The 72,089-nt window shown below is 35.9% G+C and overlaps 1 long non-coding RNA gene across 1 annotated transcript; it reads left to right on the top strand.

Annotated features, from left to right (window-relative positions):
- Positions 1–15,101: 15,101 nt before the first annotated feature.
- LOC110144674 (uncharacterized) lies at positions 15,102–52,019 on the top strand. Its single transcript, XR_002315940.2, has 3 exons — positions 15,102–15,398; positions 41,874–41,995; positions 51,549–52,019. It is a non-coding gene; the product is annotated as an uncharacterized lncRNA (long non-coding RNA).
- The last annotated feature ends 20,070 nt before the right edge of the window (positions 52,020–72,089 follow it).

Here is a 72,089-nt window from a genome sequence, read left to right as displayed (position 1 = left end):
GCATTGTTCATTTAAGAAGGCTTTATTATCTCTTCTTGGAACTCTGCATTCAGCTGGATATATGTTTCCTTTTCCTTTCTTCTTTGCCTTTCACTTCTCTTCTCAGCTATTTGTAAAGCCTCATCAGTAAATGACTTTGCCTTCCTGCATTTCTTTTTCTTGGCGATGGTTTTTTTCACTGCCTCCTGTAGAATGTTATGAACCTCCATCCACAGTTCTTCAGGCATTCTGTCTACCAGATCTAATGCCTTGAATCTATTTGTCACCTACACTGTATAATCATAAGGGATTTGATTTAGGCCATAACTGAATGGCCTAGTGGTTTGCCCTACTTTCTTCAATTTAAGTCTGAATTTTGCAATAAGGAGCTGATGATCCAAGCCACAGACAGCTCCTGGACTTGTTTTTGCTTATTGTATAGAGCTTCTCCATCTTCAGCTGCAAAGAATATAATGTCTGATTTTGGTATTGACCATGTGCTGATGTCTGCGTGTACCATCGTCTCTTGTGTTGTTGGAAGGTGTTTGCTATGACCAGTGTGTGCTCTTGGCAAAACTTTGTTAGCCTTTGACCTGCTTCATTTTGTACTTCTAGGCCAAGATTGCCTTTTACTCCAGGTATCTCTTGACTTCCTACTTTTGCATTCCAGTCCCCTGTGATGAAAATGACATCTTTTTTGGGTGTTAATTCTAGAAGGTCTTTTAGGTCTTCATAGAACCATTCAATATAAGTTTCTTCAGCATTAGTAGTTGGGGCATAGACTTGTATTACTCTGATGTTGAATGGTTTTACTTGGAAACAGAGATCATTCTGTTGTTTTTGAGAATACACCAAAATATTGTATTTTGGACTCTTATTGGCTATGAGGGCTACTCCATTTCTACTAATATTAACTAGTGATGCCTTTATTGTTTCTGATTTTTCTACTTAATCTGTTAGAGAATTAAATTTATACTGTCCTGTTTACTTCTTGTATTTCTAGATTTCTTTTGTTTTATGCATTCAACACTGCCTTACTTGGAACATAAAGTTTATTATTTTATGTTTATTATGGATTTTATCTGTCAATATTATTAATTTTTTGAAACTATTGTTTCAGTCTTTGCTTTCTTTTGTGTATTTTCCAGATTATGTGTATCTTTGCCCATCATCTTATTTTTTTGCTTTGGTACACATTGTTCACAGGACATAGTTATTGTTTGTCTTTGTGTGTTATTATAACCTACATCCTTGGTCTGTTTTTTCTTGAGTACATTTTCCCCCCATTTCTGTTATGATAGGTAGTTTTGTCAAACTTCTGGCATATGAGTTCATTTTTTATTTTTAATGCTTTTTCTTTCTGTTTTGATTCCATTAAAGCTGTATTGTTCCATTGCTATGCCATATTATTTGCCATTTCCCAGTAATTTGAAAGGATATGAGTTTAAAAATCTTAGATTGTTTCCACTTGTAAATTATATATTTAAACGTATGTTTCAAGTTCCAGCATAAGAATGATACAACATTTTATAAAATTAAGAATACTTCCCAGTGCACCAGGCCCGAGCACTTATCTCATGTACCCAACCTGGGCTGGTTATCTTTTTCACCCTAGATAATATACATGTTTCAATGCTGTTCTCTTGAAACATCCCACCCTCGCCTTCTCTCAGAGTCCACAAGTCTGTTCTATACATCTGAGTCTCTTTTTCTGTTTTGCATATAGGGTTATCGTTACCCTCTTTCTAAAGTCCATATATATGTGTTAGTATACTATAATGGTCTTTATCTTTCTGGCTTACTTCGCTCTGTATAATGGGCTCCAGTTTCATCCATCTCATTAGAACTCGGGCCTGGTGCACTGGGAAGACCCAGAGGGATGGGGTGGAGAGGGAGGTGGGAGGGGGGATTGGGATGGGGAACACATGTAAATCCATGGCTAATTCATTTCAATGTATAACAAAAACTACTGTAATGATGTAAAGTAATTAACCTCCAACTAATAAAAATAAATGGAAAAAAAAATAAAAAAAAATAAAAAAATAAAAATATATGGGGAAAAAAAAAAGAATACTTATACATCTATTTTTTGCCTCTTCTTTAGTTGTAAATATATATTGAACTCTTGATCATAGATTTTTGACTGTATTAAGTTCCATCCTGTTTTATTCCTCCTAAGTGTAGTCCTTTTACAAAAAGACGATTCTATTTATTAGTACAATGTTAATGTCAATACTTTTACCCTAACATCTTTGTTTGTGATTTACTTATTTTGGTCTAGTTCTTATCTTTAAGTAAGCTTTTTAGCGGAGAAGGTCATGTGAAAAAATTTTTATTTTTATTAAGCAATGTTTTCCCATCATCTCAAAATATATAAATGGCAACCACCCTGAGCATAGAGTTTTTTGTTCTCACAGTAAAACTGTGTAGACATCTTTTCGTTTGCCTTCTGGCATTGAGGAATCTGAAACAAAACCCAAGAAACAGCTTCTATGAAAAATTCTAGTGAATTTATTAAATGTGAAGATTAAATAAAGAATCTTTAAAGAGTGTCTAGAGAGAATGAGGACACTAGCAATGTTTCCAGCACTCAGCTCTGCCTCTTAGGTTTGTCCAAGTTGATTGTGTTTTCTCACAATTGGGGAAGTTTAATTAAGGTTTTCTTTTTTCTTGATTTGGTGACTATTTTGGTTCTTTTTGGTATGACTCAGGGAAAGATGCTCTATAAAAAAAATACCACCATTATTAAGAGTTGTATTTTCCCCCTTTAGTACTTGATGGGTAGCTACAAACAATAAAATATTTTGAAGGAGTGATAACAATTTGACTAAGTTTATTGCAAATAAAAATGTGTCTATAAGTGTACTTTTAGAAAATTAGAACTTCAAGGGACTTTAAACAACTTGTCTGAGTTTCTGGAAATTTTAGATGGGCAAATAGTCCAGAGATTTAGCTATGCATTGCGTTTATTATCTGAATATTTAATGTCCATTCTGGGAATAAAATAAAGTCTTCCTGCCATCACCCAGAATTTTATTCACCACTGTTTTCTTTAGATGCTGTATTTGTGAGGTAATATGGCTGGTAAGCAAAAGGAAGCACCTATTCTGTTTATTTATGGCTCAAATATGTGAAATATAGTATGATTAGACTGGATTCTGATATTTTGCATTTGATGCCCTTTATGAACGAAGGATTCATTTTCCCCACTGCTTGGCGTGTTGTAGATAAAGAACCTTTTAGAATTTCCTTGGCTGCTAATAGCCACCACTCACCCATGATCCTGTCCCTTCTTAGAGCAGCCTTCACCTACCACTGATTTATGTACGGGGTCAAAAGGCCCACGCTTCTAAACCCAAGTCAGGCACCTTTGACAATTCATGCCAGCTCTAGAACTCCCTGCAAGTTTGAATGAGGGTTGAGTTGAGATTGCATCACTCTTTGTTTCTCTGTCTCTCCAGTATTGCGTGCTGCTTTTCCCTTCTACAGGTTTTTATTTTTTTAAAATGATTTTGTGTTGGAGTATAGTCGCTTTACAATGTTGTTGGTTTCTCCTGTATAGCAAAATGAGTCAGCCTTACATATGCATATATCCCCTCCCCTTTGGACCCTGTCCCCTCAGGTGACTGCAGTGCCTTAAGCAGAGTTCCCCGTGCTGGACAGTATGTTCTCATGAGTTATTTACTTTATCCATAGTGTCAATAGCATATGTGAGCCAGTCCCAGTCCCTCCCACCCCACTTTCTCCTTGGTATCCATCTATTCTCTATATCTGTATTCCCGTTTCTGCTTTGCACATGAGATTATCTATGCCATTTTTCTACATTGCATATATATGCATTAATATATGATATCTGTTTTTCTCTTTGTGACTTACTTCACTGTCTTTGACCTGTTCTAAGTCCATCCATGTCTCTGCAAATGTCCCAAATTTTGTTTCTTTTTATGACTGAGTAATATTCCATTGTATATATGTGCCACATCTTCTTTATCTGTTCCTCTGTCGATGGACATTTAGGTTAGAGGTTTTAATTTAAAGGACACTTCTAGTAATCTTCCAGAACTTAGTCTTCATTTCAGTTTCTTGTATAAACCAAACCTGAAATAATACTGAAAAACAAATATTTTTGATACTAATACAGTTGGATATATTTTTCTCATATAGCCTGAATCTTATTTTTAGCTTCAGCATATGAGTACAAAATAATAGGTCTACAGTTCCCCATGGTTTACTTGATTTTATCTTTGTGAAGCTCATTACCTAGTCAATAAACATTTGTGTACAGATCCTGTGCCAAGCGCTGTTGATTAAGTGTTGATGACAAAGGAGTAGAGTGCTGACATATGGAAATATTATTGAAAAGACTCTCTTAAATGAGATCAGTATTCACATAAATACACAAGACATTTACATATTAAAATACTACTAGGAAAGGACATGCAATAGAGATGAAAAAGGAGAGTGAAAATGCAGCAAGATAAAGTAGGATCCAGAAAGGCCATTTAGAGAAAATGACATGTAAGCTGCAGACTAAAAGGCAAAAAAGATGGCAAGGGAATTCTAGGAAATGGGAAAATCACCTGCCACAGCTCTGAGACAGGAGAATACCTGTGTATTGGTAACTGAAGCTCAGTATGGCTGAGCATAATAAACAAGGGATGGATGCATGCCAGGAGGTTGTAGACAGGATTAGGGTCTCCGTTTTGGGCTGTGATATTTTTCCCCACAAGCATGAGGAAGCTTCTGAAAGATTTAACCAGGGCAGTGATATGATGCGGTTACTTATGAAAAAAAAAATGATTTCTCACTTTGTTATATAGATTGCAGATGAGGGAGGGGAGTGGAAATGAGCAGATGTGTTAGGGACCCACTGTTGTGTTGAACTAAGGAGTTGACAGTGGTTTGGACTAGTGGTTAATATAGAGTTAAAGCTGAATGCATTCAAGAGAGACAGGTTACAGGTTTTGTTCACTAGTTACAGGTTTGAAATGGTAGGACTACAGATCGTATACAGGTAGGAAGATGGTAAAGGAAAGGATGAAAAGTGAGTATTCTTTGCGTTTAGGGTTGAGAAACTAGGTACCTGGGAGGACCATTCATAAGATGACTCCATGACAGCACAATTCTCTAGAAAAGTTAGAGTCTGTGCTCATGGGAAGGGCGCAGGGACCGCAGAAATAGGGACAATTGTATGGAGCAAGGTGGAGAAGAAGAACACAATTGCAATTTTGTCAGATAGTTTTACAGAGTTGAATGGAACATAAAGTGGTACCCAGTCCAGTTGTTGCATTAAAGAGATGAGCAGACTGAAGGTTGGAAACTATAAACTTGTGAACCTATCAAAATCATCTAGAAAGCCAAAAGGGGTGTTTTCCTTACCAGGTAATACATTGTTTATTTTAAAAGTTTCAATTATTTTAGATGTTTTATTTACTTCTTTGATCACAGACAGTTGTAGATATTTGCTTCCATTTTTAACTTTGCTTACTTTCCATAGCTTCATGTAAAACCCAATTCAAAAATTATAAATTTAGCTACTGAATTTTACACCAAGGTGATGTATTCCAAATGCTGAATATACAGAAAAAAATTTTGTTGCTGAAGATAATATTAATTAGAAGTTCAAAAGTTTACAGTATTTACAAATAGATGTCATTTGAAATAAAGTCCATTTAATTATATATGCTGAATTTTAAGCTGGCTTAAAACTCAACATTCAAAAAACTAAGATCGTGGCATCCAGTCCCATCACTTCATGGCAAATAGATAGGGAAACAATGAAAACAGTGACAGACTTTATTTTCTTGGACTCTAAAATCACTGTAGATAGTGACTATCGCCATGAAATTAAAAGATGCTTGCTCCTTGGAAGAAAAGCTATGACCAACCTAGACAACATATTAAAAACCAGAGACATTACTTTGCTGACAAACACCCATATAGTCACAGCTATGGTGTTTCCAGTAGTCATGTATGAATTGTACCACAAAGAGAGTGAGAGTTGGACCATAAAGAAAGCTGAGCATCGAACAATTTATGCTTTTAAACTGTGGTATTGGAGAGTCCCTTGGACTGCAAGGAGATTAAACCGGTCAATCCTAAAGGAAAAAAGTCCTGCATATTCATTGGAAGGGCTGATTTGAAGCTCCAATCATTTGACCACCTGATGTAAAAAACTGACTCATTAGAAAAGACCTTGTCAGTGGGCAAGATTGAGGGCAGGAGGAGAAGGGGATGACAGAGGATGAGATGGTTGGATGGCATCACTGACTCGACGGACATGAGTTTGAGCAAACTCTGGGAGTTGGTGATGGACAGGGAAGCCTGGCGTGCTGCAGTCAATAAGGTTGCAAAGAGTTGGACGTGACTGAGTGACTGAACTGAACTGAATTATGTATGCAACCAGAGTGCCAGTAATTGTATGAAAAAGTGAAAGTGTTGGTCACTCAGTTGTGCCTGACTCTTTGTGACCCCATGGGCTGTAGCCCACCAGGCTTCTCTGTTCATGGAATTCTCCAGGCAAGTATACTGGATTGGGTTGCCATTCCCTTCTCCAGGGAAGCTTCCCAAAATAGTGATCAAACTACAGTCTCCTGCATTGCAGGCATATTCTTTACTCTCTGAGCCACCAGGGAAGCCCCTACATATGACAAAAATATTTTTCATGTAAAATGAAACTGGAAATGTTAGAGTATTATGTGAAAAAATTTTTGCCTGCAAGAAAAACTTCCATCTTCTTATGAAGGATTGCTTTAGCCCCTTTAACAGGGGTAGTGAAAAAGAAGTTAAAAACACAACGTGAGTAGCAAATGTGAGCTTAGAAATATCACACTTGAAAACAGAATTCTATTATCACCTTTGTAAGGCTGATACTCTTCCTCCATATTTATGTAACTTTGTCATCTAGAGAAAGATTATGGGAATTTTGAAAATAGCTGATAGTTAAGAAACACTACCATAGCACTTTACTGAATACATAATACAACATTTCCATCTCCTCTAAAAGCCTTTTAAAAATATACCATTTTCAGTATAGCTTGGTAAAGACACTGCCCATGATCAAGCTCTCCTGTTTAATCAGGGTAAGAATCCTGTTATCATCATCTGAGGATGACACTGTGCTGTTTTTCCACCCGGTTATCTCTACTTATTTTCATTCTTCTTTATGTATTTACATTTTATATATTAAGGTATTCTTTTTTCAAAAGTAAAAAGTACTGCTATACAAATGAGACTAGGTTGTTGTTTATGTCACAGGGAAATTTAAACATAATTTGACCTTATCTGGTGTTTGTTAGTTTCTGAATCACTGATTTAATTTTTCCAAGTGTAACTCATAAAGTTCATCCAAGTGCTGCTCATTATTTCGTGTAATACTCGTAAAGGTATTCATAAGCTGGAGGTATAAAGGAATTCATAGAGAAAATTAGGCTTCTGAATTGGAAATTGTATCCCCACTATGAACTAGAAATATATGGAGATTATTGAGATGATTAAAAAAAAAAGATACATGTTGTAGAGAAAAAAAAAAAAATTCTTCTGCACTCTAGCTAGCTATGTGACCTCAGGCAATTTCTTAGTGTGCCCTGGCCTCATCTCCTTCATCTCTAATCAGAAAGTTTTTACAAGTCCCAGCTGTTAGGTCTTTTAATGCCTTTGACTTTTAAGATTCTACAAGGTCTCTTCTAGGTGGTAAATGGCAGTATCTTTATTTGCATATTGAATTTAACATCAAAATATTAACAAACCACATGGACTTATGCTGCTTTAATATTTATGTTTTTCTCAGTCTCTTTTAGGGGTTTATGCAGGTTCCTCAGAAATTAACAGGTAGAATGGCTGAGGGGATCATATGATATGAGCCAGCAATAAAGGAAACGGAACACAAGGGTGCTTTGGGAGAAATACAGTGTGGCTGGGGAATAATTTTCTCCAACAAAGAGACCAAGGTCACAACTCTACCTCTTTAGAAGTCAATCTGCCCTTTCAAATGTCTGACTACACAGAAGTCCCACTCATTGCTGGATTTAAAGTCAGCGCTTTTTGTCTGCACCTGCCTGTAGGAAATGAGGAATATTGGGGGAGGTACCGTCTAAGAAACAAGTGAGAATATCTGGTAGATTTTTCCTAGCCTGTAAATCTTTGCATTTCTCCAAGCCTAATGAAGTGATTTATTGTCCTGTAGTGCACTGTGAATCTTACGGACACTTCTTTGTGATCATACTGCAGGATACAAGTCAACTCTAAACACCAAATACGATTCCCATGATTCTTATAGATGTCATTCATATGGCATATCTATGCTTATTTTTTTCTTATATAGCAATTCTTATTCTTAGCTTTTCGGTTGTTTATGGATTTTTTTTGTCACTTTAATCATCTTACTCCATTTAAGAAATGTAAGTTGGAAATTCTACTTGGAAAAACTATCTTGCTTTTAAACTGGACACTATGAGAAAAAGTACTGAAAAAAAAAATCCTGCACTGATTCCTTTTAGTATCTGAATATTTTTGGAGCTACTTCATTATAATTTCTCAGGGATGATATTTGGTATTTCCCTTATTAATCTATTATAAACTGTGTTTGAAAAATTATTGGAGAGGCTTAAAAAGTCAGTCATGTATAAATAAAATTAATGAAATAGAAGGGAAACCACAGCCAGGAAATGGAAGGAGGAAGCAAATGTATTAACTATGAGGTAAACAGAGCTTTGGTTTTGGAGTGACATAGCTCGAGTTTTAAAAACCTTGCTTGATTTACCAGCTCTGTGACCTTGGGGAAGTTACTTAAAATTTGTGAATCTCAGTCTATTGAATGTTATTAATGGCAACTTCTTAGAATTGTAGCAAGTATTACATAAAAACAACTGCATTTAGTGTCTGGAAGCAGATTGTTAAGATTTATAAGATTACTAAATGTTACTTATGCTGTTAATATTGTCATTATTATTTTCATAATTATGGTATATTCTTTCCTTGACAATGCTATTTGAAAATGAGGGGAATTGTAAAACAGTACTTCTGAAGTTTGAATGTGTATATGAATCATTTGGGTCTTGTCAAAAATGCAAATCCTAGTTCGGTAGGTATTGTTTCTAAGAAGCTCCAGGGGTTGCTGAAATTGTTGGTCCACAGACAGACCCCACTTTATGCAGTAGCAAATCTCCATATATAGAAGGTCACAATTGTATCAGAAGGGGAAGTGTTGTCAATTTCTCACATAAAACAGAATTATGGATACAAATAGGGAATTCCTTGGTAGCTCAGTTGGTAAAGAATCTGCCTGCAGTGCAGGAGACTTGGGTTCAATCCCTGGGTCAGGAAGATCCCCTGGAGAAGGAAATGGCACCCCCTCTAGTATTCTTGCCTGGAGAATCCCCATGGACAGAGGAGCCTGGCGGGCACAGTCCATGGGGTCACATGAGTCGGACCCAACTTAGCAACTAAGCCACCATGGATATAAATACCAATCCATATATCTTCACCATTTAGCATTTATCTTTCACCTTAATGGTATGTGAAAATGTTAGTTGCTCAGTAATGTCTGACTGCTTGTGACCCCATGGACTGTAGCCTGTCAGCTACACTGTCCAGGGAATTCTCCAGGCAAGAAGAGACCTCAAACATATTTGTCATATAAAGTAAATGGATAAGTATATAAATGCATGCTAAGTTTTAGCAAATTGTTTAATAGCCTAAAGATATATCTATTCTTCTGCCAAATAAATTCGATTTTAGTATAAATTTAGTAAATCAAATAAAATTGATTTAGTATATGATTTAGCATGACTCCAGTGATAAAAATTTTACCCTATGAGTGAAGCAGATGGTTAACCATGGTATGTTCTAATAGCTCACTTTCATAGTACTGAAGTGTATTCCTCTTTCTCCTATCAAAAAATGCCTGTTGTTTTCTGAGATGCAAATGCATGTCTCTTTTATTGAAAATAAAGAGGTATGGAAAACTCTAAGAATCAGATCTAGTAGAGACCCTTGATTTATCTGCTATCCTTATTTTTATGTTATGCTTTAAGCCTACAGACAATGTATAGAGTTATGAATTATGAGTTTTAAAAAATTCATTCAGAACAGTCTCTACATCTTTTAGAACATTTTTTATTTTTGTGAAACATTTTTTTTCTCCCAACTACTCACTAGTTTACACTCCCTTCCTTAACTCCACTTCGTGACACCTATACACAAGTGAAAAGATATTTTAAAAATTAAAGCCATTTTAGGAGACAATTTTGGTCATAAATAATGAACAGGTGTGAGATTCCTCAGCCATCCTAGGTCCTGGCTGCCAATCCCTTCTTTAAAATTTCAATAAGATCAAAAAGCAAAATGGATAAGGGAGGCAAAATGTACAAACTTTCAGTTATAAGATAAATAAGCCGTAAAGATATAATGCACAGCATGGTGACTGTGGTTTATAATTATTGTTTATTCAGTCAGTCATGTTCATTTCCATGGACTGTAGACGGCCAGGCTGCTCTGAGCATGGGATTCCCCGGGCAAGATTACTGGGGTGGGTTGCCGTTTCCTTCTCCAGGGGATCTTCCCCACCCAGGGATCGAACCTGTGTCTCCTGCATTGCAGGTGTGTCCTTTACCACTGAGCCACCAGGGAAGCCCCATAGTTTGTAATACTGTATTGTTTAATGAAAAGTTGCTAAGAGTAGATGTTAAAAGTTCTTCACTGCAAGAAAAATTGTGTATGGTGGTGGAAGTGAACTAGATTTTTGTGATCATTTACATATATATACAATATATATTCAATAAGTGTAAATATTGAATTATTATATACCTGAAACTATCATGTTGGTATATATCAATTGTATCCCAATAGAACAAAACACTACCATCAACAAAATATTCTGATCTTAGATGATGTGATAATCCCTAGGATATTCTTCCAAACATCTTTCCCCTAGTTCCCTCTGATGTCCCTTTTCTGATTTAGAAGTAAAGGCTTGGAAGCTCTTATCCAGTCCAAAGTGCATGAATGTGTTACTATGTGATGGTTACCAATAAAAGCAGAAAAGGAATTTTATCATCGTAAGCAGAGAGGCATCAGAGAAATGAGCTAAAACATGGGAATGGTTCATAGACAGTTGTTCAGTGTCAAAATATTTTCCCTAGAAAATCGATTAGATTCAGCTCGAAGTTAAAACTAATTTAGAGAACAACAAAATGAAGTATGTGAAAAAGGTATGTGAAAAAAAATTGTACTGTATGCTAAGATTAATACCGCCTGCAGTGTTGAAAGGTTTGTGGTCTTTTCCTTTGAGGGATAAAAGGTCAGGAAACAAAAAGATGCTTGTGTGCTGCCATTTGCAGAGTTACTAATTTTTCTCCTTATTTCCATAATGAGATGTACTATTTCAACAGAGAGTCCCTCTAGGGAGTTGATTTTAGTGTTGTCAGGCAGGCCACTCTTTTACTTTCATGTATGGCCTTGGCCAAGGAGTTCAGATGGACTTTTCATTTATTCCGCAAGAATGCAAACATTTATTATTATTTGTTCATTACTCTTCGTTACTATATTATAAATTCTGTGAGGTCAAAGACCATATCAAGTTTGAACTCCCTACATCTTACACAGGGTTTAGACATTAGCATAGGTACATAATTTTTTTAATAAATTAAACAATGATTAAGTTTAACTAAACGCTTTGCTTTCAGTTCTGGTCCAGGACTTTAGATTGATAATATGTGGAAAACATAAAATTTGGGGACAGAATCCCTCTTCTTTAGAAGTTTTTGTCTACTTGGACATTAAATATATGCACATAAGATTTTAAGGAAGAATAACTAGGCTTTTGTGTGTATATGAATATTTAACCTAAATCTTATGTCTATTCAAACCATTTTATTAAAAGTTCTCTTATTTATACAATGCTGATTGATAGTTTATATGTGGAAAAAACTAAAAAGTTGAGAATAAGCATTGCAAAGAAGAAATAGAGTGTTGTTAACATTCAAAGGAGGGAAATATTTATATTGGATAAACAAATCAGAAAGATTTATGGGTATCTGTGCACTGAGTATTGAAGCATAGTTATGACATTATTATGCCAAAATAAATAGGAGAAAAATATAAGTGTACATAGTATCTTTTTAATTCAGTTCAGTTTAGTTCAGTCACTTAGTTGTGTCCGACTCTTTGTGACCCTATGAACTGCAGCACACCAGGCCTCGCCTGTCCATCACCAACTCCCAGAGTTTACTCAAACTCTTGTCCATTGAGTCGGTGATGCCATCCAACCATCTCATCCTCTGTTGTCCCCTTCTCCTCCCACCTTCAATCTTTTCCAGCTTCAGGGTCTTTTCCAATGAGTCAGCTCTTCTTATCAGGTGGCCAAAGTATTGGAGTTTCAGCTTCAGCATCTGTCCTTCAAATGAATATTCAGGACTGATTTCCCTTAGGATGGACTGGTTGGATCTCCTTGCAGTCCAAGGGACTCTCAAGAGTCCTCTCCAATACCACAGTTCAAAAGCATCAATTCTTTGGCACTCAACTTTCTTTATAGTCCAACTCTCACATCCATACATGACCACTGGAAAAACCATAACCTTGACTAGACAGACCTTTGTTGGCAAAGTAATGTTTCTGCTTTTTGATAGGGTATCTAGGTTGGTCCTAACTTTCCTTCCAAGGAGTAAGCATCTTTTAATTTCATGGCTGTAGTCACCATCTGCAGTGATTTTGGAGCCCATAAAAATAAAGTCAGCCACTGTTTCCACTGTTTCCCCATCTATTTACCATGAAGTGATGGGACTGGATGCCATGATCTTAGTTTTCTGAATGCTGAGCTTTACACAAACTTTTTCACTCTCCTCTTTCACTTTCATCAAAAGGCTTTTTAGTTCTTCTTCACTTTCTGCCATAAGGTTGGTATCATCTGCATATATGAAGTTTGATATTTCTTCTGGCAATCTTGGTTCCAGCTTGTGCTTCATCCAGCCCAGCGTTTCTCATGATGTACTCTGCATATAAGTTAAATAAGCAGGGGGACCATATATAGCCTTGACATACTCCTTTTCCTATTTGGAACCAGTCTGTTGTTCCATGTCCAGATTTAACTGTTGCTTCTTGACCTGCATACAGATTTCTCAAGAGGCAGATCAGGTGGTCTGGTTTTCCCATCTCTCCGAATTTTCCAGTTTACTGTGATCCACACAGTCAAAGGCTTTGGCATAGTCAATAAAGCATAAATAGATTTTCCTGGAACTCTGTTGCTTTTTCAATAATCCAGTGGATGTTGGCAATTTAATCTGTGTTTTAATTAGATGTAGCATTAATATGAATAAAATAGAATACAGATAGTCACACCTTGATTAGTCTTTTGTGATTCTATGTAAGCATAATTTATTCTTAATTAGTTGATTACTGATTGGCATTGATGTACGTGCTTTAAAATTTCTCACCTCCTGTGAACCAGTTACATCTCTCTTTATTTCTGAATTGTCTTGAAAATAAGGAGAAATAAAGACCACCCTGAATAATTTCTACAATGGAGCACAGAATAATTAGGATGGATTTGGTTACAGAAAATCTGATTCTCCTTCATTTACTTAATATTTTTTTCCACCAATAATATATATTATTATATATTCTATGTGTGTGTATGTGTGTATGCTCAGTCGTATCCAACTCTTTGTGACCCCATGGACTCTAGCCCACCAGCCTTCTCTGTCCATGGAATTTTCCAGGCAATAATACTGGAGTGGATTGCTATTTCCTTCTCTAGATTGTCCTCCTGACCCAGGGTTTGAATCTAAATCTCTTGCATCTCCTGATTGGCAGGTGAATTCTTTGTCACTGCATCACCTGAAGATCTAAGTAAATTTAGTTTTCAATGCTATTTAATATGCTGGAAGTTTGAATAGATAGTGAGTTTTTCATATAAGATTAGTTGAATGATTTCTGTTTTTTAAAATTTAATATTAATGAATAATTGCATCCTCTTAATAGGAAACAAGTGTGTTGTTGGTGTGTGTGTGTGTGTGCTCAATTGCTCAGTTGGGTCTGATTCCATGGACTGTGTTGTTGTTTTACTAGGCTTTTTATTGTAAAAGGGTGATACCCATCTTAGGCTTCTTGGAAGAGCCAATAATCTGACGTTTTTTTCAACTCACATGTGACTGAAAATTGATTTTAGTGATATTGAATATCATTTCTCTTTCCTAATTCTGACTGTTGTCCTTTTATAAGTAATCATCATGATTAGCATGCATCTAAACTGTTGCTTGGAGTACTTGACTACTCACAAATCTCACCATGATTCTGGATATTCATCAGATTCCTGATGTGTATTTGTTGATATTAATAGTTCTATTATCTTTATTGGTTCAATCACACAATGTCATCTAAGATGATGCAAGACCTTGTACACAGGGTATGGATTGTGGGACATACAATTTCAGTTTTTATTTAGGCTCAGAAATTTAGAATCTGTGACTTTTTTCTTTCTTTTTCGGCCATGCCTCACATCTTGTGGATTAAACTGGAGCCTGGCTCCTAACTGCTAGACCACCTGGGAATTCCCTGAGTCTCTGAGACCTTCCTTGAGCAGATAGATTACTCAGTCTCTTAATTCTTAAAATACAAACTAGAGTTGCTTATAGTGCCCCGCAGAATTGTGGCAAGGATTAACTTGTATGGAAATGAGGTTATTAAATAAAGAACCCAATATTTAATAGGTGTTAGTTGCCTTTGTAGGAACCCTGAATTGTCATGACTAGTAGATTGCTGGTTTGGATTAGAAAGCCCTGATCACACCCCACCTGTGTGAAAATAACCACTCTTTGGACTTTTTAGTCCCAGAATCTAGGCAAGTTTACCATCTCTGAACAGAGAATAATATTAGTGCACATATGTCCTCAAACCGCCCATTTACTTTTTGGCACATGTGAATTACTGGATATGTTTAAGAAGAATTCTGAGGCTATTGATCACTTAAACTGACAAGGGAAGGTTAGATGCCAGAGGGTACAGTTGGTCGCCTGCTCCAGCCCATTTCTCCGGTGGCCACTGAAGACATCTCTGTGGCGCCTAGGACTCCTAGGCAGGAGGGACTTAACCGCCCACCGTCTGCCCGGGAGGAGCTGGGCACCTCCTGATTAGCACCACGGACAGCTCGCGTGTCTGGAGGAGGGAGGCGGCAGGACTCCGCTCTGCGCCACCGCCAGGAAGACGGAGTGCAGTAGCGGCAGGCGGGGGAGGCGAGCAGAGAGGAGAGGAGGACGGCTGCTCCGGAGTGGGGAGTGAAAGAAAACCCGGAGCAGCCTGAGCAGCAGGTCCGGGGGTAGGCGCTCAGCCCCCCTGTGCGCCTCACTCAGGCAGACGCTGCCGAGCTTCCCCGGGCTGTTTCCCAGTCCCGCTGGGCGGAGGCTGCCGTCTAGACCTGACTCCAGGTGAGTTAAGCAGGCAGATCTACTGAAAGGTCTGAAACTAGAGGCTTCGAATTGTCGAGGTTTGGTCGCTTCTCAAGCGCTGGGGGCTTTGCAGTGTTTCATAAAGTCGCAGACAGACTGGTCTTAGCGTTGGGCGCACGGGCTGAGGATGGGCAATGCAGAGGGGTGGGATGGGGTGGGGGATTGTGATCCTCCCGGCAAGGATGGGGAGGTTTTAGGAATTCAGCTGAAGTGAGTGGGCTTTAAAAATGTCCCCAAATGCACGCGTTATATGTAAGGCCTTCTCAACAGGCATTTGTTTTGCTGGCAGCCCATTTTGTCCTTCTGTCCCTGCTCCTTTTTGGCTCAAGATCTGTTCTCCAAGCCAAGTCAAAGGATATGGAAGGTGTGGATTTAGGGGGTCTGGGTACACAATGGGACAAGGCAACCTTGCCCTCTAAGTGGAAAGTGGGATTTCTTTTTCCCTGATTTACCAGAGGGTAGCCCTCTAAATAACTGGAGATTCTTTTGCTCCGTATCCTCCCTAAGCGTCTTAAAAGGCTAGGAACTTCAGGCTATCTAGAGGAGCTCTGAAGCCTGATGGTAATTTAGCTTAATAAGCATGGTGATTCATTCATCTCCTCTTTATCCTTTGCTTGCAAATTATTCACATTTTGGATTTCTTTAACATCACAACTTTTAAGTGTCTGACAGGTAATATATTTTTCATTCTGCAAATGTATGGGAAAGTGATGAGTTCACATCGAGAGGAGAGCGAGTTTGTTTTCAAGGAGGAACTTTGGGGAAAGGGAGTGATGAGTAAATTGTGGGAACAAAGTTAATAAAAATTTCCCACAGAACTCCCTTAATTTTTTTCACATTTGCTTCATTAAAAAAAAAATTTAATTTGTGTGTGTGTGTGTGTGTGAGAGCAGCAAATCTCCTAAAATGTGTTATGAGTTTATTTGGTGTAGAAGTTACTTTATAACTAGGTACAGGCTCCGTCATGTTTGACTCTTTGCAACTCTATGGGCTGTAGCCCTCCAGGCTCCTCTGTCCGTGGGATTTCCCAGGCAAGGATACTAGAGTGGGTTGCCAGTTCCTACTCCATTCTTACTAGGAGCGTAATCTTATAATTGCCATGGCCACAAGAGTGTTCTAAACGTTTTGCTTTTGTGTGGTTGGGGTAGCTATTTTTGTTTTTGGAGTCAGTGCTTACTCCATGGGCCTTGCTGGATACTTTTTAGTAGAGTTGGTATGCATACAACTAGTCATGTGGGCTACTGTGCATTTTGATAGTAGTGAATTATACAAATTATAAATTTAGCAAATAAATATTAGAACTCAAATTTGGGAATGAAATTTAAATATCTTCCAGTATTTACTAAATTTTCTAAAAGGGCCAGTGTCATTTTATACTTAAATGAGAGCTTACTGGTTTTTCACATTGAGACATATGCATCTCAAGTTTTAGTAATTAAAGTATAATATTTTACTTTGCTCTTCTTTTAACTTAATATCAACCTGGATTTAACGTATTCTTTTTGATGTCTGCCACTGTAAGCTAGGTTCTTTCATATGTATTCCATTTCTAATAACATCTAGAGTTTAGATAGAACAGTAATGCTTGCTTGTTCCATTTTACAGGTGAAGAAACCATGACATAGAGGGATTGTTTTTCCCAGATTTATACAATTTCTATATTGTATATAGAATACAATACAATAGAAATAGTCTATATTTATATAACATAATAATGTTATAAACCATGAATTTAAGCCTCAGCTATTCAACTAAAAATTCAGTTCTTAAAAAAATGTACAGCTGCTTTTAGTTGAGACTACTGCATTAGTGATACATGAATATTACTTATGTAAAAGTATCTTAAAACATATCTTGTTATTTATTTATTAAGACCGGTTTCACTTTTTATGTAAAAGATGCTTTAATTTGCAGAGTTGTGCTCATAGTCTCCTCACCTTGAAGCAATTAAGCAAACTCCAAACAGCTGACTTTGTGTCCTCCTTAACAGAGTGGATTGAAAGGCCAACTCAGTATTATACTAAGAGTATTCTGGGGAAGAGTTTATGTCTTATAATCAAGATAGAAGACTGTCTACATTTATATGCATCTTAAAATGACAAAGTGAGAACTTGAATCTATAGCTACAACTTTCTTTCAGAGTAAACTGCCAGACTTGATGTTGAACAGTCTTTAAGATACCTTGAGAACACTGGGAGATATTGTCTGTCTAGTATAGGATGTATGAGAAGAGGGTTAGGAACTGAATGGTTGTATATTTTAATATGTGACCACATTTACAAAAAGTTTCCCGTGCTATATATGTCATGAGAGCTTTGGTGTCTGATATGATGTGGTTCAAAGTAAGCTCATTATAACTTGTGGGAGTGAAAAAAACCTATAACCTTGATTCAGCTTTTTCCTTTTCATTCTTCAGTGATAAAAATCTGCTCTACTCTGGCCCTTAAAGAGCCCATTTGAGTTTCAAAAAAAGATTGTTTTTTGCCCCAAGGAGGGGTTGTGTTTGTGTGTAGAGGCACAGTTTAACAGCAGACAGTTAAAGCACATGAGGAGAAAGTGAGCAGAAACCCTAAATACTTGACAGGAAATTTCTTGAAGTCTCATATACTTTGAAACTTTTTTTCCATTTCACACACATAGCATTCATAGCTGAATTTGGGAACTAAGGGTGTGGTATGCTACTTTATATCTGATTGCAGAATTCCAGTCCACTCATTGCTCAGATGATCTTGAATGTATCTGGATAATAAGTTCTGTGGCTCTTGACCATCTGATCAGTTCCCTTTAGGTCCTGGCACTAAAAGGATAGCTTAAATGATTTTTTTTTTTTTTTTTGGAATCTCTACATATCCTCTTCTCTCAGAACCCAGAGAGAAGCCCAAGCAGTGTATGTGTGAGGCTTCCCTTCATCTTAACCTTTCTGAGAAAAGAGATCCCTTGAGAGTATTGACCAAAGCCTTATTTCTCTTCCTTTGCAATAATTTCAGATAGACAGCTGAGCAAGGAAGGATGGAGACAGAATAAGAGGAGATATATATATATACACACACATATATATAATTTTATCCCTCAGGAGAAAATGAGGAGCATTGTACAATTGAACATACTTACTCAGAAATAGTTATCTACAAACATTTTTGATCAAGAGAAATTTGTATACACATTTTAGTCAATTCTATCTAGTCAATTTCTAGTCATTTCTCAATGATATAGGGAATTGGAAATAAGATGAATAATAGGACTCAATCCTGTTGGGGAACTATGGGAGCCAGTACTGACTATGTACAGGGCAAGGGAATGGGGCAGTTTTTTCAATGAATCTTCATCATTAAGAGCTGATCTAGAAATAGTGTTGAGGAACATTGTTGTTCAGTTGCTAAGTCATGTCTGACTCTTTGTGACCCCATGGACTGCAGTATGCCAGGCCTCCCTGTCCCTCACTGTCTTCCAGAGTTTGTCCAAGTTCATGGGAGACATTAATGCTGTAGAATTTCTGGAAAACCTTAAGCACAGGCTTTGTTTGAGCCTTGTGCATGGGAATAGCGAGTGCTGAGAAGGTGTGTGTAGAATAGTGACAAATTCTGCTATCGGAGCATAATGAACATGCATTTATGAAAGTGAGTTCTTATTTCACATATGTAATGCTCATTTGGTCAAGAAATTGGATAACAATTTGTAACAGTGTCAATAGCCTTTTGGACTTTGCTTTCCTAAAAGGGCCATGTTTACCTGTTTTGTTGTTTATTTGCTAAGTCGTGTCTGACTCTTTTGCAACCCCATGGACTGTAGCCCACCAGACTCCTCTGTCCATGAGAGTTCCCAGCCAAGAATACTGGATTGGGTTGCCATTTCTTCTCCAATATTCACTTAGTTGCTCATTTTAATATGAATAGTTCAGGGGGTACGAGATACTATGGAGATGATTGAAATTTAAATTTTAGTGTATATATATTCATTATGATCTTCATCTCTGATCCCCCTTTGTGATGACACTGATTACATGAGTATTTTGGGAGGTTTAAGGCAGAAAAATCCAGAGACAAATGACCAGTGGACATAGTCAGCAACCACAGCTTTCATGCAATCGTTTCATATGTCAAGGTAACTTTGGACAAACATCTTTTATTCACGACTTGGTAAGAGATGGTAGAGAAATTGGTCTTAGTATATTGAATTTAACACATATTTTTAATTCTTAAAATGGGCAACATTATAGGAAAGGAAAAGCAGAAGTCACTGAACAAAAATTTTGTCGTGTGTAATTCATGGATTATTCTAATTTGTTGAACCAAGTCTTTAAGTGTATTGTTTAGGCATATGAAGAATTATAGAAAATTATGCTGTTTTATACAAATATACACTTAATGAACTGTATTGTAGGTATAGGAATGGACAAGCCAATTATTTTTTACTGAGTGAAGAATTTCCTTTTTTTTCCAAACTAAACTGTCAGTTTAGTGTGATGTGCTGTGTATTACTTTAGCTCCAAAAAAAATAAAAAATTGCAATCAAAAGGGATGCATATGTTTAACTTAGTTTTTCTGGGAGAACTGTGATATGAATGAGCAGTGAAATTACAGAAGTCAAGTGAATAAGTTTAACAATGAGAATTGTTTAATTGTTTAACTAAGTTAAACATATGCATCCCTTTTGATTGCAGTTTTTTTTTTTTGGAGCTAAAGTAATACACAGCACATCACACTAAATAATAAGGATAAGTTATAGCACATTTACGAAGTGTCAAACACTCAGGCTTAGCAAAAATTAGCTCAGCTAATCCTGAAAATAATGTGTATGGATACTGGAGGAATAAAATGTCTTACACACCTGGATTTGAAATCATCTCTTGCCAGCTCTGTGAGCTTGAAAGTAATGTAGCCTCTCTCCCCTCCTGTTGCTGCTTCTCTGAAATGGGGCATTACCAGGACCTAACTTACAGGATCTTTGTCCATGTTTTACTTCTTAGTGAAGTTTCAGGACCACTTAAGGGTGAGGCTGCTACTTTTATTAATGTCATGATACCTACCATACTTCTACCTTTCACTGTGTGTGTGACACTGATCAAGTTTCCTTTCTGTATTCTGATTTCTTTATCTATAAACTTAATAAAATGCCTGTTTTGTAGGGTTTTCATTGGTATATTAAAGAGATTCAATAAAATCATTTATATCAGAGACTTAGCACATGGTAGACATTCAATAGGTATTTTCCTGCCCTCTCACATATTGCTGTTGATATATTTCTACATATTCTTTTACAGTTATATATTTTTCTTTTCAACTTTCATGCCCATCTTGCACATGATATTCCCATCTCCGGCTTCTCTTCTGATGTTCTGTGATCATTAAGCCCTAGAAATGTAGAATAAAGCATTTTTACAATTTTTACTTTGATTAAACTTTCAAAGAGAAGCATGCTAGGTTTCAGGACCAGTTTTGATAAGAAAAGGGAAATGTTTATTCCACACAGCATTTATTCTTTGCACCCTTGACAGTTTTGTACTATCATTCTGTCAGCAATAAGTGAGATTTTTCTATTTAAATGGTTTTCTATTTGTGGTAGCATAGTTCATGTCTGGACTTCATCCAATAAGCATAAATATAATGGAGACTTGGACAATTATTAATTTTTAATAAGGGGGAAAATGGATACAATATTTTTAATATTGTTTCTAAAATCTTTCAAATTAACTTTGATTCTGTTGGCAAAGAGCATCACAAGCTTACTCCTAGGTAGTGTTCTTGAAAAGTGTTTGAATTTTCTAGGTATCGTCCCTAGTTTGGCTCCATAGAATTTACTTTCAGATGTTCCTTGTCTGCTAAATAGGAAGATTCTTGTTATTAACTTCATCAGATATAGTGTTGCTCAAGGCCTATCTGCATGGAATTATAGAAAGGCTGAAATGGAAAAAAAAAATCATCTCTAAATTAGACACACTAGTGTATTCAAATTGACTAGATGGTCATGATAATGATGTTAGTAATGTGGCTCAACATATAGATAATAATATATAATAAGTTGCCAAGATAAATCTTGTTATTGAGTTTAGTGCCCCGTTTTTTTCTAGGATCTCTCCTTTTCGTCATTCTTTCCTTTCATTTGCTTATCACACTGGTGTGTTAGTTTCCTTCTGCTGATCTAAGAAATTACCACAAATGTAATGACTTCAAGCAACACAAATTTATTGTCTTAGAGTTGGGAGGTCGGAATCCAAAATCAGTTTCCCTGGGCTAAAGTTAAGATGTTCGCAGGGCTTGCTCCTTCTGGAGGCTCTGAAGGGAGATTTCCTTTTCTTGCCTTTTTCTGCTTCCAGTGGCCATCAGGATTCACTGGTTTATGACACCTTCCTCCATTTCAAAGAGGCATTTATTTCTGGCTCTACAGTGCGTCTTCCTCTCAGCTCTGAATTCTCTCCATCCCACTTGCAAGAACTCGTGATTATGTTGTGTTCACCTGATGATGCAGGACAATTTTCTCAGTGTCCTTGACTCAAATCTTCAAATTCTCCTTGATTATGTAAGATAATACATTCTTAGGGCTTGGGGATTAGGAGAAGGACATCTTGGGGTCTCTTAGTCAGCCGACCACAAATGGTAGTAACATTTTTGTGCCCTGAAACCCCAAAGGGCTTCCCTGGTGGCTGAGCAGTAAAGAATCTGCCTGCAATGCAGCTGACACGGGTTCAACCCCTGAGGTGGGAAGATGCCCTGGAGGAAGGCATGGCAACCCACTCTAGTGTTCTTGCCTGGAGAATTTCATGGACAGAGGAGCCTGGTGGGCTACAGTCCACTGGAATCACAAAGAGTCAGACACGATTGTAATGACTGACACCCAAGCAGAAGACCCTGAAAATAATGTGCCTCCTTCCCCCATGGGAAAAGCAATGTGTATTTGAGATTTTTTTAAAGATCTGTTAGGAGATATTGATAGAGAATCTTCCTAACAAAGATGCTAATCAGTTAAACACCCTTTAACTTATTAAATCTAGTATTAGTAAAATATAAGTGGAATTACTAACTTCTAGTAATTTGTACTTCTAGGGTTAAAACTATTAATTAAATCCATAATCTATCAAGGGCAACATCTGGATTAATTAGGTTTAAATTACATAGGGCAGAGACTCTGATGGTTCTTGCTTAGGAAGTTTACCTCTTGTTTACAAAGCCAGATCCCCACAAAAGAAACCACTGAAAGCTTGATTCTCTTTTAAAACTTTTCGGGATGTAATTTTCAGGGAATGTCAGATAGTGGTTTCATAAAAATTGGTGCTGTTCATAAATTTGCATTGTGAATATTTTGTCTCATGAGCTAAATACACTAATTGTAGACTTCTAGGAGAAATTTAATGATGGTCATGTCAGCTTTCAAATCTTTCTGTAACTTGAAAGAGGATTACTGCATGAGATGGATTCATTTTTCTCCCTATTCCATTGTTGCCAAAGGGAACTTGAAATGCCCTGTTTAAATTAACTTAATGCAAATGAATTCCTGCTGCCTCACAAGTTTGTCCTTCATTTTTCTTAAAATCATGTGTAAATGGATGTGACATGCTTTACTGGTTGCTGTGCAGGGAGCATTGTCCTTCCTAAAAGCTCCCTCATTTGTCAAAAAGAAGCCATTAAGCAAAAAGTAAATTATCTTATCTGATCACAGTATTAAGAGTGACCTTAAAACTATAAATTGCATTATCAGTATAATAGCTAAACGGTCTTTGCAGTGGTGGAAATCCCAAAGAAAACCCTTGTTGAGATACAAAGCTAGCTATTATAATCATCCAAAGTCCATGTTGCTCTTTTACCTTGTAAAAGTAACGTAGGTGGAATGTACTGTTGCCTTATTGCTCTCTGTCCTTGCATTCCAGAAACTCTAGTTCAAATGCTTTCTTCCATCTTTTTTTTTTCAATTTCAATTTAATTAATTAATTAATTTTGGGCTGCGTTTTGCCCGTTGCTCTGCACAGGCTTTCTCTACTTGAGGTCAGCAGGGGCTGTTCTCTAGTTGCGGTGCATGGGTTGCTCATTGTGGCGGCCTCTTTTGTTGTGGAGCACAGGCTCTAGGGTGTGTGGGCTTCAGTACTTGTGGCATACTGGCCTACTTACTCCACAGCATGTGGAATCTTCCGAGACCAGGGATTGAACCTGCGTCCTCTGCACTGGCAGATGGATTCTTAACCAATGACCCACCAAGACGTCCTCAAAAACGCTAAAGTTTTTAAGTGTTTCTCGTTGTCTTTAATATTTTTAATGTCAAACAATATAATTTTATAGAGACCCAAGTAAAATTAAAACAAGTTTATGTAACATGGAATTGCACAAGGTTGATTGTGAATGGTCATTTTTGATAAGGGGCTGCCCATCTACCCTTCGAATGGAAATGTGAATCCATTATTGAGGGAAGTTGAGATTGAACTAAGGAACTCTGCTGATGTTTAAGTCTTAAGAAGAAGAGTATAGTGTAATGGTCTTTATCTTTCTGGCTTACTTCACTCTGTATAATGGGCTCCAGTTTCATCCATCTCATTAGAACTGATTCAAATGAATTCTTTTTAATGGCTGAGTAATATTCCATGGTGTATATGTACCACAGCTTCCTCATCCATTCGTCTGCTGATGGGCATCTAGGTTGCTTCCATGTCCTGGCTATTATAAACAGTGCTGCGATGAACACTGGGGTGCATGTGTCTGTTTCAGATCTGGTTTCCTCGGTGTGTATGCCCAGAAGTGGGATTGCTGGGTCATATGGCAAGCATGAGACAAGTGCTTGGGCCTGGTGCCCTGGGCAGACCCAGAGGGATCAGGTAGAGAGGGAGGTGGGAGGGGGGATCGGGATGGGAAACACATGTAAATCCATGGCTGATTCATGTCAATGTATGACAAGAAACCACTACAATATTGTAAAGTAATTAGCCTCCAACTAATAAAAATAAATGAAAAACAAATGAAAAAAGAAGAAGAGTAATGCACAGGCATATTTTTAGTTTCCATGCCCAGAGATATAGTAGTTGTACGATAGTTTTTTGCTGCTATTGAAGAAGCATCTTCTCTAGCCATGTATTCATCTGAGCAAGAAATTTAACTCAGTTTTCAGCAGCCATAGTAGAGACGATGGCATGATGGGCTCCTTGTACATATGGCCCTCTTTAGCAGGCCAACTGTTACTTTGTCCACCCACATCACTGAGGACATATGGCATTCCTTTGGCGGTGGCAGCAAGTGTGTGTGGACATGTCTTGGTGTGGGTATAGACTGCTGATTATCTTCCTTTTGATGCTGGTGCAACCAACTGTCGCTGGGTAGAAAATTTATTATCCGAAGCATTAGATTTGAGGATAGTAAATGATGATATTATTAATTGATATTAAAATAATATGAATTTTCTATTTAGTTTGATTACCAGACCTAATGGATATTTGCTATTGCAAAGCTTCTAGAAGAAATAATGTCTTTTCCAAGAATAGAGTCAGGGCTTTTCAAACAAAAGCTAACTCATTCAAATGTTTGAGTTTTATAGAACCAAGATAGCAGGGGGATCAGAAATCCTGAGAAAAGTTATTGTGAAATGATCAATTAGTGAAATTTAGCCATGAATCTGTTTTTAGTTTTGGCTATGAAGGGGAAAAAAATGAGAAAATATGATCAGATAGGCTGGAATGAAGAGTCATGTAGTTAAAGAGTAACTTATTTCAGAGAGTTTACAGTGTTGTATAAAACAATTTTTGAAAATTGGATTCATTTGTTTTCAGTATTTTGACTTCTAAATTTGCAAAGTGAGGGCTTTCAATACCTGCAACAAGTGTATTCTTTTCAGTGGTGGCCCTAAAACTCCTACATACAGGGTCTCTCACACTGCATTCTCATAGGGAGACGAGGCTGAAGGGTACTTGCTGAAGGTATGTGTGCAGAGCTGGACTGAGACTCTACATCAAGTCTCTGAAGAGAAGAATGAGTGGTGCTGTTGCTGAGGATTGTGGGTGAGATAATAACACTGCAATGTACTTTTGCTACCATTGCTTGAAAGTGTTTGCAATCAGATTTGCTGTGGATCTCTCATAGTCAGCGATGCACTTGCTACATTTAGAAAAATCTAAAAATCATTCAGTAAAACTGCATTGGCTAAATATTAGGTAAATCAATCAAGATTTGCTTAGGTAATATTGATAAGCAGTATTTCCAGATGTAGAAATAATAAGTTTTTAAATTGCTTTTGAGTATCACTTGTTTACAGAGTCTCAGTTTCAGTACTATGGCACATCTATTAATCACTATTAAGGCTGTCGGTGAAATATTTGGCAGTATAGGTATCAAAGCTCTGTGGTAATGGTGATTGATGCATGGAATATAGCATCAGTATTGTTATTCACTGGCCTTGAAAATTTAAGTTTTCATCCTTTTTCACCTTGCTGTACCACACTGACAACTTTAATTTATAACTCACTGATTGGTTTATTTTTTACTTTTGGGGTCATTCTATATTTATGGTGGTGAAGTTTCAGATTATCAATATATTATAGCAGTATGGAAGTTTAGATGGAAACAAGCAGAAAGTAAAGATTTACTACAAAGAAATCTACTGTATCAATTTTACTGACAGAAAAAGGATACAGGTAATTTTACTCAAACATTTTGTTTAATCTTTTAGTTGTATGTATATATATATTTCTACAATTGACCTTTCTTTGTTGAGTATGTGTTTGCACACAAAGTCAATTTTAGATATCTTAGCCAAAGGGTGAATTTAAGGTGACTGTTTCAAATATATATAAATTATGACAAAATAGTACTTGGAAGGGAAGTTATGACTAACCTAGACAGCATATTAAAAAGCAGAGACATTACTTTGCCAACAAAGGTCTGTCTAGTCAGGGCTGTGGTTTTTCAGTGGTAGGTATGGATGTGAGAGTTGAACTATGAAGAAAACTGACCACCGAAGAATTGATGCTTTTGAACTGTGGTGCTGGAGAAGACTCTTGAGAGTCCCTTGGACTGCAAGGAGATCCAACCAGTCCATCCTAAAGGAGATCAGTCCTGGGTGTTCACTGGAAGGACTGATGCTGAAGCTGAAACTCCAGTACTTTGGCCACCTGATGCAAAGAGCTGACTCGTTTGAAAAGACCCTGATACAAGGAAAGATTGAAGGCAGGAGGAGGAGGGGACGACAGAGGATGAGATGATTGGATGGTATCACCAACTCAATGGACATGAGTTTGGGTGGACTCCAGGAGCTGGTGATGGACAGGGAGGCCTGGCGTGCTGCAGCTCATGGTGTTGCAAAGAGTCAGACATGCCTAAGTGACTGAACTGAACTGAGTCACACAATGGCAATATAAGGAGCCAAAAAAGTGGGCATAAAATGATAAATAATTGTTAAAAACACTTGAAAATGAATAATTGAGTTTAATCTTTAGCTGATAATAGAAATGAAATTATTTTGCAAATAATTTTGTTTTATATGCATATACATATATGTGTAAATTATAAATAAAAAAAGATGGTGTATAACTTAACATATATAGTCATATTCATATATGTATCTATTCATCATAAAAATGAGTACCTGTAATATATACATATATTGAAAGCTTTCATTTTTACTTCTATTACTTTTCTCATTTTTCAGTAATAAACTAAAGAAAGTAAAGAGAAATTTTATTTTGTAGTTTTATCTTTCATATTTTGCCTCTTTCTGCCTCAAGTTTATGGTTTTCTTTGTGATCAGACCTCTAGGATTAATATCATCCTTTTGGATGTTTTGATGGCAGCATGCCACTAAAAAGTATGAATGTGCAAAACTGTGTGAATATTTTATCCTTGACAGAGAAAAGCCAGTTAAAATGATTAAGTGTGTGGTAGCACCACTATGATGAAAAATCGGATATCCATTAACCAAATTTTTTGAGCACCTATTCAGTACCCAACACAATTTTAAGGAGTGAAAATGCAGTCATTAAAAATGAAGTCCCTACCCTTAAAAGCAAATGTGCAGGACAAAAGATTGAGCAAGCTAAAACACAGTTCAGAACCAGAAATTAAAGTCTGTGTGCAGTTTAGATGTTATTTAAACCATGTTATGTTATTCACCCACTTAAACCAGCAATTCCTCTATCCATCCTTGGAGAAATAGTGGCAGAAAACTAAGTCTGTTATGCTTAAACTTAACTCAATAAACTTAAAATCTGATATATGATAAAAGTGTATCATACTTGTGGGAAAATTATTTAAAAATTATGAAATGATGTTGAAATAATTAGGTATATGTATTTTTTAGTGGCAAAAAGTTATAAAGCACTGCTCACAAAAATTAATTCCAGAGTAAGTATCAAACTCCTCAAAATATAAATAAAAAAACCCTGGAAGCAAATATCATTTCTAATATTAAGGGGAATGTTACTTTCCTAAGTATAGCCCTGATCAAAGACAGAAACAGCTAGAAAGATTGATGGGTTAGACTTCAAAATAGAAAACTTATATATTTCAAAAGACAGTATGAGTAGCTATAAAAAGCAAACGTCAAATCAGTAAAAAGTACTTGTAATTTATTTGACTTATCTGACATATAAACAGTTTCAAGAAATCAATAAAAAAGATTAGTAGTGCAATAGAAAACAAGGTAAGGTGTATTGGCAGCAAGAGCCTCGTATGAATGAACACTAAATGTATCAGAATTTCTGTTTTTCATAAACAAAATGTCAAAAAAAAACCAGTACAAACATTTATATAGAGATATATGTAATGTTTCAACAAAATTGTAGTTTGAATTTATTCATGTTATAAATATATGTATCCATGAAACTATTTGTAGGTTTGTGTCATGTAATTTATTTTTTATTCTTTTAAATTTCTGCATTTTCAAAGGTATATTCGAACCTCAGAACACACCCTTTGCTGTTGAAAGCTCACTTATCATTTTCTTTAAGTCTTATAGAGAATAAGAACTAAAATTCCTATCAGAAACTGTATTTCAATAATAATTTGTTATTGTGTTTAATAGTTCCTACTCAGGGCTTAACTGATAAAGGAAGATTTCTCTTTAAACAAAGCTTTTTGATGTACCTTTTTATTGGAAAGAGCTTTTATTTCTTAAGTGTTTTGTTGCCTAAGCGTGATGAGTATCCGGCAGTGGGATGTAGTTGAACAGATGCTTATTGTGATATATGAGATGAACTTGCTTCCCTAAGCACACATAGGCATGAAATGCATCTGGCTTCAGTACATAAAAGTCAATTAGTTTCCAAATGTGTTTCTGCACATTATAGACTTTTAGGGGCAGAAATCCTATGATTCCTCAAATGGGGGCTCTACTTAACTATGAAATTTAATTTAGACTAGAAATTGGAAAATACTAAATTGTAGGCTGCAGAAAGAGCCTAATTTGGTGATATTAGCACTGTGTACCAGGGGTGATAAGTCCTGCAGAGAAAGCAGCTTCTGTGGGGAGGAAATCATATGCATAAAACTAGAGAATGTTGTAAAGCAAAGTAAAATCAAGGGTGTGAACATGTGGAATACAGAAGAAATAAAATTGAGTTCAGAGGCGAAAAGTAAGGAGAGGCTGGGGAAAAGACACTAATGAAGGTAAACCTGAAAAAGACTCAATGCAAAGTGATGAGAGTGAAGACAATTGCTAAGCTTGGGGAAACAGAGTCCAGACAGGAAGGAATTTGGCATCTGTGCATACTGTCAGAGGTCTAACTTATAGAAATCAGGCCTCTTGAGACATAGTAACTGTAGATCATTTCTATTGTCCAGGGAGGCTTGAATATTCCTTTTCATTTTAAAGAGACCACCTACTGTGTGTGATGAGTTAATATCAAGGATATGAAATTTTTTTCTTGTTGTTCAGTCACTAAGTCATGTCCCCCCCTTTGCGACCCCATGGACTGCAGCATGGCAGATTTCTCGGTCCTTCACTATCTCCCGAGTTTGGTCAAACTCATGCTCTTTGAGTCAAAGATGCCATACAAACATCTCATTCTCTGTTGCCCACTTCTCCTCCTGCCTTCAGTCTTTCCCAACATCAGGGTCTTTACTAGTGAGTCAGCTCTTTCCATCAAGTGGCCAAAGTACTGAAGCTTCAGCCTCAGCATGGGTCATTCCAATGAATCAGGGTTGATTCCCTTTAGGATTGAGTGGTTTGATCTCCCTGCTGTCCAAGGGACTCTTAAGAGTCTTCTCCAGCAGCACAGTTTGAAAACACCAATTCTTAGGCGCTCAATCTTCTTTATTGTCCAATTCCCACATCATACATGACTAATGGAAGAACCATAGCTTTGACTACACAGACATTTATCAGCTAGGTTTTCTTCTAGAATATACCAAATTTAATCAATTATCTACTAGATAAAACATTTAAAAATAGCTTGTGTAGAGATCTTTATAAAATATATTGTTATATTTTATTGCCAGAATTCATAGTACATGACATCTTTCTTTCCCTAATTTCTTAGTGTGTTGGGTAGAATAATAGCCTTCCAATATCTGGAACCTGTAAATATGTTGGGATTTCCCAGTGGCTCAGCATGTAAAGAATCTGCCTGCAATGTTTGTTACATGGCAAGGAGTAGTTAATGGAAATGGAATGAAGATGGAATTCATGGAGATGTTTAAATTTTTTTTTAAACTTTTTATTTTGTGTTGGAGTATAGCTGATTAACAGTGTTGTGATAGTTTCAGATGAACAGTGAAGGGATTCAGCCATACGATACAGAGATTTAATGATCTGACTTTAAAATGGGAGAGATTATCCTGAATTATCTGTGTGAGCTAATGTAAGAACAAGGGATCCTATGAGATGAAGACTGAGAGAAAGAGATGGAATATCTGAAGCAGAGGTTGGAGTGATCAATACATTTTGTATACAGAGGCTGGGGTTGGGATCCAAGAGATGAACTGACCTTAAGAATAACTCCAGAAAAAACAACAGCAAAAATCACAGTCCTGAGAAAGATTTGATTTTAGCCCAGTGAGATCCATTTTGGACTTCTGACCACCAGAACTTTAAGAAAATAAAATTGTGTTGTCATTTTAAGCCACTGAGTTTTTGGTTACAGCAGGAATAAGAAACTAGGAATCACACTTTTCTTATTTATTTATTTTGCTCAAAATGGTGTATTGAATTGAGTTAGCATTCCAAGAAATATCTGGGAATCAATTTTCTTGAGAAAATCCTTTATATCAGAATAATGAGAATTTTAGAGATGAACTATCCTATTTATGAAAGGTAACATATGTAAACCCTATATGAGCCAAAAAGGGAGCTTCATCTGAAGACTAATATAGCCAGTCATAGTGTTCTCCAACTATATAATGCTTAGATGGTGCATCAAATGTTGTAGTGGAAGAACCATAATCTTTCTGGAACTATGTTAATAATTTTAATTTAAGAGTGCCATGAGTCAGAACCGTTGGACCAGTACTCACAAAGAGGTTTAGGGTTGTAAAAGCGACTTGAGTTATTTGAATTGAAGATCAGGATATGAGGCAATAGCCATTGGTAATCCAGTTTCTATTACTAGAAACCACTCATTCTAGTAATAAATTCACCAACCATTTATTTATGGAGCATTATGTTAAATAATACAGACATAGTCTAGCGGTGGAGACATGAAAAATATGGCAATAGAGGTAGAGAAGATTCTAGTGAGGGGCAAAGTTGAAAAATTGTTGATACCTGACAGAATGAGAGCCAGGTTTAGAGGAAGTAAGGTTATGAAAGATTGAATTCACTCAAGATCTCTAACTGGATAATTGATTACTATATTAATCATATTTTCTTACAACTCAAAGAATGTCCCTTTTGATGAAAACTTTCAAATATAATGTACATTTGGGCTTGATTAAAAAAAAATATTTTGTAAACTGCTCACAGGAAACCAGAAAACAAATCTGATGTATGTTGATCATTAAATCTGTGGAGAGTTCATCCAGAGAATAGAAGATGTGACAGCTAAGAAATGAAATTTTTATCATATCCCTATAATAGGCAAGGTATGTGGTTGAAATTATTAACACAACTTTATGACAAATTAATTTCCATAAAGTTTTATAATGACTTTATATTTTTGGGGTGTGGCTCAGACAGTAAAGCATCTGTCTACAATGCGGGAGACCTGGGCTCGATCCCTGGTTCAGGAAGATTGCCTGGAGAAGGCAATGGCAACCCACTCCAGTACTCTTGCCGGAAAATCCCATGGACAGAGGAGCCTGGTGCAGGCTCCTCTGTCCATGGGGTCGCAAAGAGTCGGACACAACTGAACGACTTCACTTTTTTTTCACTTTTTATTTTCTGGGTAATTCTGTAAAGTTCATAAACTGAAATTATTTTTCAGTAATTTAATTCCCTCTGAAAAGTTTTTTTGAAAAATGTCCCTTAAGTTCCCAAGTCTTCTTTGTTAAAATTTTCTCTAAATGTTAAAGTTCATTTTCTCTAATACATTATGAAAAGCTCATCTTCTAGGTTTGAAGCATTTAAAAGTTTTTAAGGTGTTTGTAAGAAATGGTATGTTCCACAGTTTAAGGTAGTTGATTAGTCTGATTAAATCTTGGCAGTAAATTGAATTTGATAATGATTTCAGTGATAAATCTCAGAGAATGACTTGAAAGGTCTCCATAAAACATTGTAAAACAATTTTTAAGTTCATTAATTTGAGTCATTATACTTGGCCCTAATAGTAGAATGCCCTTAAAATGAAGCTGAATTGAACTTGGCAAATATTATACACTAAGTTTTTTCTAATAACAATTCCTGTGCCTCACTAGGAAAATTATTGTTTCCAGAATCCCAGTGCCTTGACCAGAAATGCATTTATTATTCTCTATCACTTTTATTGAGAAATAGTCCTGATTTCTCATTTATGGTTAAGTTTCATAAATAAGATTGTATTTGTGAGTATAAATAAAACTTTAAGGCATTGCAGCAGCTGGAAGATAGGAATGGAAAGGGGATCATTCTCCTTTCTCACTCCACATCAAGATCTTCTAATCAGATTATAACTTTACGAACAGCTTGGTTTTGATGTGTTCATTATAGTTAATTAATTAATTTTAATTTATAAATTATAAGAAATTAATTATACATTATAATAAGTTATAGTGTAGTGAATTATAAATAACTGTATTAGTTCATATATTTCCCCCTGCATTAGAATGGCATCCATTTTTATTTCTCTGCATTTCTTAAGATTGAAAAAGAAAATAGGAGTCCTGTGAAATAGTGAAGTTTGTAAAAAGTCCTATGCTGTTAAATTTATTGTTTAGTAGCATAAATCTATTAAAATCAACATAAATGTAACCTGTGGGGTAAATTCATCCCCTTCAATTTACCACTGAAGAGATTTAGTGTTAGGTTAAGTAACTATTGCAAGGTCATTTACACAATTAATAACTCGGCATACCAGGTTTCTTAACTTTAATACTATTGTTCATCAAACTGCCTTTTCCTCAAAGAGTCGTGGATAATTACAAGCTAACACTAGCATGGAGAACAAAATATGTGTTTCACGTAGAATACAGAGCAAAAGACAGAATTGTTTTCTCTTTCCTTTTTCAAATCCACATGGACAAAATGTTTTGTGGAGTTTCTCAAATGCCATGATGGCTACATATAACTTGAGAAATCAAATAGTTAAGACTTTTAAACTCTAGAAATTCTAATTTATGGAAAGCAAGGGGCACACTACATTGATTTTACATATCCTAATGTTTCTACTCTTTGTAACTTGTCCTGAAGTAAAAGACTATGTATTTGTCTTGTTTGGAGTTTGTCGTTAAGATAGTGTAATGGCTGAAGATCTATAGCAATTCCAACACACACACACGCATCTAGACACACGTATATGTGTGTATTTTATATATGATATATATCATATGATTATATATTTATGATATATAAAATATATAAATATATATGCCGTGTATGTCATAGCTTTTCCATGTGTTTTTCTTTATAAGATAGCTCTTTCTACGAAAAAACATCAAGCTATTTTTGTGGAAAGTAAGTATATACCTATCCAATAGGATAAAAATTATGCCTGCCTGTGTCTCCCTAAATAGATCTCTTATTTTGACAAGTATCTACTTCATCTTCACAAAATTTAATTTGAGTCAGCGAACTCTCATCCAGATGCTATGTTTTGGCCAGGAAATCTAGAGTTGAGCTTCATGGAAAGGTGACTTCCACTACCTTTAAAAGACTCTGCCAGCCCTGGGTTACTTCTTGATACCATGCCAATGGCACAAGTATGACTCAGCTGAATCTGCTTCCAAAGTTGAACTCTTTATCTTTTTCCCTCTACTCAGTATAACTTATTTTATAAAAGATACGTGCCAGTTTTTCAAAAATCTCAATGCTTGCAGGTTACGGAATGATTTCTTTACTTTGAATATAGCTTAAAAAATGATCTACAAATGGATAAGACATACATGGCCACTTGAGTGTGTATGTGTGTGTGCATTTTACTGGACTAGTACTATTCATTGAATAAGATGAAGTAAATTTTGTAGTACAAGAAGAAATTTGGAAGAACAATGAATTATCTGGTTTGGGAGATTTCGAAAAAGATTCTGTGCCACTGGATTTTGCTACACCTTTATGTTCAATCTAAATTTTACATCATGTATATTTACTAAGCTACTGAAAACTGTAAAAATGACTACTGTTAAGTTCTATACTGCCTTTTTAATTTTCTTAAAATTGACACCAAGGGAAGACTTCTATAGTCTCCATAAGTTGAGAGTCAGCCTTTCCTCATCTCCACATACATTTCACCTAGAAGTTATTCTTGCTTCCTAATATGACTTCCAGATTACTATTTTATCTGCCTCTTGCAAATCACACTCTTCCTTTAAAATGCAAATGCTTTGGAATTAGAAGTCATCCTCTTTTTGTATTGTTGACATCAGCAGACCTCTTGGTCACTCTTGTCATTTATGTAAGGCTTTAGGTCCTCACTGAAATCTTCTTCAGCCAAATCATCTTGTCATTTTTATTGACTTCAACATCTGCAAGGAAGGACCATTGAAATCCTCCATTTTTTCTGTTTCTTGATGTCCTTATCTTCATTGCTTTTTTACATTTCCATTTCAGTTACCCCTTTCATGATCAAATCTGAGATCATTCCTATAACAGTAAATGTACCCCCAAGATCTTGATGGCAGGTAGCCCACCTTCTGGACATCATTCTGCTTCTGACTCATTTGTTCAGTTATCATCATTCCTACAATTCTTTATCTGCACTGACACTCACCCTAGGCCACAGCTTTTGCCATTCCTTCCTAATCCGTCAATACTCCCCTGTCTTCAGTTGCCACATTTAAAAATTTTAGATGTTATAGTTCATCACTCTCTTGCAAATATCATGAACTCAACTTCCCTACTGTTAATAGGACAGGCTAGTATTTTTTGTTTATATCCCCCCATGTAACCTTTAAATACCGATATTTCTTTAGGCTTCATCCTAATCACTCTGTTCTCTCCATACACAATCTCCTTAAGCATTTACACACCATTTCTATACTCAAGAGCTAGTGATTTCTGGTTGTTGAGTCTGGCCTAGACCTTTCCTCTGAGAGGGCATGCCTCTCTTGACAATTGCACGTGAATAATTCAAGAGAAACATGTCCTAGTAAATGTCATCACCAACCATTCAGATAATTGAGCCCTGAGCTTATGGGTCATTTTTGTGTCCTCCTCCTTTATTCCTATGACAATCTAACATTCATTAAAAATATTTTGGTTCTAAATATATCCAGAATTTTTTCCACTTTATTTGTTTCCAGTCTAGCCAGATCCAGATATTTTTATTGTTGTTGTTTAGTAACTAAGTTGTTTCTGACTCTTTGCGATCCCATGGACTGTAACCCATCAGGCTCCTCTGTCCATGGAATTTCCCAGGCAAGACTACTGGAGGATTGCCATTTCCTTCTCCAGGGGATCTTTCTGACCAGGGATCAAATGTGTGTCTCCTGCATTGCAGGCAGATACTTTACTGCTGAGCCACTGGAGAGACCCAGATCTTTTCTTACCTACTCCATTATCCTAGCCTCACCATTAGTCTACTTAATTTCACATTAACTCCCTGTGCTACATAGAAGCCAGAGTGATCTCTTAAAATGTCTATCAGTTCATACCTCTCTCTACTTTTTCAGTGTATTTGTACTAAAGCCTACATTCTCTGCCGTTAAAAATAAAGCCTTTCTAATCTCACATCATATCTTTTAGTTATGTCTCATCAATCTTTCTTTGTGCTTCACTCCAATCAAAAAAGATTCATATACTCTACTCCTTCTATATATTAAGAGTCTCCTCATATCAGGGTGCTTAGATACTCTGTTTTTTCCTTCCTGAAAGACTTTCTCACTGTATGCAAAGCTAGCTCCCATTTTTGTGTCTAAGCCTACATATTGTTACCTGAAAGAAGTGTTTAAAGTAAACTATCTGATGTTCCCCCAACACCCTTGTTGGCTTTTCAGTTCTTTCATTTTTCTTTTTCTTTTATTTTTTTTCATTTATTTTTATTGGTTGGAGGCTAGTTACTTTACAATATTGTAGTGGTTTTTGCCATACATTGACATGAATCAGCCATGGATTTACATGTGCTCCCCATCCCGATCCCCCCTCCCGCCTCCCTCCCCATCCCATCCCTCTGGGTCTTCCCAGTGCACCAGCCCTGAGCACTTGTCTCATGCATCCAACCTGGACTGGCGATCTGTTTCACCCTTGATAATATACATGTTTCAATGCTATTCTCTCAGATCATCCCACCCTCACCTTCTCCCACAGAGTCCAAAAGTCTGTTCTGTACATCTGTGTCTCTTTTTCTGTTTTGCATATAGGGTTATTGTTACCATCTTTTTAAATTCCATATGTATGTGTTAATATACTGTATTGGTGTTTAAATGGAAGCAACCTAGATAGATACCCATCAGCAGCTGAATGGATAAGGTACATATACACAATGGAATATTATTCAGCCATTAAAAAGAATACATTGGAATCAGTTCTAATGAGATAGATGAAACTGGAGTTCTTTGATTTTTCATGTGAATATATCTGGCAATGATTTCTTCTTTTTGCTTGATTTGATTTCTGCCCCTGACTTCCTCTCTAGAATTCAAGCCCTAAAAGCCCAGAGACCCTGGCTATTGTTCACTATTGTAGCTCAGTAACTTGTATAATATCTGATACATATTTGTTTAGTGGATTAGCTAGATCCAGTGGGGTCCACAGCCTACCACTTCATGTAGTTTCCAAAGCTGAAAGGCTTCTCACCCTGTCTTAATGAGAGATGTGGGTCAGGAAATCTGGGCTAGGAATAATTCCTCTGTAAGTCACTTGAGAGGATATCAGGACACCCAGGAATGATTTTATTCTGCTTCAGTAGTTCTATAGAGGTTAGGAAGATGAATCACTCTTCCTATCCAGAGAGATTTTACGTCTCTAGTGGCTCAGATGGTAAAGAATATGCCGGCAATGCAGGAGACCCAGGGGCGGGAAGGTCTTCTGGGGAAGGAAATGGCAACCCACTCCAGTGTTCTTGCCTGGGAAATCCCATGGACAGAGGAACCTGGCAGTATACAATCCATGGGATTGCACAGAGCCAGATACAACTGAGAGACTGAGAGTGCACACACGTGACTCTCTTGGACTCTCAAATGTTAGGGTGATTACTGCTACATTTGTCTTAGGTCTTTTCCTCATATTCAATATTTCACTGGAAAGTCAGTCTTTAAGGTTAGAAAAAAACCCTGGAGATTTCTATGAAATCTATTTATCCCTAATTTTAAAGTATCATGGTATAGGCTAGTTATTCCCAATTTTATTATTAAAAATAACCACTTGGAGGATTTATTACAGTGCATATTCCAAGGGCTTACCTCTTGGGTTCTGATTCAGCATGTCCACAGTGATGCCTTAGGCATGTACATTTTAGCAGCATCCTGGATTATTCTTGAGCACAGTGCTCATGAACCACGGGACATAAGTGCATTCTATGTTGCATTTTGATACGTCTGAGTTTTCATAATGCCAATTGGCAAGTGATTTATCTGTTTCCCTTGAACCAATGACATAATAGAATTTTCATACTTTATAAATTACAGGAATTTTAGAGATATTTTTATTTGTCACATATCTTGGAGACTGAATCTTAAAGAGATTAATTAATTTGTCAAAGATATTAAAGGGGGTCAGCAACCCAGTGTCTTTTCGTTGTCTGGACTCTTTATTCTAAAGCATGGTGATCTAGAGTAATATTTTCAACTCCTAAGTTTTATCCTATTGAAAAATAAAATAAATATAAATTTATCCATGGACTGTATCTGTATATATATAATTTATATAAATTGTACTACTTATTGGGCTTATAGAAGACTTTGCCACTATTGAATGCCAGGTATAGTTTGGACGGAGATAACTTCTACCTTTGAGAATTTACTAAGGTCAAAAAGACTTCTTTTAAAAATGACTCTATGGCATTTAAACCAAGGACAGTGTCAAAGTGAGGCTTCAATATATGTCTCACTCTAAGTTATTACTGAATGTAAGTCATGTGCTGGCTTCTAATGAAAATTTCCCATTGAAAAAAAATCAATGTTAATAACTGGAACTCGAGATCTGTAATGGGCTCTGCTGTTTTTCTGGCTTAGATTGTGTTCCAATACTATGCTGAGAAGAACTGATGACCTATGAGCCATGGTCACTTTCTGATTCCACTTGATTCTTTGATTCTTTAGTTTTAAAAGGGTGACCAGAGAGGTTGCTTTCTAATAGAGAAGCTGAGCAAAAAATACATCAGCCTGTAGGCTCATCGGCTCATCTCAGCGCTCATTGAGTCGCTTCAATAAAGAAATCTATTGCCAGGAAACCTCTTTTTCCAATAAAGAATTTTCTTTAAGGGAGTTGGTGAAAAATTATTCTAGAAGCTGACTAGAACCACTCTATATGTCATAATGAAGCAGCAAATCTGAAGGCATTACCTGTCTGGTTACAAAAATAGACACATATGCATAAAACCAAGACTGGTTGGTTGGGTCTGCTGGCCAGGGAGGAAGAAAACATCAAAAAGATCCACACGAGAAGTAGAATGACTGGAGAAGGCATACAGAAATTAATATTTAGTAGTTAGATGCAGATATAAACCAAAGTGGTAACAAAAGTGGCCCTGACGCCTAGACGCTTCCACTTGCATTGATGTTAGGTGTTCTGTAGCTGAACAGTCTTATTAACTCGAGTCCCTCCTTCCTAGTGAGAACCTCTAGATCTGAAAGCAAGCCTCAGACCAGGTGATATGAGTGTGTGCTCTGTCAGACGCAGCACAATCTGGAGAGAGTCTATGGAGCTACAGCACTCCATGACACTAGCTGTTTGCTACAAATCCTTGCATATCCAAACTGTTGGGTTAGCCACAAAGTTCATGTGGGTTTTCCCATAACATCTTAAGGAACTTTGTTGCCAACCCAGTAATTTTGCTATTACGTATGACAAGATATAATACACTATACATTCTTAAGATCTATTTTCTTTTCTTTGGTGACTTTCAGCATTAATAGAGCAAGATGAAAACTACTGAGTGAAGGTGTATTTATATAGTCATTACCGACCTGAAGTCCTAAGCTCTGCTTCTCTGCTCACTGAATCCCACATTTATTTAATGGCCATAAAAGCATAATGGATCCAACTATTCATGTTTTAGGACTTATTCACATCCTTAAAGAGTAACAGTTACAAGGGAAAGTTCATAAAATAAAGTAACTACTTTTCAGTTAGTTATTATTCACAGGCATGAAAAGATGTTCCAAAAAGGATTGAGAAGTCCATTGCATGTTTTATGGTATATGATAGCTTTATTTTCTGGCTTATCAAGCATACCTCTTTTCTAGTTACTTTGTTTTTCTCTGAAAAGAATTAAGAAGATGGATTGGTTTGATCCTATATGAGCACAGTTGTTAATTAATATAAAAGTTTCTTAGAAAGTTATGATTTTTCATATTTATAGAACAAGAACAGCATATAGATAATATCATAGAAGCTTGGCATTTATGATATATTAGTTTTCTATAAACATCAAATTGGGGAGGAAGGTTACATTTTCTTTTGATTATAATAACAATTTGAAAGCCATCTGTTCTTGAAAATTTTACTAAAATATATAATGGAACTGGTGTTTTATATGCCAATCCTTCTTGAGGAGTATTTTAAGATTTTTCACATGCTGCTTCAATTCTGTGTAGAATAAATGATGATTTAAATGTGAATTTTGACATTATTGCCATCAGATAAAAATTATTACATGATGATTAGAAGCAGACAAAGAACTATCAAATGGTGGTTATAAGTCTCTGTGTGTGTTTATATGTACACACACACACACACACACACACACATATATATATATATATATATATAGAGAGAGAGAGAGAGAGAGAGAGAGATGCATTCTAGATGTATACCATTAAGATTGGTTTTAGATGATAACCTCTTACTCTGATCCTTGCCTCCTAAACAAATAATCAGGCATCACCACTGCTCTTTTGTAATATTATTCATCTTATTCTTCAGTAATGCTAAGGTGTATTGGGAAGGTGTTGAGATTTGCTCTGGGCACCCCACATTGCTCTGGAAAGGACTGGTGCTTTTTTAACTGTGATAGCTCAATTGTCTTGTGTTTTAATGATTTCCAATTTGAAGGTATATATTTGGGATAAGTACACAAGATTATATTTGTAAGTTATTTCCTTTTCTTCTTCTCAGCATCCTCTTTGGAATGATTACTGGACCCTAGTTGGGAGATCTAGAAGTAAATTCCTGCATAGTGACCACTAGTCCAGAGCATAGGTTCTGAAGTCATCCTGCTGTGGCTCAAGTCATAATAGCTACCAATTGCATGACTTGGGAATTGTGTAGCTTTTCTCTAAACTTTTGTTTTTTCAGATATGAAATGGCGATTGAAATATTTCTTATTTCATAGAATTTGTTTGAGAATGAAAAGGGACTTGGGTTGCAAGGCAATTAAAGTAGTAATAAAATCTGGGAAGATACATTTTCAAAAAATATTTCTTAGTACCAAGACTATTATCACCATCATCATTCTCCTGTTACATGTGGATTTGGAAATGTCATCCCAACCTTCTTGGCCTGTTTGTTTATTTCAGATGAGGAGGATGGATTAGTTGGTTCTAAATTTCCCTTTAGCTTTGACACTATGAGTCTAAAATAAAGTAATGCAAAGTGAGGAATTAAATCCTTTTTCTTAATGTATAAAAAATGAAGAAGAAAAAGCTCTGGATGCCTAGATGCCCTTCCAAGTTTACTGGAATTATGCTTATGTAGCATTTTGAATATAGAGTTTATTCAGGAAATCATTAAGTTCACTTAACTTCATATCCTGTTAACTGGAAACACTGGAACTTAATGGTAGTCTTCTCTTCAGATTCTCCTTAAGGAAAGTATAACTTTTAAAATGGAAATTTCTTAATCTTAGAAGGTGTTTATTATTCTTATGGCTTATTATTTAACATAGGTAAACATGTATTATCATTAAAATCATATTTATATATGTTCATATATAAAAGATGCATTATCAAACCAATCAATTTGCAGCTTGCTATTTTTGTTTAAGTTTTTATTTTTGACATTGATCCATTTTGGTAAAAGTGACCATTGATCCATTTTGGTAAAAGTGACCATTGATCCATTTTGGTAAAAGTGACAAGTCTATTCATCTTAGCTACTGTATATGATTCAGCTATATAATATTCCTTTGGGTATCTAAGCATTTTTAGTACTAAAAACAGTATCAAAATGAACACTTCAGTGTGTTTTATCATTATCTGTATGTGGGTATGACTTTCAATGGTGTGTATATCTAGAGCTGGAATTGAAAATGTTTTGTGGTTTCCACAATTAATTTTACTCTCAATTTTAAGCTGACAGTATTAGTTTTGTGTACATGATGAATGTCTTTATGCCATTAAAGTTGCTGACTAACTAGATATCATTTTACTCTGAACTTCAGAGATATGATATATGCAATGTTTACATAAATACATTGAAAAGTCATATTTGTATATGTTCATAGAAATGGTACAGTGTCATAATACATCAGTTTACTTAAATAACTACTTATAAATAGTGTCCAAGTACAATTTTTTGCTTGACTGTACTCAAGTAGTTATTTTGGAAGTCCTTTTTAAGCATTCATAGGTTTAATGGCCTATTTTTGCAAACTGATAGTGAAAAATTTTCAAGTGAGTATTGAGAATATGAGGTTCAAGATGAATGAGCTTTCATATTAATCATCATAGAACACAAAATAGAAGCATGATTTTCAAATTATCTCCTTGTAAGCAGGATGATTTGTAAATACACAGTGCATATTAGATATGGAATGAGAATGATAATACATTTCTCTAAGGTTGTAATTTACTATACTTTTCATTACCCATGCCTCTCAATATGCAGAATTTAAAATGCAATGGCCAGAAGACAGGGAAGTATCACTAGAAGAATGTGGACATGGACTCCAGGACTGCTGATAATGACTGTGATCCTTTGGAGTCAGCAGGGGCATGGACAAGGCCAAGGTAGGTGTGAGCATGTTTTCATATTCTGAGCGCTGGATGTGAGTTTCACAGTGAGATTACATGGACGTTTGGTTTGATGTTTTAAGTGACCTATTGTAATCTGTCCCCAATTTTTTGGTCAAAGTGGACTATAATGGTTCTGAAAGCAGTTAAATTGGTCTAGAATTTGGTGTGAGTTAGTGTTATCAAATTTGAAGTCATTGCTTCAAGACTGGCTGTGTTACAGTAGATGCTATATATATAGCTATATTTGTGTGTTTTTATGTGACTTTACAAGAATCTATTAGTTAAAGGTATTATATTTTTGAAGTGAAGCTTTTGGATTTCTTTCCTTGAGTGACTTTTATGTTTTAATTGTTTAAAATTTGAGAAATCTAGTCTTTAAAGGGAGTGATGTTCTTCAGAAATTAAGTAGAAAATTTGGCATTCCTCATTGCCTTGCTAGGAATATATGGAAGAAATTAATGGTAGAGAGGAGCTTCAGGTCTGTTGTGTCCTGGTGTATCCTTTGCAGAGTTGAAAACACCATAGATTTTGTAATACGGTTTTTTGATATACCGGTTTTATGAATAGTTTCATGGAGTGGTTTCTGCCAAAGTTGGTGTCTATGAAATGTGTTTTGTGATAAGCGTTAATTTTGGAGTTTTGTTACCTACTCAGATACACATAGCAGTTGAATTTTTTATATGATAAAAGGAAATCCTGACCCCTATGAATTTTGTTTTGTCTTGGAGAAGACTCCATTTCTTCTGCGTTTGTTAAGCCTTGAAATGTGTGAGCAGGAAATGCATGAGGGTGTTGCTCTAGATAAAACTAAAAATTTATAGTGGTGCATAGTGGTTTTGACCTTCTGTTAGTGCTGTGGTTTCCAAAATATCCTTAAAATATTGCGCATATTCAAGTAAGATTATTAACTCTTCTGAAAAGATTGTTCAAAGATAGCATTGTTTGCTTATAATATATAATTTCATTGATTTTTGAGATAAAATAGGAAGATGTTTTTCAAAACTAAAAATGCATGTGTCTTATATACAAATAGGTGTATATAAATTTTAATAATGAAATAGACTTTGTTTTTTCTTTTATATCATTAAGAGTTTATATTTTACTTTCTCATTTTGCTTTTCTTTTTTGTTAAAAATAGTGTAAGAACATCATACTTAACACACTTTTTTGTTTTTTTTTTATCAAAAGTCTAAAACAAGAATCTGTAGGCAGCATTTCTGTTGGCTAGGAGAGTTGTTTATTTCTCTGGCAGTGCGTCAGATCACTAAAATGCAGCAGGACAACTGTCTCTCTGCGGTAGTGATCCAACAGTACATTCAGTATTACAAGAGACTGCCAAAACCTTTCTGTGGCCATTATTTCCAGGGATTATGGCTTATCCTCACTGGTTAATAGCTTATTGGATATTTCAAATATTTGAGAAATAATATGTATCATCTCTCTTATTTATCGAAACTCTTTTATTCTTTCTTCAATATCGATTGCCTGGATATTCTTTCCTTTGATAGTGACCATCATTTGTAAAAAACATGCCCCCAAATCAATATCATGCTCAGCTATATTGAAGCTTCTGATGGTTAATGCAAGTTAAGTAATTTAAATTCTTTTAAAAGTATAAATTAAAATAAGCAAGGATTCAAAGGACAAAGCAACTTAATAGAAAGCATAATGGAATGCTTTAATATTATGGTTAAGGGAATTTTGCTTCCTTTACAGTGGCTTGAATGAATGAAGCAGATTTCTCAAGCATGATAAGCAAATTTTAATTTCAAGTACAACCCAAGCATCATATTACCCTTTAGATCAGTAAGCCTCATCAAATATTAATTTCTTTTTCACTTTGGGACATATAAATAAGCAGGATTTTAAAATAAAAGTTTTAAAACTGAAATTTTAATGTGGCTATCTTTTTAAACAAAAATCTTATAGTACTTCACTATTGATATGAAAATAATACATTAAAAATCTGTAAGTAAAGTTTCTTCTGTGTTAAGTTTACAGCTCACTCTTAAACTTTAATTATTGGGACCCCCACAGTCCAGAATTGTGGTTGAGTGTTAATAAAGTATGATTTTTGTAACAAATGTGCATATAAAATTAATACAGTTATTTTCATGTAAATTTACATTTTTAGGGATAAGAAGCAAGCTAAATTGTATTTTTTATACAAGTGCTCCATATTTATTAGTAGGTTTTATTCTAATCATTTGTAAGTCATTGGAAAACCTGGATATTCTTCCCCCCCAAAAAACATGTTAGGAATGGTAATTAAGTTTGAGAACAGAAGGCAAGAATCCACTTACTCTAGAATGTATATAAAACATCATAATATTAATTCAACTGTATGCAGCCACCACTTATAATTAACGTTATAGGAAGTGCATTCTGAATCCTAAATAAGAATGTTGGCTAATGATTCCCTTGAGGGCATCAGGGTCAAATAAGGAGAAGAGAATGGAGAGAGTGGGTGGGAATCAGGTGGGTGTCTCTGGTCAGTTTTTTTTAATCTACCAAGAAAAGCATCCACTTGACATCTTTCCATGACATTTGACTCAAGGAACAGTGGATGCTGATCCTTAGACTAACACTCTTGGACTTAAACTCTGCCCATTTCTGTGCTACTTAAGCAGTAGTACATTACAGGCTGCATAAAAAGTGAAAATTAAGTCAATCCTTAAATTAAAGTGGAATATACATCATTATTTTTAAAAAAAACATGTCTACTATGCAAATAAAAGCAAATAATATAAACAGTCAGATTTTTTGGCTTTAGAGGAACTATTATAAGCTATTTGTATACATATATATTTCCAAACGCTAAATTACACATTGACTTTGGGGATAATAAAAATAAAACTAAACTAATGCCTGATATGTATAGGTGTATTTTCAAAACACAACAGGTAAAACTGGGAATTTTGACTGGGAAGAGAATTTTAGGAAGTGTAGGCAACAGTTATTGTATTCAGAACTGAGACATTTTTTCCAAACTCAAAATCACATTTTCTTTCTTTCCCAAAAAGTAGCCTCAGATAATAATGGGGTGTGTATAAAGGCAAAAGTGTAACTTAAATGTAATTTATAATAGTCACTGAGATGCTAGTGAGCTTAAAGGCAATATGAGGCAGTTTGGGATTAATATGAATGCTTGTTAAAAATTTAAAAAAATTATTTGACTTTTAACAAATAAGCCATTCAAAATATTGCTAGGTAATTCATAAAAATGTATTTCTGTCTTAATGGCTTCAGTAAAGGAGTTCTGTTTATTCAGGTACATAATAAAGGCATGCTATTTTTCTGGTACATTTTAAGAATGATAGAAGAATAAATATGTCAGTCTGTCTCTAAAAACAAGTTTGTAAGAGTTTTAGATTTAGCACTACTTTTCTTATTTTTGTAGATAAAATAGGGTTTAAATACAGTAATAATTTTTAATATATGATCATGAGTGCACCTAGAATTTTAATCAGTTTGATTTCCATGAAAATTTACATGTTAAAATCCCAAATAGTCACCCTAAAGCTAGATACAAGAGAGTTTAAAATTTTGAGCAGGTAAGTGGAGATCACTCATATAACAAAATTACTTTTGAAGACAAATCAATTTATTTTATCTTCTATTTTCATGACCAGATTTTGTATCATATACTGAGCACTTGAAAAATAAAACCTGAAAATATTTAACGCTTATAATGTTTAGTTTCATGATCTTCATCATGAAGTATTTCAGTTAAGAGGCATAATTTTGAAAAAATAAAATTATTTGGCTGTCCTATTTTACAAGTTGTTAAAGTATATTATTTTTGAATCACCATATTTACACAAAGCTAATCATTTGTATTTTACATTCATCACACATTCATATTTTTCTCTAGAATGATTGGAGTAAACTTTGCAAGGAGAAATGGATAGAGAGCTAAAGAATCTCTCTATATTTGTATCTTTTTCCCTTGAAATCTTTTCCCAGTGTGTGCAAAGTTTAGTTGGTTTCTCTCATTTCTCTTTCATTCAATAAATTTCAGTAATTATGTAATTTTATCAGTAAATGAAGGTAATATCCAACTCTGAGTTGAGGTTTATAAGTATATCTTTTCATTAGAATATCTCAGAGAATGTGATCCATGAGCTTTAATACTATCTTAGAATCTCTACTGGTGGTGAATAATTCCCTTGAAGGAGCTTAATGCCACCGAAGGTTTATGTTCCTCAGGGCTATGTGGGTAAAATGTTTTTATCTTATAACTGAATGTTGTTTAAGAGAGGTAAGCTCAGACGTTTGGCAGGGACATTACAAGATGTTTATTTGTGTATCTCAGGAAGTCTGACCTTAAATTGTTCAGTCATTCAGTTGTGTCCTACTCCTTGTGACCTGATGGACTTCGGTACCCCAGGTTTCCCTGTCCTTCACTATCTCCCAGAACTTGCTTAAACTCATGGCCACAGAGTCAGTGATGCCATCCAACCACCTCATCCTCTTTCACCCTCTTTTCCTGGCCTCAGTCTTTCCCACCCTCAGAATTTTTTCCAGTGATTCAGCTCTTAGGTTCATGTGGCCAAAGTTTTGGAGCTTTAGCATCAGTCCTTCCAATGAATAGCTAGGGTTGATTTCCTTTCGGATTGGCTGGTTTGCTCTCCTTGCTGTCCAAGGGACTCACAAGAGTCTTTTGTAGCACCACAGTTTGAGCTAAGTAGTGGTGAAACTGAAGTCTTATTTTTTATCAAATGTAAAGAATTTTCCATTGTTCTAGTTAAGGGGTGTGTGTGTATACATATAAAAATATATATGTCAGAATTTAATTTAGTTCAATACAGACTTAGGGCTTCCCTTCTGGCTCAACTGGTAAAGAATCCATCTGCAATACAGGAGACCTGGGTTCAGTCCCTGGGTTGGGAAGATCCCCTGGAGAAGGGAAAGGCTACCCACTTCAGTATTCTTGCTGGAGAATTCCATGAACTGTATAGTCCATGGGGTTGCAAAGAGTCAGACACAACTGAGTGACTCCTAATGAATGAATGAATGCAGACTTACGTATATCCACTTTAGTTTTGTTTTAAACTTCTTAAAATATAAATGCATATATCCAAATCTTAAAAACTCTGTAAATGACCACCTCAACACCATTTAAAATCCTACCAATAATCCTACCACTAAATTTTTTTTCAGTGTTCCTACCTTCTTTTGATCATAAATGTCATTGCCATGAGGGCAAAAAGCTAGATATAAAACATTCCATTTTTATGGGGGAAGAACATGGTAATTGATGGCCTTCTTTTTACTGAAATTATAAAACATTACCCAACTTTCAGATGGCATTTGTTCACAGTGTTTTAAAAAGTATTTTACTGTGCAACATAATAAAGTATATTTTAAGTTTTATTTGTTTTATTATTTAAGGTAAATCTCATTTTATGACAGTTCCCTTCAACTCTAAAACAATAAATTTATTTAGGGAGAAATTATTTTAAACATTTTTTCCATGAGCCTTTAGCATTTTTTATTGGGGAAATTTAATGTTCTGTTTTACACATTTAAAGGCAGTGGGCACCTGGATTAGAGTTTAAATTTCATATGACTTTTCGTTGCATTTGAAATTTGTTATGGAATTTGACTTGAAGAATAGATACATTTACAAGACATTATCTTCTATGTGATATGTTAGCTTTAGCTCTCTCCAGACACATCCATGAAGAGAAAAAAGAATTTAGACTGGGAATAAAGAGACCATAAATAGCTAAAGAGATAGAGGAGTAGAAGTAAGTGGTATAAACAGGAAAAAAGGGAGAAGTGATAGGAGCAGGTGTGAGAAATATGTAAGCTAGAAATATGTAATTCTAACATATGCTATTAATAGTAAAATATGATGTAAATTCTTAAGCTAATTTGCATATGAAGTTTTTAGTAGAACTTTTTCCACAAAAAAATGGAATTAAATTGGAAGAAGACAGAGGAAAGTGGCTTTCTCCAAGCAGGCACTTACCTTCATCCACTTTATTTTGTAGTCAGCTTCATAGCCAACTCATGGTCTGAAGTGTTAAGACTGCTTTAAAAGCAACTTAAATTCTTTATGTACTGATTAAGGATAAACAAACTAAAGAACCTAGATATTGAAGTCAAGAGATTCAAAATAGCCTTGTATGTGAGACTGGGTATCTCAGTCTTTGGCAGAAAGTACTGCCAATTCTAATTTTTTTGTTGTTTTTTTCTACCTCTTCAACCTATAATATCATACCTACCTCAGTGTAAAGATTCACTTCGCTGTTACTTATGAGGTGTCCTTTAAAAAACTCATGAATTACACATGAACTTCAAAGTTGCCAACTTAGATTTCTAGAGACTTAAAATTAATCTGGCACCTTTCCATGATGAAGGCTGTACACAGTGATCACAAGCTAGGTATTATTTTGTGGGTTATGTGCCTCATCCATTAGCGAGTTTGCCTCCCTAAATCATCATGTGTCTTGGCAAAAGTCTTTTTCTGAAAATTTAGAAATGCAGATTTATATCTGATCATGTCACAGTGTGGTCTGTTTATCAACTTAGTTTTATCAAAGTATAAACTGTGTTTGGTTTTTATAGTAATTGTATATAACATAATTGGGATGCAGTGTATCTTATGCTTTTCTATATGATGACCTTTTCTTTTACTTATTTTTTCCTGTGGTAGTTTCTAATGCCCATTTGTAAGATCTCACTTTCTTTCTTTTTTCCTTGGTAGTTTCTAATGCCCATTTGTAAGATCTCACTTTCTTTCTTTTTTCCTTATGTCTTTCTTCCTTGTATCCCTTAACTCAGATGTCACCTCCTCTGCCTCTTCCCAGATTCTACATTATTATTTTGACATAGCTTCCTGCAATTTACCAAGCTCCGCATATACAAGCAGATCAGTATTTCTCAATGTATGCTATACTTGTTAATTTGCATCTTTTCCTTATTTTTGTATAAGTTCCTTGATGTCTCAGAGTGCACATTCATCTACTCAACAAAGCTTTATATTTACTTTGAACAGTTTAGAAAACTGAAAAAAGCCCTGTCATCATGAAACTTGAATTCTAATGTAGGGAGACAGATGACAGACAGTGAGCCATGTAAATATGTGAAGTATGGGTAGTTAGATGGTGAAAAATATCACTGTGATGGAGACCAGATAATTCTGAGGGGCTGTTTTTATTGGATATTTAGAAATTACCTTACAGAGAATATAGCGGTTGAAAGTGCAAGGCAGAGAGAGCCTGAGCACCCAGATTTGGAGCAAGAACATTCCTTGCAAGGACACAGGGATCATGCCTGTGAGAATAGCATGCATGTAAGAACAACAGCAGCAACAAAAATATGTGGCTGAAGCAAAATGCATGTGCTGAGGAATAGGAGAAGGGGTAACAAACGGCATAAGGGAAGCCTGGGGCGCTGCAGTCCATGGGGTTGCAAAGAGTTGGACATGGCTGAGTGACTGAATTGATCTGAGGAAGGGATGGACGCTAGTGAGAGTCTTACTTGCAGTGGTAATGAGCTTGATTTTTGTTTGGAGTGAAGTGGAAGCTATAAAAGGACGTTGAGATCTCTTTTGGTAATTCACTCAGAGTTTTCAAATTACACAATGGTCACTACTTAGGAGTCAGTGACATCTCTTTATTGCTCTTGCAGTCAACTACAAACTAGTATATCAATGTAATGCTAAATTTTATTTTAAATGATTTCTATTACTGAATATCTCTTTTTAAATTAATTTGACAGCTTTCTAGAATGGTAAGCCAGTGCAAATTTAACATAATGTATAACAAATTCTTCATCAGATTATTTAATTGAATTTGCTAATTAGAGAAGGCATTTGTTCTGTTGGAAAATGTTGATAAAACTTCTTTTGAATTACTATCACATCCATCAATACCATATTAAGTTGTAGACAGTCATAATGAGTTAATAGACCTAAGTATACACCTTTCATCTCCATGGTCAAGGGTTCTTGAAAATGGGGAAATTTACTGGCTTCAAATCTGGGAACTCGGAATAACCAGCAGTATTTTTGTTTGTTTCCTGGTGGAATTATCCTTCCATAAAAAGGTGACTCCTTATACCAAGCAAACATTTACTCTATTTTGGCTTACTTTATGCTTCCTTTCCTCTCAAATAAAGGTTTTTGAGGAAATTAATCTCTCAATTTAGAAAGAAGAAATTCTAAGGACTTGAAATAATATGCATTTTATAATTGAATAGAAAGCCAGAGGAGAGATAAGGAGACAAGTACAAAGAGGGAGGAAAAAAAGCAACATTATCACACCCAATCTTCCTAGTAGTAAACTCTTCATTCACTATAGCTATAGAGAGGTCAAGAAGTTCTCTCTCTGAAGACATGGTTTTTCAGTTTAGATTGGAATGAAGAGAGTGAAGCAGATCCTTCAAAGGTAGAGGGTGTTCTAAGCAAAAATAATAACATACAAAAAGATTCTGAAATAAAAAATTAGCTTGATATTTTCTTGAGAAGGCTAGTTTGTCTGGAATAAAGAAAGGGTACAGGAGAGATGTGAGGATAGGACTTCCCAAAAGACCAGAAAAATTAGGATCTTGCAGGCAATGTTCAGATGCCAAACAAATCTATTGAAAGGTTTAATATATAGATGTGACGTGGTTAGATTTATTCTTGCCCAGTTCCTTATAGCTACAGTATGGAGGGTGTATTATTGGGGAGAGATAAAACAGTGGTTGAAGAGGGGATCCTTTAGCTTACTATTATACCAGTCCAGGTGAAAGATTGTGGTTGGGATTATGATTGTAGCAATAAAGTTGGACAAAGTTTATTGACACTGGAAATTGTTTTGAAGGTAGAGCTGATAGGATTTATTGATCAAGCATTGGATTTTGGATTTAGGGACATGGGGTTATCATATTTTATTCGATTGGGGAAGTTTGATGACATGCGATAGATCTCAAGTGGCAGAGATATAGGTAAGTACCTGAGTTGATTGATTTAACTGATTTTTTCCTGTTGGGATTCCTATTAGAATTCAAGTGGAAATATGAAGTAGGCATCAAGAAGCTGGCTTGGCTAGAGGTGTAGGTTTGAAAATCATAGGCTATATATCATATTTAAATACTGTGTCTAGGTCAGGCATTGGTGAGCTATAGCCCATGATGTTAGATATGTTCTACTGCCTGATTTTATGTGATCCATGAGCTAAAAGTATATTTTTTACATTTTAAGTGTAAAATGTAAAATGTTCAAAGCCTTTATCTGTCTCTTGACAAGAACAGTTGCCCAAATTTGCCCTGGCCCATGAAGTTCACAATATTTACTCTCTGTCTCTTCACCAAAAATTTTGCTGACCCTTGGTTTAGATGAAACTATTAGAGGTGAGAACTGATAAAGACGATGGCAGCATAACCATGGAAATTAAAATTATGTCCACTGTAGTATAGTGTACAGGGTAGAGAACTAAAGCCTAGCAGTAATAGACATTAAAACTTTAAAACAATGGTTTAATTATCAATATGATTACTGAAACTTGGGGAGTGAAAAGATGTCACCATCAGACTATTCTTTCTGTCTTCCCAGGAGCCTAGGCAGGAAGTGAGCATTTGAAGAAGAGGGAGACTAATATACTTTGAACAAAGTAAACGCATGGGAGGATGACATCAGATCTGGCTGGAGACTGAAGGAGGGGAGTAACAAAATACTTCAAGCTTTTTAGAGTGATCTTTAGAGAAAGAGGAAGTCATTAAAACACTCTGAAGGGGAGGAACTCTAATCATATCTGATGGAGATGGTCACTCTGACTGCATGTGAAGACAGAATGGAAGGAAGTCAATATGGATGAGGAATTAAAATTGCCCACTGGTATTAGTAAAGACCCCAAGTAGCCTCAGCAAGAGGAGGTTTGGTACAAAACCCATATAGCATAGTTAAGAGCAAATGGGATAAGGACCTAGTTATTATGTTTAGGGAAATTTTGTCAGTCTTCTCACTGTATTAAGCTACATATATGGTCAAAATAAGGAGCTTTCAGGTTGCCATTTTTTTTGAAACTTAGATTTGTAAATCTAACCCCTGGAGATTGTGATATAATAAGTGTATAGCATGGCCAGAATTATTTTTCTAAACTCTCTTAGTGAAGAGAATGCCAATCATGGCTCTATTGATACTGAAATACTTCCTGACACTTTATATTTTTTACACCTTCGTTATTTTTGCACATACAGGAAGTTTCGCCGTAGCCCCATGCAAATGCATAAATTTAGTGCAGCTCAAATATGTCCTTCCATCTGCAGTTTCCATGGTTCCTCTCATGGAGTATAGTTCTCCCTGCTCAGATCTGCCCTGTAGTGCTAAGATGATGTGCTTATCTCATAACAGAATCATCACATTTTATGGTAAGTTCCATACCACCCTCACTTGAAGATAACCTCTCCATGAGTCCTGAAATCATACTATTCCTCTGAGATGTAGTCCTACTTATACTCAACTAATTAAACAAATTCTTCTATTTTGAATATACCATAGCATCTAATTTGAATATCCCTTTTCCCATTATGCTGCTTAGCAAATGAGTTATGTGGGCTTCCCAGTGGCTCAGTGGTGAAAAATACACCTCCAGTGCAAGAGACACAGGGGATATAGGTTCAATCCCTGGGTTGGAAAGATCCCCTGAGGAGGAAATGGCAACCCACAGGAGTATTCTTGCCTGGAAAAGTCCATGGACAGAGGAGCTTGGCAGACTATAGTCCATGGGTTGCAAAGAGTTGGACATGACTGAGCTACTGACTGAGTTGGACACCACTAATTCACATGAGTGAATTATGTTATGGAAGCAGATTTTAGCAGCCTAAAAACACGTTCAAATCTAAACCTTACAGTAAAGATTAATGTCTGTGTGCTAAGTCGCTTCAGTCATGACCAACTCTCTGTGACCCCATGGACCATAACTCATCAAATTCTTCTGTCCATGGGATTCTCCAGGCAAGAATACTGGAGTGGGTTGCCATGCCCTTCTCCAGGGGATCTTTCTGACCCAGGGATTGAACCTCCATTGGTAACTGGATTCTTTACCACTAGCACCACCTGGGAATTTGAAAGGTTAATGTCTAGTCAACACCTATAAAGATATTTCTTTCCATATAGTATTTATAGCCTTTATTGTTGTTTTCAAAATGATTAATGTTTATTTTGGAATAATGCACCATGAAGATTACACTAATAAATGTATAATTCTTATACAAAGATAATATTTTTATATCTAAAAGGCCACATATCAAAAGCAAAAGCCAAGTCTCAGATTTTGTATGACTAGGTGGAAAAATTTGCTCTACTTGTTTCATAGACTATTTTGTAAGCAGTTTTAGGTTGACAGATAAACATTGAATGAAAAGTACAGAGTTCCCATTTAACCTGTACTCCCACCCCAATTTCTCCTATTTTTAATGTGCTATTGTTGCATTAGTATGAGATTTTTATTACAAGTGACCCATATTGATACATTATTAGGAACTAAAGTCCATAGTTTACATTAGGGATCACTGTTTGTGTTTCCACTTTCTATAGATTTGAGAAATGTATGCAGATGTACTCACCATTATCGTTTCATACCAAGTAATTTTTTCACTGCCCTAAAAATCTTCTGTGCTCCATCTATTCTTCTGCAGAACATTTTTTTTTACTCTAAGTGTAATGTCAATTACTTCTTTGAAAGATTCTAAGCCTAGAAATGCAGAAAGCTTTCTACCATTTAAGATAACTTAATATGCAAACACTATACAGGAGTCCTTGAAACAGTCATAGAGTCTAAAAGCTCTCACGTCCAAACAAGATTAAAAAATAAAAAACAAGAACAAACAAAAATGACTCAGATTCTGATTCTATTTGTTAGTTTTTTTTTAAATTTTCAATTCAAGAACAGATTACGAAACAGTATAAGCAAGGCATGTAGTCATTATTTTTGCAATGAAATGCCTTGTAAAAGTTAGCAAATCACCTTGAGTCTGATTTATATTCCTGTCATTAAACAAATATATAATTAACCAAAGAAGATACAGTACAGATCTAACTTCAGGACTGTATCAAGCAGTGTTGCCAAAGACTGTAGTATATTTTATTCAGCAAAGTGTATCTTTTATTATTTTTGTTTCTCCATTGCTGTTTCTCTAGTATGGTTTCTGGTATTGCTGACATGGACTTGTTAATCTCAAGGACTTTGTGATACAGTGTCTCCCCCATATACTTCACACCCTCTCTATGTAGTCAGCATAAAGGAAGCATGTTAAGAGGAAAGCATGTGCCATGTAACTTCTAGGTAGAGGGGAAAAGGTGATAAGCATGTCTCCCATGTCTGAACTTCCTTCTGCAGCCTTTCCATGTGAGGCATATACGTTTTCTGTTCCTCAGGCCTCCCAGCCCTACCACTCTCAGGGCTGCGTTGCAGCAAAACCAGAAATGAATGAACAGCCTTCGGCACATACCATCCAAACAGGCCTACAAGAGTTAAACACTCTTGGTTATTCTCCAGCTGTTACTACTAACAAACATTTGTATTTGGACTTGTCCTTCACAAAGCTAATTACTCTCTGACTCCATATAGATTATACTCTACACCTGGCATACTTTCTGTCCCTACACTCTCTTGTAACATTCTACATTTCCGAAAGAAGGTCAGGGGCTGGCAACTTCAGAGACACAAGACGCGGAGAAGTTGTCCGATGCCAGCTGTGGCCGTTCTGAAACTCTGCAAGAGGAAAAAAAATGCCAAGACCTTCAGGAGTGTATGAAACCTCCCCCTATTCCCCAGAAAGGGAGTCCCAGTTCTTGAGGAACTAGCCTGCTGTGTTTCCTTTTTGCCTGGAAAAATGATAAAGCTACTCTTTTTATGTTTCCTCCAAACTCTGTCTCCAATATTTTTATTTGTCATTATTAGACAGGGAGCCAAGATTTTTGCTTGATACAGTCTTGAAGCTGGATCTGTATTGTATCCCTGGTATGGATAAGACAGTGTTCGTGTCTTCAGGTTCTAGGATACAGAGCAGAGACATAAGACTGAGCAGGCAGCGTGTTTCTTCTTTAACCATAAATCACCCATTCTTTCAATTCCTACCACTTAGAGGACTGAACTGGATTCATGATTTACCCTCATTTAAGGTTCTAAGGCCAAGGGAAACACTGCCTTTTGTGGTTCTCCACCACTTTCTCCTCAAACTTGCTTTAGCAGAGAAGTTCCCAAACTGAAGCTAATGTATGTCCTCTCTCCTCACCCCAAACACAGTTTTCTAAGCAAACTATATAAATTTAGGGGAAATTGTGTACTTTAAGTTTGCTTTGAATTTCATCATTTGCTGTGGATAGTAAAGCTCTGAGAAAAACTATAAAAATACCATATTTAATGTGTTTTGCCTAGTATTTTGCAAACATTATGAGGAATAATGCAGAGCTAATGTTCTATGAGAGAACTTAGCAGAAAACCAGGTATTCTAGGTGATCGTATACATAAAAACAAAATTTAATAATGATACAAGTGAATTTTTTTTTAAGTATAAGTGATCCATTTTATTTTGTTGTTTTTCAAGCAGGGTGGTTGGAAGTTAGAAAATTAAGATAGTGGAACACTCCAAATTATAGAAAGGAATGCTGCTGCATGATGGCAGCAGAAGGAAGTACTACGGAAATAAAATAAACTCACCCTTTCGCACTCTCCCTATTTAGTATTTTGCTGGTACAAATAGAAACAAATAAATTTCATAGTTTTGTCATTGTAAATGTATAATTTAGCAGTGGCTGTAGCCGACATGAGATGTATACAGCAAGAGATTAGATGTAGGTTTAACATTGTTATTTTGTTGATTTGCATGAATGTCAGTGAGGAATTTCCACTTATGTTTCTGTTTTTAAGATGAGTGTTTAATTGAATTACAGAGTTCACTTTACAATACGACTGTGAATAGAATATAAATTTCTTTACAAGAAAGCCATTTTGTACACATGGGTCTGAGAGCAGTGTAAAGTAGCTCCATTTCAGACTTCCATTTCCTACTTTTTCAGAAAAGGAACGATCTTATAGTGTGGTTGTATAGGTCATAAAAGATACTGCATGTGAATATGCTGTTTTCACTCAGGGTGTGCTCTGTAAACTTCTTTGTTAACATTTTGGGTTTGCAAGACTACTGTTTGCTGGCAATCCCAATCTGAGTAGGTTCTCTGTGTGGGAAGCGATAATTGCAGTTTAGAGCACAGAATGTCACCTCGACAATCTAGTCTTCTCCCCTTTCCACACGCCCTCACTGTGCCCTTTTCTAACTGTTTGAAACAGCTTTTCATCATCTGTAAGTTAGGCCGTGACCTCAAATGTCTGTTTTAGGAAAGATTAGTCTGTAAGAAGAGCTTTTCACAGTGGTTTGTCTAAATCAAGAACTATAGCGATGGCTGAGTGATGCTAAACTAGAATCCTTCCCACTGTAGCCTATATACCCATGCTTAACAAGGTGCCTATGATACAGTATGAACTCAATCAATGTTAGTGTTTTGACTACTCAGGAGTTAACTATATAGTGTTTACCTTCCTTCAGGTGACAGCATTTACCCAAGATACCTTATTTAGCTAGAGCAAAAGCTAGCACTTGTTAGAGATATCAATTTGATCATTAAGAGTTGCCTGATTTCACAGAGATGGGATTTCCATCTCTTGGAACTAAATCATTGTGATCAGAAGGAAAATTATATGGTGTCTATTCTACTAGGTTTTATATTCTGGGGTCTGACACATAACTTATGGGATTTTCTGTGATGCCTTTTACCTTAACAAAGCTCATAAGATCTGCTGCCGGATTGTTAGGCTTTTCATGTGCGTTTGAAAACAGACTGCCCTAATGGCACTGGAAAGCCATTTAAAATGACTCATTTTAGTTTCCTGTGAGTAATTTTTATGTCAACCATAATTACTTTGCGCTTAGCATTTTAATTTGGGGATGTGCAAATCCATTAGCCTTTTCTTTGAAATATCAGAAAGATATTAGATCACTGAAGTAAATGTAAAAATATCTATCATTAGAAATCATCTTAGTAGACTGTACAGTTAATATTTTTGTTGTTGTTCAGTTGCTAACTCGTGTCTGACTCTGCGACCCCATTGACTGCTGCTGGAATTCTGTTCTTTATTTGTTCTCCATTCGGTCCCATCACTTCATGGCAAATAGATGGGGAAACAATGGGAACAGTGACAGACTTTTTTCTTGGGCTCCAAAAGCACTGCAGATGGTTACTACAGCCATGAAATTAAAAGATGCTTGCTTCTTGGAAGAAAAACTGTGACTAACTTAGACAGCATGTCAAAAAGCAGAGACATTACTTTGCCAACAAAGGTCTGTCTAGTCAAAGCTATGGTTTTTCCAGTAGTCATGTATGGATGTGAGAGTTGGACCATAAAGAAAGCTGAGTGCCAAAGAATTGATGCTTTTGAACTGTGGTGTTGGAGAAGACTCTTGAGAATCCCTTGGACTGGAAGGAGATCAAACCAGTCCTAAAGGAAATCAGTCCTGAATATTCACTGGAAGGACTGATGCTGAAGCTCTAATACTTTGGCCACCTGATGCAAAGAACTGACTTATTGGAAATGACCCTGATGCTGGGAAAGATTGAAGGCAGGAGGAGAAGGGGATGACAGATGATGAGATGATTGGATGGCATCACCCACTCCATGGACATGAGTTTGAGCAGGCTCTGGGAGTTGGTGATGGACAGGGAAGCCTGGCGTGCTGCAGGCAGGGGGTCGCAGAGTTGGGCACGACTGAGCGACTGAACTTAAATTGAATATAAAACAAAAATATGAGTTTCAAGTGGGCAAGTATTCTTGATTTATTTGCTTAGTGAACAAGGACTGCACATAACAGTCACTCAGTTAATATTCACTGTTTGAATTCATGTTGAATGACACATCTTTTATTTATCGCCAGTGACTCATACTAGCATTGACCCAGAGTGTAAGGGAAAAAATGACTAGACAATACATATTGAGTCTTTCTGAGAAAATAGGCTTTTTTTTCTTTACAGTTATAACTCTAGTTGCTATTATGGCCCTGATGTTATTTTAGGCCACAGTGGAGGATATTATGCAGGTTACATTTTAATAATACTATGAAATTTATTTTTCATTTACTGTAGAGAATTTATGATGGAGTTGATTATCTTAACTGATATTAATATCTACATATAAATATAAGAATTATGTCATAACCTAATTTGAAAGAGAAGTTATACTTCTACTAAAATATTTTTAAATGGTACATATTTAAGTAAAATTACAGGTAATGATAGTTTTAAAGTTTTTTATTTAACTTCTTTGTTCCTGCTATTGAAATTCCTGCTCTAATAACCCGATCAGTTTATAATATTCATTTTAAGAAGGAAAACAAAGCCTAAAACATAATTAGTTTGCTTTGGTAATTATTTTTCCTTAATTTATAATTAAGTAATTTAATAAAATATGCACAGGCCATTTTGTAGGAATGTCTGTTGGAACTACCCACATAATTTCCTGTATAAACTCTTAAGTAGAAAGGTTTTTTTTTTTGTTTTTTTTACTTTAGTGTCCATGTTAAAGTCAGTGCCGTTGGGTGGTGGTTATTTTGCAAAGTCAAGCTGCTTAATTTGTAGAAAGACAACCTTCTGACTTCTAAAGCAGTATCTCCTTGATCCCTGTGTATAATCTAATTAAAATCTTTCCCAATAGAATTGTTATTTCAGTCAGTATTTTTGTTGATACTTAAGAATATGGTTTGTCAAGATATGGGATATCCACTCTTATAAGTTATATGAAATGTTTCACTTTTTAGAATAGCATGTGAGGAAGGCTATGCAGCCTCATATGCAAAACAAAACCATAATCAGACTGTGCATAAATTAGTGCAATGTGATGATGCTGGTTATTTTATTGATGTGTTCCTGAAAGTAGAGTCAATTTGGAAAAACACTGGTAAAAGGGATTTTTATTTCAGCCTTTTTTTTTTTCCATTTATTTTTATTAGTTGGAGGCTAATTACTTTACATCATTGCAGTGGTTTTTGTCATACATTGACATGAATTAGCCATGGATTTACATGTATTCCCCATCCCGGTCCCCCCCTCCCACCTCCCTCTCAGCCTTGAAGATTAACTTGAGATAAATGATTACATTTGATCTTCGCCTTCCTTCCTGCCTTTAACTCCCCATATTTCATCTCTAAAGCTAAATTTGCACTGGACTTAATTCTGTGTTTTATGTTTCTTACTGAATTGCTAGTTACAACTTTGTTAAGTTTATATGCTGCTCAAAGAAAATCCCTGCTTGTTAATCTCTTACTTACATAAAAGATTAGTTCACCTTCAAATTTATAATCATTTAAGAGGGAATTTCTTATTAGAAATGTAAGGATTTTACTTTACATGTAATTTTCAAGACAAAAAGAATAAAAATCATTGCATCAATGGCTTGCATGTCATCCTGATAGAGAGTAACTGAGATTAGGAAAGGTGACACTATATCACTGAATGTAGACCCTGTTTAATTTTGAAATTACTCAATTTTAGTACTTCATTGCTACAATCCTTGTATTTCTAGTCTGATTAGATTAGATTAGATTAGATTACAATGTGATTAACTGCTATGTTTTTGCCTGGAGTCCTATTCACACTTTCAGCAATCACAGAAATACCTATTGAACAACATTTATTCAGCAAATATTTATCATTATTACTACAGACCAACACTCTCATAAGTAGGGGATATGTAATACTAAGTCTGATCTGATACCTGCATTTGAGGAATTTACACTTAGTGAAAGGAACAGACTATAAAACAAAAATATCTAAACTGTATAATTACAAATGGGGTATGATTTTATGAAGGAAAATGTAATACCCTGAGAAAAAATTACAGGGGAGATGAAATATGTCAGGGACTTTGGGGGTCAAAGAATTAAGATCTGGAATATGAGAGCAAGAGAGTGGGAGACGAGGTCAAAGTGATAGGGTTTTATGTTTACAAGGGGTGAGCTGATATGTATGTAAAATGGAAAAATTAGAAAAAATGTGACTGACAGTTTTTTGAGTTTCTTTGTTTTAATTTCTGAAACTCTTGAAAAAACTTATTAAAATACTTAATAAAGCAAAATAAATTAAAAATTATAAAGCAGGCAACTGAAAATGATGCTAGCATAGTTGGGAGATTCATTAAGTTCTTTAGCCCATAATTGTTACCCTGATATTAGTTTGCTAGGACTGCCATTACAAAATGCCATGGACTGGGGCTTCATACCATGGCTTAAGCAACAGAAATTTATTTTCTCCTAGTTGAAGTCCAAGATCAAGGTGCTGCAAGGACAGGTTTCCTCGGAGGCCACATGTCCCAGGCTTACAGGTGGCGCCTTTCACTGCTTGTCCTCGGTGTCTCTCTGCTCATATACTCTGCACATCCCTGTGAGTCCAAATTTCCTGTTCTTACAGGGACATCAGTTAAACTGGATTAAAACCCACCCAATGCTCTAATTCAATTTAGTCATCTCTTAAAGACCTTTTCTCCAAATAGATTTAGGTTCTGAGATACAGGAAGTTAAGCCTTGACATACGAATTTTGAGCGTAGATAGTTCAGCCCATAATACTGATCTATGGTACGGAGCTATTTCCCAAGTTATTCTGGTGGCTCAAAGAAAATGATTCCCTAGTTTAGAGAAGGCAGTTTTAGAAAAAAATCTCAGCTGTACATCAGACTAAAAGTATATTTGAAACAGAAGTAGCATTTAATATATTGTAAGAGATGTAGCTGAACCCTAAATAGAGTAAACTATGATGGTTTCTTGCATTTCAAGCTCTCTTTGAAAAACTCAGCAGAGTCATCCCTGTGATCCATTACTGAGGGCTGCCGACTCCACAAGTCAGGGGATATTTTTGAGAAATTAAGCACAGTCCAATGAATTAATTGAGACAGTTATATCTTGAAAATGAAACCTTTGAATCATTCCTTTACAAACATAGCTTTATTTACTTCATTCTTCATGTAGATATTTGAATACATTTTGTTACTTTTTGATTCACTTGTTCATTCTGATGATGGTATTCCCTCAAATCACCGTTTGTTGCATTTAGTTAAATGTTATTGTATTATACATATAATATAACTTGAACTTTTGTTTCCATTTTATGCATACATATTTCAATCATAAAATCATGTGCCTAATTCCAGTATAATGGAGGCAATAAGAAATTCATACTTCTTAATTGATTGATGATTGGTTTACAACATTGATTTGATTTCTGTCCTACATCAGCATGAATTAACCATTGGCATACATATGTCCCCTCACTCTTGAATCTCCATCCCACCTCCCACCCATTCCTACCCCTCTAGGTTGTTACAGAGCCCCAGTTTGAGTTCCCTGAGTCATACGGCAAATTCCCATTGGCTATCTACTTACATATGTAGGTGTATATGCATCCATGCTACTCTCTACATCAATCAATTAAAAATAAATAAATAAAAAGAAATTCATACTTCTGTCTAATTGCTAACTTATTTTTCATCCACACTTACCTAGTCAGCAGTCTTTATTCTTTGCTTATCTTAAGCAATTGAAATTTCCATCCAAGCTTTACTACAGTGTGAAATATATTTTATAATTCAAACTCCAAAGTGTCAAGTTCATACCTTTCTACAACACAGATTGATTTTCACTCCTGCTCAAGAACCCACACCTTTCAACCTCTTTGTGTGGTAGATACAAGCCATGCAGATTACCAGTTTATATGCAGTGGCTATTTTGTATTTCAGTGATTATCATCTCTTAAGCAATGAGTGTGCTCAACTTGTTCTATGGTTACCATGTATGCAAAAGTTAAATGTGAGACATATATTGGATATTAATAATGCAGGTATACAGCATGCACAGAGATCTTTTGCCCATGTGATTGGTATAATTGAGTGCCCAGCTACATTGTGAGTGTTTGGATCATTCCATACTAAACAAATCATTCTTTAATGAATTTTATGTAGCAGGTTTTTTCCTTGCTTATTTTTGTTAATGTAGTATGTATCTTTGGAGAAGGAAATGGCAACCCACTCCAGTGTTCTTGCCTGGAGAATCCCAGGGACAGAGGAGCCTGGTGGGCTGCCGTCTATGGGGTCACACAGAGTCGACACGACTGAAGTGACTTAGCAGCAGCAGCAGCAGTATGTATCTTAACGAGACATAAAAATTTTCAACTATATGGAAATATCTCCTAAAAGTTTTCCATTTTGTCAAGGAGAAAAGGTAACCAAGGCCCATACTTTAAAAGATTTAAAATTTAACTAAGTAGAAAAGGCTTGGAATTCTTAGAACACATATCTATTCCTGTACTTTGCTTATGAAAAATGAAGTATCAAGAAATGAAATAAATGCATTAGAATATCTTATTTCATACAACTAAGTGGTGCTTTGAAGACCTTAATGCTGTATCTTTTGACATAGAAGTAAGAAAGCAATTTTTTTTCTTGAAATCCAGTAGGATAATGACATTAGTTCAATAGTTATGTCCTCACATTTTGTTGCTCTTTAAATTGCAAAATCTTAATTATTTCTCCAAGAGGTCACAGATATGCTCATATTAAGTTGGCTATTATAGAGACAGGAGTTTAATTAGTTCATCTTAAGAATCAGTCAAACCATTCATTGCATGAATGGGTAATTAACTAATCCTATTAAGACAGAGACCATGCCTAAAATTGCCTGGGTGGAATCATAATTTCAGGAAGGTGAGATAGCTTCTCATTAGCACTCTGCCTAAGGAATACATTTTTACTGTTGTACATGCAAAAAGAATACCAATGCATACCTGTTTAATTTGTGCATGGTTCCTCGTAAAATAGTCACAATAGCAATCAAAATAATGATAAATTGCAAGTTATAAGGGTAGATTTTTTTTTTAGTTGATCAGTTTTCTTTTAATTTAATTCTGACTTGTTCTTTCTGGCCTTCCATACAGTCTTCATAGTTTTTCTGGTATAGATTTATCTGCAGTTGGAAATCAGTGATTGTGGAATGGATGGTACATGGACTGTACGGTTGGCATATCTAGATTTCAATCATGTCTGAACTACTAACCAGTATGGAATAAGTGAAGACTTAGAACCTTGCTGTTCAACTATAAAAGAAAACCAAAAATCATAGGAACACTAACCCCATAACATTGTACTGTTTAAATGAAATAACTTAGGCAAAGTGCAAAAAAATAGTGCCTGACACATAAGGGACACTCAAACATTAATGCCTATTTCCTGATCCTTTTCTGTGCCCCCAAACAATAAAAGCAGCTCTGTTTTAAAGTTTTTCACTCTACATTTTCTACTGAAGAAAAATAGAGAATTGACATTTTCCTATCTAGTAACTTTTATCCCCTTCTCTCCTTGAGCTTCTTGAGTTAGATGTTATCAGATAGGCACTAGTGGTAAAGAACCCGCCTGCCCATGCAAGAGACCTGAGACACGTGTTTGACCCCTGAGTCAGGAAGATCCCCTGGAGGAGGACATGGCAACCCGCTCAGTATTCTTGTCTGGAGAATCTCATGGACAGAGAAGCCTGGCAGGCTACAGTCCATAGGATCGCAGAGTTGGACACGACTGAAGTGACTTAGTAATATGTGTTTAAATTGACCTCACGTCTTTACAGATGACTTTTTTAATCCACATACTGTTTATGGTCATCAGGTCTTGGTGCATAGGCTGTATCACTTATTTCTATTGGGTATGTACGTGTGTATTTATTCATTTATATGCTCTAGGTTTTGCCACTTGAGTAGGTGGAAAGAAGAGGGTAGAAATCCTAAGTAGAATTTTTACTTCAAATTAATTTTCTAGCTTTTCTTTGAAGAAACATAACAATATAATTATTTAAACTTGGAACCTGTTAAACTACACTTTTTTCCCCTCACTCTCTCTTTTTTTTGTAAGAATCTCAAAATGAAATGACTGTCAGCAGGATGAGGCACATGCCAGTATATACTGCCAGCTTGAGATAGATCTTATCCCAGGACTTTTTTAGACTTGTCTATATGCCAATATTGAGAAAAATCTCAGTTACTTGCTGAGTTTTTCTGTGTATGAAAGTGAATTCAGTTCACATATCTTACCTAATAAGTCATTTTTTTCAATAACTGGGGTTAAGTGACCCATCTTTTCAAATAATTCTAGGTGTCTCTTGACTTACTATATATATATATATATATATATATATTAGTCCAAAAATGTGTACTATAGTAACTACAATAATTAAAATGTAAATGTGTATTGTGTGCTCCTTACTACACCAGTGACATACTTATTTGTCCTAATAACTTGTTTTATAGGCAAAAAGGTGCAAAAACAGAATAATATAGCAATGGTGTATGAAATAACCTTGTATTTTCTGTTATCTTAGTCACCATCCATTGAAAAGCAAGCTTATTTCTAGGCTCCCTAAATAAATCCTTAGAGTTAACAGGATGAAAATGATTTTAAGGAATTACTTGAGTAAGGTGCCATTCCTGATAGTGATTGGAGGTAGATTTTAATGGAAACAGTATTAAGCATCTTATAATCACATTGAAGTAATGTTGACTTGAAATATTTCAAGTACCTTGCAGTGTTCCTGGCATACAGAAAATACTCAGAATGGTGTGTTGAACAATTTGAAAAGGTTTCAGAAACCAAGAGATAGAATCTTGAACAAATAACTTAAAATATAAGTTTTACATAATATTTCTGTGTATGTAAGAGATGCAGTGTTTTTTTTTTTTTAATTTTGGTGACCATAGTGATACACACATACATGATCAGAGAGGCATACTATTACTTAAATAGATATTGGAATCAATATTCATTTTGTGTTTTGAAGCAATAATGCATTTAAGCCAGGTAGTTTGATGATTTGACTGTCAATACTCTGGATGTTATTAATGTGCCCACAGGCTTCACAGATTAGTCAGTATTTATTAGATTATCTCCTCCTCTTTATCGTCATTTATTCTCACTCTCATAGAATTGAAGTAATTCTAAATTCTTCCTATTAAAAACTAACAAAGCAATAGCACACCCATTTCCCCCTCCCTCTTCTTAATAATAGAAGTTGATAATAATACATTAATCATTGTGGCAACCAGTATTTCTTAATGCATTTAATACTTTCTCTGTTAATCAAATATACAGTTATCTTCCTTACATTGTCTTTTAAGTCTTCACAGTAACTTTGAAATAACATCTATTATCAGCGTAGAACTTAAGATACTGAGACTTAGAGAAAGTAACTTTGGACAAATAGTGAGTAAATGAAGGGATGTGTTGGGGACTCAGTCTTTCCCTCCTGCCTTATCTTTACTTTCTTACCAACCATTGAAGTAGCTTGTCTGATCCTCTCTTCTTGACCCCCAAATCCTTAAAGCACCCCACAGAAACTGCCCTCAGGTCCTTAGTGGTGTCAGAATTGTTAAGGGATGACCTTCATCAGTCTGTATTTTACTTGCACTCTTGCTGTTTTGGCCTATTTTGATGCCACCCATCATCTAGAAATATCCCTATGTTATCTCCTGACACTCAATCTCCTAGCTTCAGTTTTCACTGGAGGACATGCTTTCTCAGTCTCTTTTTCATGCTGATCCTCCTTCTCTTCCTGCCCTAAAGTGCTGAATCTTCATTAGGGTGTAATTTATTCATACCTGAGAAATCTATATTACCGTGAGTTCTGCTTCCCAGACAGTCAAGAATGATTTCAAATCTATAACTGTGCTGATCATCTCCTATAAGAGGTAGACCCTCACTGCTTCTTTTTCACTGGGACAGTTCCCTATTTTTCACTCCATTTTTTTTTCCTTTTGCATAATAACTCCTACTCATTCTTCAAGTCTCAGTTCAGTTCAGTCGTTGAGTCGTGTCCGATTCTTTGTGACCCCATGAATCGCAGCACCCCAGGCCTCCCTGTCCATCACCAACTCCCGGAGCTTACCCAAACTCATGTCCATTGAGTCAGTGATGCCATTCAACCATCTCATCCTCTGTCGTCCCCTTCTCCTCCTGCCCCCAGTCCTTCCCAGCATCAGGGTCTTTTCCAATGAGTCAGCTCTTCGCATCAGGTGGCCAGAGTATTGGAGTTTCAGCTTCAACATCAGTCCTTCCAATGAACACCCAGGACTGATCTCTCTCAGGATGGACTGGTTGGATCTCCTTGCAGTCCAAGAGACTCTCAAGAGTCTTCTCCAACACCACAGTTCAGAAGCATCCATTTGGTGCTCAGCTTTCTTCACCATCCAACTCTTACATCTTCAAGTCTAGATAAGTACAAATTTTCCTTCCTCAGGAAAGCCTAAAAAGCCTCATAGATGTGGTTAAATTGCCTTATTATTTTTTTCCTAAGGGGTTTATATTTTATTTCTCACTCAAAATTCCAATTTAAAAAGGTGTATCCCATAGAATATATAGTTTACAAAATGAGAATAAAATCTCACTTGCTCTATAAGCTATTATTGAAGTGAAGGAATGTTCTTGACATATAATAAATACTGAGAACCTTTTGTTGAGCTCAGTGAAAACCTACAGCTCATGTTTTTTGTTGTTGTTGTGTCAGGTATGAATACCCAGTATTTCCATGATAAAGTTTTTCTTTCTCTCAGTGATGTGGAAGACATGCCAAGAGAGTGTCGTGCCTATATAAATGAAGCATTCCAAAGAGTATATGTGGTTTATTTGAATTGTTTGTGGGGGAAGGAAAGACAATTTTCTAAAGGATGTTTCTTCTAAATTCTGTCTTAAAGCTGTTTGTAAGTAAGAAAATTGAGTTTATAATACATTAGAAGATAGTATAAAGTCTTTATTAAATTCACTGTGCAATCTTTAATCAAATAAGTAAATGCATTATTTATTCCCAAGGTTAAAGCACACATTCTCTTCATCTGGAATGCCAGTTCTGGAAGAAAACATATCTAATAATATATGAATTTGAAGAACGTTTTTGCTTTTCATCACTCATGAAGCATTTAAAGATCTAAAGCCTGTGTTACTTCTTGTAGCATGTTTTCAGAAAATATTTTCTTTAGAAATTACAGCTATTCTTATGCATATGAAATTAATCTCAATAAATAATTTATTTTTGTACACTTCATGCAAATGTAAAATTCTTGGCCGAAACATTTAAATCCTTTAATTTATTCTGCAAGCAACTTTGACAATAAATTGACTTTCAATGGAGAACATTTCAAATGTCTGCTTGAGATTAAAACCTTTCTTTTCATCAAAGAATCCCTATATTGCTAATGTTTAAGACACGAAGAATTAGATGTGACTTTGACCCCTAAATAACTAAGTAAAATGTACATCCTTAGATTGGGGTGTTTAGAGGAACAGAGCTTATAAGAATATTCTGGGGAGATCATGAAACTCAATTAGAAAAAAAGAAAACAAATTATTGAGTTGTAATATATTTTGTACATCAACATATGTTAATGAGCTGTCATCGGAGTCAGAGACCTTTGAACACCATTATAAAATGTTAAAATACTGCTTTTTAATTGACATTGGTATGAGAAAAGATATCACAAACTTGCAACAAAAGAAGAATTTAAAGCAGAAGAGTAACAGAAGTAACTTAAGCCCAAATCCCAGTTTAGTTGCTAGTGGCCAACCTTAGAAGCAATTAGCCTCCCATTTTCTCCTTTGCTTCAATTGTAAAGAATGAGTAACGAACCTCATCCTACTTTGTCCACCATTTTTGTGAGGAAGTTGCATAAATGTGAATTTTCATGGTAGCATATAATTATTTAGCTAGATTATCAAAAATTCCTTTAATTAGCTCTCTGATTTGAAATAAATATTCCAATTAATTCCATAAATCTATCTTGTCCAATTTTGTAATATTTTAAGCAATATGGCTACCTGAGGGGTAAATACAGCATCTAGATACTAAAGTATTACTTCTTCTTGTGTACTTTTAGATTATTGAATTTTATAGTTTATGCATTCACAAGGAGCTTCCCTAGTGGATCAGATGGTAAAGAATCTGCCTGCATTTGGGAGACATGTGTTTTTTTTTTTTTTTTCCATTTATTTTTATTAGTTGGAGGCCAATTACTTTACAATATTGTAGTGGTTTTTGCCATACATTGACATGAATCAGCCATGGATTTACATGTGTTCCGCATCCCAAACCCCTCTCCCACCTCCCTCCCCATTCCATCCCTCTGGGTCGTCCCAGTGCACCAGCCCCGAGCACTTGTCTCATGCATCCAACCTGGACTGGCGATCTGTTTCACACTTGATAATATACATGTTTGAGACCTGGGTTTGATCCCTGGGTTAGGAATATCCCCTGGAGGAGGGCATGGTAACCTACCATGGTATTCTTGCCTGCAAAATCCCATGGACAGAGGAACCTGATGGGGTCCACAGGGTCTCAAAGAATCTGACATGACCAACTGACAAAACATATGCATTCACAAAAGGAGTTACTATATAAGGCTAGAAATCTTTCAACTTCTTATGTTACTTAGAAAAAAATGTATAATTGAAAAATCCCACTGGTTCAGAGTACTTTATAGAAAATAGCATGCTAAAATAAATATTTATCTCATTTTACTTTTTGCTGTGGTATGAAAACAAGGCAATAAAAGGAAAAACAAAACTGTTCCATCCATAGAAAAATGATATTTACGATCCAATTTTAGATGCTTCACCTTCCTCATAGAAATGGAATATGATGCTAAGTCAGCTATATGTTTGTTTTTGTTTTTCTCTGAGTCCCCTGTGGGTCCAATAAATGCTTATTGAACAAATGCTTATCAAAAGGCTATTTTGAGTAAAATACTTTAGCAGCAAAAATTATTAAGATACACTTAGGCATTTGAAAGACAGTTATGAAATATGTATACAAGTGATCAATAAAAAGCAAAATGTGCTAAGTACTACAAAAAGAGAACACCAGATTGTTTGCTGCTGCTGTTTGGTTGCAAAGTTGTGTTACACTCTTTTGTGACTCCAATGACTGCCAGGCTTGTCTGTCCACAGGATTTCCCAGACAAGAATACTGGAGTGGGTTGCCATTTCCTTCTCTAGGGAGTCTTCCTAACCCAGGGATCAAACCCACATCTCCTGTGTCTCCTCCTTGGCAGGAAGGTTCTTTACCACTGCGCCACCTGGGAAGCCCTATACCAGATTATTATGGGAGCACAAAGTTAAAGCATTTTAGGATGAATGGGAAGTTCTGAAAGTTTTTTGGATGTTGACCAGGACTGTGTTTCAGTGGAGGAAACAGTAAGGGAATGTTGGTGGAGCAGGAACACTAGACAGCATGTTGAAGGAAAAGTAAAGAAAACAAAATGCCATAAATGAAAGGCCTTTTGAGAGGAAAGCAAGTTGTATTTTTGTGACCAGTTCAGTCTGGTTGACTTGAAACAGACTGCCAGACATCTCTACAGCACAGATAGGTTTATTTGGGATCCGCAGAGATTTGCAACAGTGTCTGCCACCTTGGTGACCCACATGCAGGTCCCATCACAGCTGGGGCAGTGGGGAACACTTTCATAGAGGGGTGAAGGAAGCTGGGAGAGATAGGGTAAACAAAGAGTCTATCCATGGTTGAACCCTTGACTGGAAGTAAGAGGAGTCTGTCTTTTTTTGTTAGGCTCTTCTGTCTTCAAATGGCATGAGACCTCCTTCTTCTGATCTCTATTTCATTGAGGTTTCTGTTTATTAATTTTTATAAATGATTATTCTCTTCCAAGCAAATTCCAGAAAAGTGAAACTCCACTTGATTATGTTAGGGACTAGCTAGACAGAAACTTGCATTTTAGATACACTTAGTACCTGTCATCATTTTTCTGAAATTAAAACTTATAGATCAGTGGCATTCAAAATGTGGTCTCTGGGCCCAAAGCATCTGTGTGACATTGAGACAAAAATTTGTGGACCGCTCCCCAGATCTACTGAATCAGAAACTCAGCACGGGGATCCCAGCAGTCCCTTTTGTAACAAGTCCGCCTGTAACTCCATTGTACATTTTAGTTAGAAAATCACTGAGTAGACAAACAACCCAAGCCTTGCAAGTCTGTCTGGTACTAACTATGGTAGCCCATTGAATGGGGCTCCTGTAGTACTAGCTTTGTTCATCCTATTTAAAATCCAATGACACATGAAATGATGGCAAATGAGAGGATACAGCTTTGTATACAGGACCCATGGGGTAATCTGTTTTCAAGTTTTCTGACTAGAAGACACAACTCCATGTTAAAAAAGAAAATATAAAATATTGATATAAAAAACATATGTGTCAGGGATTATTCCAGATACTTTCCATGTGCTATATCATTGAACACACCTACATTTCCAAATAGCAATAAAAATCATCTTATATCTGCATGATATCACATGATAGTATGTAGTTATAAAACTATATGATCAAAAAACAATATGCAAAACTATACACAGAATGAACTGTCAACTTTGTTAAAATAAATACAGTAATAGAAACAAGACTAAAATTTAACTTAGCAAAGGATGCATAGATTTGATTACCTTACATTTGGTAAGTTTAGAGGCAATGGAGAAGACTCTTGAGAGTCCCTTGGACTGCAAGGAGATCCAACTAGTCCATCCTAAAGGAGATCAGTCCTGGGTGTTCATTGGAAGGACTGATGCTGAAGCTGAAACTCCAGTACTTTGGCCACCTCATGCGAAGAGTTGACTCATTAGAAAAGACCCTGATGCTGGGAGGGATTGAGGGCAGGAGGAGAAGGGGACGACAGAGGATGAGATGATTGGATGGCATCACCGACTCGATGGACATGAGTTTGAGTAAACTCCGGGAGCTGGTGATGGACAGGGAGGCCTGGCGTGCTGCGATTCATGGGGTTGCAATGAGTTGGACACCACTGAGCAACTGAACTAAATTGAACTGAACTGAATAATTTTGTATGGGTTTCCCAGGTGGCGCTAGTGGGAAACAAACTGCCTGCTAATGAAAGAGGCCTAAGAGACATGAATTGGATACCTGCGTCAGGATGATCCCCTGGAGGAGGGCATGGCAACCCTCTGCAGTATTCTCTCCCAGAGAATTCCATGGACAGAGGAGCCTGGCAGGCTACAGTCCATAGGGTTGCAAAGAGTTGTACCTGACTGGAGCAAGTTAGTACACATGCACAGTAATTTTATATATTTTGTATGTTTTATAAATTAAAATTGTATATAATTTTAAAGTAATACTGTTATTTGAGTGTGCCATATTCTAGCATTTAACAAGGTAGTCTCTAGAGGCTGACTACATGGTATAAATTCTGTCCCATCTCTTTCTAATTGCGTGAACTTTAATATTTGAACATCTTAGAACCTTAGTTTCTTCATCTATCAAGTGGTAATAAAAGTGTTTACCTTAAATGAGAAACAAAATGAGTTAAACTATTTGCAGAGAATATAAAGGTGAGAAGTATTATAATTAATAAATATTATATCTAATAAATTTTTTTACTTTCATGTCAATATAGAAATTCTGCCTAAGGTTACATAAGGATGAAAATATTTCAGTCTGAAAATGTTGACACTGCAAAGACAAATTCTCTAATAAGAAAACAATAAAGCAATACCATACAGATTTAGTTAGTGTTTTGTGACCAGCTTTAGTAACAACATAAAGCTGCACCTATTAAAAAAAAAAACATACTGCTGTCCAGTTCAATGAACTAGAGTAGCTGAGAGGAAGGTGAATTTGCATTCCATTATGACTAGGGGATGTTTTATGGAGTCAAGTTCAGGGGCATTTCTTGGATGAAATATCTTGGGCCCTGTGACAGTTTCCAGTAAGATGGAGAGCACAGGTATTTAGATGCTGAGATATGGTCTGGGCAAAGTATGAACATTTAAGGGGTTGTTCATACAGCAGTGTGCAGAGTTGTGGCCACTTGTATTGGCAGACGTTGTGTTTGCCAGTTCTAATTGCTGTTGATCTTGCCCAGACTACCAAGGAATTTGGTGATCAAGGTTAGGGAATCTATAGTCAGTGAAAGAGAGAATGTGACTTCAAGAAATGTTAATAAGGCAAGAGTTTGTTTGTAAAAAGAAACAGGAAAGTGTGATTAGATTACAGAAGACCTGGGAGTCT

Source organism: Odocoileus virginianus, chromosome 25 (assembly GCF_023699985.2).
Source record: "Odocoileus virginianus isolate 20LAN1187 ecotype Illinois chromosome 25, Ovbor_1.2, whole genome shotgun sequence".
Taxonomy (NCBI): Eukaryota; Metazoa; Chordata; class Mammalia; order Artiodactyla; family Cervidae; genus Odocoileus; species Odocoileus virginianus.
This window is presented reverse-complemented; position numbering and strand designations above follow the sequence as displayed.